General features: G+C 46.6%; 5 protein-coding genes across 5 annotated transcripts; 2 read left to right on the top strand and 3 right to left on the bottom strand.

The window, feature by feature from the left end:
• Positions 1-21,047: 21,047 nt before the first annotated feature.
• Positions 21,048-22,381, bottom strand: LOC136473367 (uncharacterized). Its single transcript, XM_066471018.1, has one exon. It carries the CDS (start codon positions 22,361-22,363, stop codon positions 21,257-21,259), a length of 1,107 nt encoding a protein of 368 aa, XP_066327115.1. The 5' UTR covers positions 22,364-22,381; the 3' UTR covers positions 21,048-21,256.
• Positions 22,382-26,299: 3,918 nt separating this feature from the next.
• On the bottom strand, positions 26,300-28,135 carry LOC136477211 (uncharacterized). The gene is made up of 2 exons (XM_066475293.1): positions 27,728-28,135; positions 26,300-27,563 (listed from the first exon to the last, which is right to left on the bottom strand). Exon 2 carries the CDS (start codon positions 27,524-27,526, stop codon positions 26,396-26,398), a length of 1,131 nt encoding a protein of 376 aa, XP_066331390.1. The 5' UTR covers positions 27,527-27,563; positions 27,728-28,135; the 3' UTR covers positions 26,300-26,395.
• A 246-nt stretch (positions 28,136-28,381) lies between these two features.
• Positions 28,382-31,853, bottom strand: LOC136477212 (5'-adenylylsulfate reductase-like 4). The gene is made up of 4 exons (XM_066475294.1): positions 31,400-31,853; positions 29,632-29,819; positions 29,423-29,547; positions 28,382-29,147 (listed from the first exon to the last, which is right to left on the bottom strand). Exons 1-4 carry the CDS (start codon positions 31,616-31,618, stop codon positions 28,867-28,869), a joined length of 813 nt encoding a protein of 270 aa, XP_066331391.1. The 5' UTR covers positions 31,619-31,853; the 3' UTR covers positions 28,382-28,866.
• Positions 31,854-34,442: 2,589 nt separating this feature from the next.
• Positions 34,443-34,856, top strand: LOC136469784 (uncharacterized). The gene has a single exon (XM_066467848.1). It carries the CDS (start codon positions 34,443-34,445, stop codon positions 34,854-34,856), a length of 414 nt encoding a protein of 137 aa, XP_066323945.1.
• A 13,833-nt stretch (positions 34,857-48,689) lies between these two features.
• Positions 48,690-49,076, top strand: LOC136469785 (uncharacterized). The gene has a single exon (XM_066467849.1). It carries the CDS (start codon positions 48,690-48,692, stop codon positions 49,074-49,076), a length of 387 nt encoding a protein of 128 aa, XP_066323946.1.
• Positions 49,077-71,755: the final 22,679 nt, after the last annotated feature.

Below are 71,755 nucleotides of genomic sequence, written 5' to 3' on the forward strand. Positions count from 1 at the left end.
ATACCCTTATTAGCCCCTGAGTGAGATCCGACCCCTTGCTGTTGCTGGGGTCGGGTGTCACTAAACATCAAGGAGAGGATAGCAAAATTAGTAGGAAAAACGTCTCTTGTTTTCATGCGTACCCCCTCCCTAGGATCTAAACCATCATTCTACGACTGCGCCTTTAGTCTCTTTGCGAGTCCAACTTTCCTCGAGCCCCCGGGCATAGCAGGGGCCTGGTCGAGGGTCGGCTTGTCTTTGTGACCGTCGCCCCGTCCACGGTTTCCACAACCGGAGGGGTTGAGCTAATGTCGCTTGCCTCAATGGCTCGAGTGATGTGCTCGGTGAGCTTACTAATGGGCCTATTCGATTGGAATCTAGACCTGTCATTTGTGACAGGGTCAGCATAGCCCTCATGTGGCATTCCACTACTTCTTAACCCACCTCCCGGCAGATGCCTGTGTCGTTCCAGAGAGCGGCTCTGGTGACCCGATGGCCTCCCCTCAGTGGGGATTCTATGGGCTTGGCTCAAGGTTAGGATCGAACAAGAAGATTGAGATGACCCTATCTGCTTCCAAGCAGGTTAGGCAAAGGCTGCTGGGGCTTATCTGCATTTTCTCTCCTGGCTCTGTTCGACATGAGGCAGCCTTGGGCCCTTTGTGGGCTGGCCTTCAAACCTCAGTCTCCCGATTTCGAGTCAGGCGGCTCGAGCCCCCGAGCCCCGTGGGGGTCGGTGGGGGTCGGTCAGATTTTATGCATCACCCCATCCTTGGTTTCCGCAACCAGAGGGGCTAAGCTAATGACACTTGGCTCGATGGCTCGAGTGTCGCGCTCAGTGAGCTCGCTAACAGGCAGGTCCAAGTGGAATCTGGGTCCATCATCTACTGATGGGGTCGGCATAGCCCTCATGTGGCATTCCACTGCTCCTTAACTTGCCTCCCGACCGATGCCCTTGTCACTTTGGAGTGACTCAGGTGGCCCGCTGGCCTCACTCGATGGAGATTATATGGGCTTGGCTCAAGGTTAGGATCAAACAAGAAAGGTCTAGATATCCATGTTCACTTCTGAGCAGGGTCAGGCAAGGCCATTGGGGCTCATCTAAGTTTTTCTCCCCTGGCTCTATTTGATGCGAGGTAGCCTTGAGCCCTTTGTGGGCCGGCCTTTGAACCTCAGTCGGTTGTTGCTCATGTCAAATGAGACAACTACCGCTTCATGACGCGATGTAAGGCGTTGTGATGCAGCAATTGCATATGCAATGCTTGGATGTATGGGATGAATGGATGGATGGATGAATGAATGGATGAATGAATGTTCATGCATTGGAAAAGAAAAGTGGGGGTTGGTAAAGTTACCTCGACAGCTTGAGTGATGGGTTTAGGGAGCTCTTACAGGATATGTTCATGTGGGGTCTAGGTCTGTCATTCATTATGGAGTCGACATAACCTGCATGAGGTATGCCATTACCCTTTGCCCGTATCTCGGCCGTGACCTGAGCTGTTCGATCGGCCTCGGGCGACCTGCCAACCTCTCCTCGATGGAGACTCCATAGGTGGGCCTCTCCAAATCCTTTTGGGGAAGGTGGAGGTGAAAGCTCAGGATGCAGGGACAAAAACTCTGATCATGCTGGTGAGCAGGAATGCCATAGCCGTTGGGGCATAGGTTTCTAGCGGTTTGACTAGTTTTTCTTATAGTTTGTTTCCGCACACCTTGCTTCTAGTTTTTTAACGTGAGAAGGGGTTGGGCATAAAGAATGTCTAGCGAACATATATTCTTGCTGGCCCTCGAGCGAGGCCTGACCCTTGCCGTTGCTGGGGTCAAGGGCTTGATAGCGAAATAAATGTGCGTTAAAGTAAGGGTCCCCCATCTCTCGGCAGCGGCCCAACTTGTTCGATTGACTTGGGTGGCCCGCTGGCACAGGGCTTACCTCGATGGCATGAGTGATGGGTCTGAAGAGTTCTTATTGGATATGTTTGAGCAGAATCTAGGTTCATCATTCGTGACGGGGTTGGCACAACCCGCATGGGGCATCCTACTATTCCCTACCCTTCCCTCGGTAGCGGCTAAGCCGTCCGGTCGGCTTGTATTGCCCCGCTAGGACAGAACTTACCTATGGAGATAGAGGATGAGAACATCCCGTGCAAGAATTATTTACACCAGAATTTGGAAGAGGGATTTCAGAGGCTCGAAAGCTCCCAAAACCATGTCAGCAAGGAATCAATTGCGTGTAGATCGAAAATAGCTGATTCTAATACAACACTAGAATCGGCTTTCTTCATATAGCGCCAGCGGATAACGACAGAAGCTATGATCGGCGCTGGGACGAGGCATGCTGGACTCTACAAAAAGGGAAAGATTAGAGTCCAAGTTATCTTAAATTAGGAATGTTTTAATTTTTATGCCAAAGATTGTAACAAATCGTGCTCGAGTAGAATTCATGTCTAGACTCCGGGTATAAATATCAAACCCCGGCTATTGTAAGAAAACATCAATCAATCAAATACAAGTCAATTTACTTTTTTCGGCTCTGGCCACCCGTTAGGAGTAGGAGTAGAGTAGATCTCGGTGAGTTCTTCAGCGAGTACGGCTGCATCGATCCGGTCGACCTAAACTGCTTGTCTGTAAGTACCGTTATGGTTTATACCTCTATTTGTATGGCTGCATCGATCCGGTCGACCCCCACTATGACTCTGGTATAGGCTAGTTATCGACTCTTGCCTAGTTCAAGTATGGCCTATGTGATTCTGCCTCACACCCCACTGCTTAAACTAGATCGAGGTCAAGTTATCGGCTCTACCTTTGAATGGCAGTCTTTGGTAGATTCATTAAGTTACCGATATTGCTTATTACTTTCATTGTTTATCTAATTACAGCAATATCACTCTGCCCGATTGAGATTGATCTGGATTGGCCTCATATCTTATTTAACCCATCGTTTGCTAAACTAAAACTGATCTAATCTATATCTTAAATGATGAGTTATGATTTTATCGGCTGTTTTATATCAATCTTAATCGTGCATAGTGTGCGGTTAAGGCATGTTCGATCTTGAGTAGATCTATTGGTAAGTGAGAACCGTTTCATGGCCCGTTATCACAGCCTGTGGGATTCTGCCTCTCACCCCACTATTAGCACCATGGAGTGGGGATCGTTAGTTGATAGATCCATTCCTGAGAAGGCATGACCTTAATTGTGCGCTATGCCTGAATCGGCTGTTTAGCCGATATCGAGCGCTCTCACGAATAGATCACATTATGAGACCATTGAAGTAGAGATAAGTTGAAAGATATGTTAGCTCCATGATCTTGTTATTGTATTACGGCCTGCATGATTCTGCCTCATGCCCCACTGGTCATAGCGATAGATGAGATCTAACATGTTCGTTAGATTTATCTTTATTAGATGGTTGAGTGGTGTTGAATTGTTCTTTTACATAAATAGGAGTTCAGTTACTTGTAATCATTGACTCAGTATAAACCGACCATCATCGATATCTTATTGCCATTGATTAAAGTTTGCTTAAATAATATTTATTCTGAATGATAACTGATTCTTCTTACATAACCCCATAAGCTTTAACTGATTTATTCTTACGAATATGCTGGAATCGACTATTTAGTCGATCTCCTCTAATATCGGCTCTTAGAGCCACACATTCGGGACTGTCTGGCAACACCGGCATGTTCCGCCCTTAATTACTGATAAACTTTCTCTCCTTATCAATTGCAGGGTCAAATTGACTGGCACATCTCGGGAGGATTGCGCAGGATCGACCACCCTGTCGCTGAAGCTAGGCGGATCTGCTCCCTTGAGCGGACCCTTCCGGCTTGCTGCGTGTGTCCTCGGCATGGGACGAAATTCTGTGTCGACACACGTTTCTAGCACGCTCGGTGGGACACCATAATTGTCATGGTGGTTCACAACAACGACAACATCCTTATGGTACATTATGAAGACCTACCTGATGAAGATAGGGATACCATCAACAAAGCTATGGAAGAATTTTAGAAGAAGTGTTTGTTGTCCTACACCAAAACACGTGACAGCATAGTTATTCGGAAATTTCCACTACCAAGAGTTCTACTATCTAGATAGACAGATACAGTTGAGGCTGAAGACATGCATTTCTTTGCGGAAGCCATAGACAAGTTTGTTCGTGATGCTCTATCAATCTGCAATGAAGCTTTCATTAACGCATTTCACAACGCCATGAAAGAGGTGATTCATAAAATTCTAGTTAGTCAGGTTGGATCGACTTGTTACAACATTCTGGATCCATTAACCCAAGGGACTAATCAAGTCGGCACCAGCCATCAAGAAGCAGCACCAACTGGTAATGGTGACATTTAGGCAGTTCAGGGATCACCTGAACAAACTCAAGGAACTGCTGCGAATTAGACACAGTACAGTTCTAGACCACCAGTACAGCATGTGCAACAGCTGACGGGGCAAAGTCAGAACCAGATGATCAATTTCGACACATCAGGCCACATATCGTCGTCGGCTCAAAAAATAGCACCATCGATTCAAAGGATCCGTAGAGATATAGATCCTTATGTCTATAATCAGAGACTTTAAGCAACAAGCCAGCAGAAGACCTAGCAGATTGAGATTCCATAAGGATATCATTATGGCACAGATTATAACACTCTCCACATGATGCCAAATCTAGGATATCAAGGCACGTGAGATTTCAATCCATAGATAGGTCAGCAAGTACCGAGGAATCCAAATCCACAAGCTGATGAGTTGTTGCTGAAGGTGACTAAGATGATGAAAAATTAGTTCGGTCTAAAGCCAAAAAGGCTAACCTTTTCGTACAAACGTCCATATCTAGAGTGGTATGATTTGGTCGCTCTTCCTATAAATTATAGGCTCCTAGAGTTCACCAAGTTCACTGGTCAATACAGTACAAGCACAATAGAATATGTCAGTTGGTATCTTACACAATTGGGCAAAGCATCGGTTGAGAATGCTCATCGAGTTCGTTTCTTCTCCTTATCCCTGTCAGGGCCAGCCTTCACTTGGTTCTTGTCACTACCAGTCAACTCCATTGATAATTGGGCTGACCTGGAGAGCAAGTTTCATACATATTTTTACACTAGGACTAGAGAAAAGAAGATAACCGATTTGACAACCATGAGACAGAGGACTAATGAATTGGGCACTAAGTTTCTTTAGAGATTCCAAGAGACTAAGAATCTGTGTTTCTTATTGAGCTTGGCCAATGATCAGTTAGCTGCTTTAGCTGTCCAAGGAATGCTGCCGATGTGAAAACAAAAACTGCTGGGACAGGAATTTGACAACTTGGGTCAATTGGCTCAATGAGTGGTAGCACTTAATAGCCAATTCTAGAGCATATGCAGAGATACCCGATTCTAGAAGAGTACCTCAGTGGCCAAAGCTTACGATCCATATTCAGTCGATGATGGCTATGAAGATGAAGAAGAAGAGGTTGCTGCAGCTGAATGGAATTGGGGCAAGAAGACAGTGATGGTGCCAAATCCTTGGGGAAGAGGAATCGAGGAGAGCTACGACTTTGATGTCACAAAATCGAACAAGCTCTTTGACTTCTTACTTGTGAAGGGCCAGATCAAATTGTCGGACAATCATGTTATGTTGCCCCCTAATTAGTTGAAGAATAAGAAGTTCTGCAAGTTCCATAATGCTACTTCTCATTCCACTAATGAGTGCAGAATTTTTCGGTAGCACATACAGAGAGCTATTCAGCAAGGAAGGCTCAAGTTTGATACGCCTCGGAAGATGAAAGTTGATGATAATCCTTTCCCAGAGGATCAAAATATGGTTCATGTCGGGCTATTTAGAGGAAAAACTAAGGTTCTAACATTGGCCAAATCAAGAGAAGCTAGAATAGTTGATCCCAAGATGCAAATATCGGCCGATGAATACAGAGAGATTAGAAAATGTCATGCTGAACAAAAGAGCCAATACGAGCAGGGGAAGACGTCAAAAGCAGAGACATCAAAGCCATGGGTCACATCTTGAATCTTGTTGAATAAGTGGTAGCGGCAGAAAGAAAAAGATTATCAGTGATGGTTAGAGGATCGAAAATACCAGTGTCAACTGGAAGAAGAAAGGTATGAAAGGAAACAAGCTAAATCGCACTAGAATTGTCCTTTCTTTAGATACTGCTGGAATGAAGGTTTGAAGTTGCCTACTAGACATGACTATCCAGAATGCAACAATCAATATTGGGAGTTTAGGCAATCTCAGATCAACCGCCGGTCTATCCATGCCTAGGATGCATATTATCATAATAATATGGATCGGCACTTAAAAAATAAAAATATTCATGATTGGCTGGGGAAAAGAATTGTTGACCAAGACTGGGCTGATCATGAAGAAGGAAGCAACCAAAGGGAGCATGTCTGGCAGGAAGGCCAATGGTGCCCCGGAGGATTGACAAGAAGCCAAAAGAGAAGGGTGCAGCGCCTAAGGAATAAAGAGTTGGAACAGGCTCAAGTATCCAGTAAACCTCAAGTATGGTGTGCCAAGCAAATAGCCGATAGAAAGCAACCATCGGCTAATACCCAAATGGCTTTTCTGTTGCCATCAGAGTTCAGAGCTCTAGCAAATCAAGAAGTTTATTCAGATTTCCATGAATTGGAGCATGAAGAGATAGTTGCCAAGTTGACAGTCGTGCAGCAAGCGATATTTGACAGACCAGTCAAACATCGGCACTTGAAGGCATTGTATATGAAAGGTTTTGTTAATGGAAAGCCGATGAGCAAGATGTTGGTGGACGGAGGTGCATCTGTCAATCTTATGCCTTATACTACTTTTTGTAAGCTTGGCAAAGGACTAGAAGATCTGTTGGAAACCGACATGATGCTCAGAGACTTCGGAGGTAACACGTTTAAGACCCGGGGGGCAATAAACGTCAAACTAACAATTGGAAGCAAGACTCTGCCCACCACATTCTTCGTCATTGATGGAAAGGGGTCATACAGTTTACTCCTTGGTCATGACTAGATCCACACAAACTGCTGCATACCATCGACCATGTATCAGTGTTTGATTCAATGGCATGGAGACGATGTCGAATTGGTTCGCGCTGATGAATCCGTGAGCATTGCAACAGCTAATCTAGTCTTTTTGGAACTAAGAGATTTCGAATGTTTCTCTGGCAAGACATGGGAAGGAGGCTTCATTAAAATTGGCAATGAAAGCCAACAGCTGATGCAAGCGATCGGCTCTAAGAGTTTGTTTTAGTAGAAAAGTCACAGCTTCACATTGGTTGTTGGATCAAAGGAAAATGAGTATTAAGTCTTGGAGATGGGTTTAGGCCGACGTATGTGAAGGCTGAGTTAAAGTGTAAGTGTGATTCAGAGTTAATGAATTTCTTAAGAGAAGTTCTGTTTTGCTTAATAGAACGTTTGACCTGGGTTGATTACTCGTCTGACCTTTTATATTGAAAGTTCTGCGGGACGTTATCCTAGCGTCTGATCAACACTTTGTAGCCGATTCATTCTTGGCTCTAATAGCCGGTACCAGGAGGGTATCACCTCTAGTTCAAAAAGTAAACATCTTCAAAGATAATGAAAGCCGATATGATATGTATCGCATATAGAGCAAAAAACACAAAGATTCACAGTCATACATGAAGGCATTGCATTGAAACACAATCATAAAGGAACAGGAGTCTTCATTCATTGGTTTATCCTAAATGCAAACTAATCGAAGACCTTGTTCACCACATCCTGAGCGGGTCTAATGTCCACGATGGCCTCTATCGCTACGGTGAAATCTTCTATCAGATCTTCATGTCCCTTAGGGCCACCGTTGGTCGGGAAGCCAACCTCCATGGTATGGAGATCATGCCCGGTTTGGACCTACGCCATAGTTAGCGCCATCGCCGCACCATGATGAACGCCATGGAGAACAATCTCTTAGATGCGGGCTGGAATGTCGTGGAGATGAACATCAATGGGGGATCCCCTTGCATTGACGGTGTCCGCGGCAGCATTCGCCACCGATTGAAGAGATTCCAATTGCACCATTTGAGTTGGCAATTATAGAAGAGCATCAAGGCAAAGGCAATGGAAACCAAGATGGAAACATTCATGAAGCTCATCTTACCTTCTACCACAGCGTCAGACTCAGCCAGCCATGCTCGAACGGCGTTGGTCTCCTCCTCTGCCGCATTAAGGGCAGCCTGGAGGACTCCCAAACAAATCTCCAGCTGACCATTGTTCAAAATCACCTTGGAATAGCGGTCCTCGGTAGCCCTCCATTCTCAGAAGAAGCACCGGGCATCATCATCGTCATATGAGTTGGAAGAACCCAACGATGAAGCTGGCGCAGAAGATGCAGCGTCAGTAGGATTGTCAGTCCTGGAAAAAGAGTGAAGGCTGTCATTCACAATGAGCTTATAGGAAAGTCGGAGCAGACCATCATCATGAACAAGGGTTGCCAATCTTACCTTATGCATCGGAGATGCTGGTTCATCGGCATGTCTTCTGCCGGGATTTCCTCTGTCGTGCGCTTGCCTTGATTACCTTCGCCGGCCATGAGGAACGAGTGAATCTACAGAAAAGAGGAGTGGAACCACTGCAAGGTTTTGGTAGACGGAAGAAAGTGAAGGAACGGTTATAGATAGAGAGGCGTTTGAAGCCGAAGCCCTCGATTGATATTTAAAGACATGAAGTGAAGAGGCAGATGCCTCGGGACGCACAAAAGGAAATTACAAATTAATAGAAGGCAAAACGCCGCTCCACAAATGTCAAAGATAATACGGCACCATATAACTGAGGATAGGAGATCGAAGGGCACTCTTGACAAAAGCTATGTTTTCAGACTTAAGTGGGATTGAGAACGAGAGTCTGGAATGAGTTATTTATAGAAGAATTGGCTCTTTACCGAAGCGGATGTGATCAGTCGACTGTATTGGTTCTTTAAGCCTCCTGCCTGTTCGAATACCCTTTGGTCAAAAGGGGTTCGCGGTCAAACAAACTCCTTTGAACCTGCTTCACCCTTAGGACCTAATCTTCAATAAATATAAAAGGGAGACAAAACTCTAGAGAAGGATAAAAATAGGTTGCCTGTGATGACCAAGAGTAAAGGAGCTAATATGATCACCTTATGAGCTCGTACATGGACACAATGCAGTCTTTCTTTGGGAAGTTCAAACTAGATCAAGGCTTGTCGCGTTGCAAAACGATTTGTCAGGCCGAAGTCTACCAGAATTTTGGGATGGATGACTTTAAATACTTGAGTTGCCTTCGGCTGCATGCTCTTGAAAAACATTGAACCCAATAAACTGAGGATTGCGAAGTATTATGATTGAAAGGTCAAGATCAAGCAATTTTCTAAAGGAGACTTAGCCTGAAAATAAAATCACCAATTGGGGCAGAGAACAACAAGGTCGGTGGAAAGTCACCCAACTAGGAAGGGCCTTATTGGATCAAATGTTATGCGCCTGATGATACTTGGGGATACTAATAAGAGAAGGAAAATTCGGCAGAGCAATCAAATGGGAAATATTTGAAGGAATATTACCCTAGCATTTAGATTAATACTTAACAACCGATTTGCTCGGCCATCAGTTTTAGCAGCCGATGCTGGAAGGGTATCATTGCTAGCGAAAAAGCAAACCCAAAGGGGCAAAAGCCAGTACAATTAGTATCGATCATGACCGATAGAGTGATGCATACAATGTGGAGTACAAAATGAAGGAGAAATCACTCAAGATGAAGAAATTGTTTCCTAAATACCACCTATTACAAGTTATGGGTCAGAAAACACTTTGCCTACTATGTCATCGGCCAGGGTATTGAAGGCCATGGAGTCAGCGGCGCTAAGGAAGTCTTCAGTCAGACGCTCATGATCCCCAGGGTGCACCACATCCAGGAAACCATGAGGAAGAAGCCGAAGATTATGGCCAGAATGTGCCTATGTGGCAGCCAATGCTGTGGCAGCACCATGATGGACACCATGAAGAGTGACCTCCCTGACGCGATTTGGGATGTCATATAGACGAACTATTGGGACAGCACCTCTGGCATTGACAAATCCTATCGCATACTCCGCAGCTAGTTGAAGGCTCTCCAGTTGGGCGGACAAATCTAAAAGGTTCAAGAGAGAGATGATCAGAATCCTGAAAGTGAAATTGAAAGGGAACAAAGGTTATGATATCTCAACCATAATTCTAGCCTCGGCCTTGGCCAATTTGTCATCCACTGAATCAGCCATGGGAGGTGATCGGCATCGAGCCATGGCCAGGGTTGATTCCGCGAGAGAAAGACATTCGGCAAGACCCTGGCCGTGATTATCGATGGTGGCGAGCAAGTCATCATTGCCAACCTACCACCTCAGGTAGCAAGGAAGCTGGCGATAAACTATCGACAAGGAAGAATACAGAGGCCAAATGGAGTCAGCCCTATAACCTGAGGCAGTGGGCTCATCATGGGCTGCACCCTCTTGACGATGAAGGCGCTGGCGCGATGATGCAGATTCATCAAGAGCCCCCTCAGCAGACCTTTTGCTGTTCTCCATGATCTCAAGCTTACGGAAAAAATAGGGACTATACTGAGGGTGCCAAAGGATTGAGATGAAAGCGGGTTGTTGCTCGACCCTCAGCCGTAGCCTGTATATATAGCCTGGGGAGACAAAATCGGTTCCATCATAAGTATGGAATTGAAATCAGAGATGGAAACGGATTGACACTCTAGGAATTTAGGGGACGGATAATGAAGAGGTAACATATTTGAACGTATTGCTTCCCTAAGTTACGAAGCATCATGGGATGGATACAAAGAATTTGTATGGATTAGAGATCAACCCACCAAGGCATCTTTTGGATTGAAGTGAGTCCGGATCCCCACAAGGCTGAAGATCATCATAAGCCAAGTTGCATTGGCCCATTAATAAGATTATGCCAAAGGAAGGGGAAAGTCGCCTGACTAGCAGATGCCCAGCTGATTTCTCTGTGACTGGGAAACCGCTGGAAAGAAGCTTGTGGTTTCCCCGATAGGCATTTGATGGAACAAATAAGGGAAAAGTGTCCACACACTCTAGCCCTTGCAAACACTAGAACAGCTCTACGAGCCTGGTGAGAAGATGCAGGCGATATCACAAGACTTCTTCTAGCCACAGCAGCTGATTCTTTTGCTCGACAAGGTGCTAGAATGAGCGACACAATCACCCTACGCACAAGAATTCTTCTAACCGCTCAAGAATCTTTATTGCAAAGAGATAGGCCATGGAGGGTCCAGCGGAGTTGGGAGCACTCGAAAAGATAGATGGAAGAGAAACATGGCTAAAATAGTGAGTTGCTCTCACCAAGGTCGGATAAGCGTTTTATAGCCGGCCCGGGAAGATGAATCCAAATACCCATGAAACAGTGGTGCTCTTGCAAAAGTTTTGGGGTATAGGCTCATGAATGAACGCAAGCGGTGACGAACGGTGGACCCTAGATCAAGGTTCTCTACCCATGACTGTGAACCAATCAGGGATGCAGATAGGATAATTTTGGAATAAAATTACTTTTATCCCAAAATTGGGGGGCATGTGTTTACACCAGAATTTGGAAGAGGGATTTCAGAGGCTCGAAAGCTCCCAAAACCATGTCAGCAAGGAATCAATTGCATGTAGATCAAAAATAGTTGATTCTGATACAGCACTAGAATCAACTTTCTTCAGATAGCGCCAGTGGATAACGACAGAAGCTATGATCGGCGCTGGGATGAGGCATGATGGACTCTACAAAAAGGGAAAGATTAGAGTCCAAGTTATCTTAAATTAGGAATGTTTTCATTTTTATGCCAAAGATTGTAACAAATCGTGCTCGAGTAGGATTCATGTCTAGACTCCGGGTATAAATATCAAACCCCGGCTATTGTAAGGAAACATCAATCAATCAAATACAAGTCAATTTACTTTTTTCGGCTCCGGCCACCCCTTAGGAGTAGGAGTAGAGTAGATCTCGGCGAGTTCTTCATCGAGTACGGCTACATCGATCTGGTCGACCTCCACTACTTGTCTATAAGTACCGTCATGGTTTATACCTCTGTTCATATGGCTGCATCAATTCGGTCGACCCCCACTGTGACTCTAGTATAGGCTAGTTATCGACTCTTGCCTAGTTCAAGTATGGCCTATGTAATGCTGCCTCACACCCCATTGCTTGAACTAGATTGAGGTCAAGTTATCGGATCTACCTTTGAATGGTAGTCTTTGGTAGATTCATTAAGTTACCAATATTGCTTATTGCTTTCATTATTTATCTAATTACAGCAATATCACTCTGCCCGATTGAGATTGATCTGGATTGGCCTTATATCTTATTTAACCCATCGTTTGCTAATCTAAAACTGATCTAATCTACATCTTAAACGATGAGTTATGTTTTTATTGGCTATTTTATATCAATCTTAATCGTGCATAGTGTGTGGTTAAGGCATGTTCGATCTTGAGCAGATCTATTGGTTAGCGAGAACCGTTCCATGGCCCGTTATCACAGCCTGTGGGATTCTGCCTCTCACCCCACTATTAGCACCGTGGAGTGGGGATCGTTAGTTGATAGATCCGTTCCTGAGAAGGCATGACCTTAACTATGCGCTATGCCTGAATTAGCTGTTTAGCCGATATCGAGCGCTCTCACGAACAGATCACATTACGAGGCCATTGAAGTAGAGATAAGTTAAAAGATATGTTAGCCCATGATCTTGTTATTGTATTACGACCTACATGATTCTACCTCATGCCCCATCGATATTAGTAATGAGTTAGGGTCGTCAAGTCTATTGTTGTTTCTACAGCCTGCATGATTCTGCCTCATGCCCCACTGGTCATAGCGATAGATGAGATCTAACATGTTCATTAGATTTATCTTTATTAGATGGTTGAGTGGTGTTGAATTGTTCCTTTACATAAACAGGAGTTCGGTTACTTGTAATTATTGGCTTAGTGTAAACTGACCATCATCGATATCTTATTGCTATTGATTAATGTTTGCTTAAATGATATTTATTCTGAATGATAACCAATTCTTCTTACACAACCCCATAAGCTTTAATTGATTTATTCTTACGAATATGCTGGAATCGACTATTTAGTCGATCTCCTCTCATATCGGCTCTTAGAGCCGCACATTCGGGACTGTCTGGCAACACTGGCATGTTCTGCCCTTAATTACTGATAAACTTTCTCTCCTTGTTAATTGCAGGGTTAAATTGACTGGCATGTCTTGGGAGGATTGCGTAGGATCGATCACCCTTGCATTGAAGCTAGGCGGATCTGCTCCCTCGAGCGGACCCTTCCGACTTGCTGCATGTGTGCTTGGCACGAGATGAAATTCTGTGTCGACAAGAATTTAGTTAGGCAGATAAGCCAGGCAGCAAACTTGTAATAAATGGACAAGCTCTTAAATTTTGTTATGGCCAAACAGTTTTTAGCCCTTCTCCCCTTTTCATATAAAAGGGTTAGTGCGTTCCGACCCTTTCTGTAATCGAGGCCGTTAAGCTTGGGGTGAGGGTGAACGGACTCTGATCACACTGATGAGCAAAGGCACTGTAGTCGCTGGTGCATAGGTTTCTCGTAGTCCGACCAGTTATACTCAGAGCCTGTTCCTGCAACCCTAGCTTCTAGGTCTTAATGTGAGAGGGGGTTGGACGCAGAGAAACATTTGCCAGGTGGATATACTCTTAGACGTGCACCGACTCTTGTCATAGCTAAGGCCAAAAAGCCTAGGGTGTGGAGAAAAACTCTGATCATGCTAGTGAGCAAAGGTGCCATAGCTGTCGAAGGCATAGGTTTCTCACAGTCTGACCAGTTATACTGAGGGTTTGTTTCCGCAAACCTAGCTTCTGGGTCTTAACGTGAGAGAGGGCCGGGCATAGAGAATGTCTACCGGATAGGTATGCTCTTATTAGCCCCTGAGTGAGGCTAATCCCCTCATCGTTGCTGGGGTCAGGCGTCACTAAAGATTGGGGAGTTCAATAGTGAAACTGATAAGAGAAAGTGTGCGTTTATTAAGGGTAAAAGTGATGTAGCTACTCGATGTTCTAGGCATTGACGAAGACCTCACCATTGATGGTTTTGAGCTTGTAGGCACCTGGTCAGAGCACCTCTGTGATGACGTATGGTCCCTCCCATGGTGGAGAGAGCTTGTGGCGATCTTGGTTGCTTTGGACGAGGCGGAGCACTAGGTCTCTGACGTTGAAGGCCCGACCCCACACTTGACGTCTGTGATACCAACGCAACACCTGTTGGTACTTGGATGAGCGGAGGAGGGCAACATCACATGCTTCATCTAGCTGATCCATGGCATCCTTGAGGGACGCCTTGGCTTCCTATTTGTTGTATGCCCTAACCCTCAGCGCTCCATAGTTGAGGTCGGTTGGGAGAATAACCTCAGAACCATAGACCATGAAGAATGGTGTGTAGCCAGTGGCCCAGCTGGGGGTCGTCCTCAGGCTCCAAAGCACCGCAGAAAGCTCTGTAACCCATCGTGCACCAAATTTATTCAACCAGTTGAAGATCCTAGGCTTGAGGCCTTGTAGGACCATACCATTTGCGTGCTTGACCTGCCCGTTCATGCGAGGGTGCGTTATGGCGGCCCAATTGACATAGATGTGGTATTCATCATAGAATCGGAGGAACTTCTTTCCGGTGAAATGCGTGCCATTGTCTATGATGGAGTTTGGGACCCCAAAGTGATGGACAATGTCGAGGAACAACAGCATGGCTTGCTTGGACTTGATCATGGAGATCTGCCGAGCCTCTATCCACTTTGTAAACTTGTCTACGGTGACAAGCAAGTGGGTATAGCCCCCGAGCGCTCTTTTGAGAGGTCCGACCAGATCAATCCCCTAGACCATGAATGGCCATGTGATGGGGATCATCTAGAGTGCTTGGGCCGGTAGGTGGGTCTACCGAGCATAGTACTAACACCCTTTGCAGGTGCGCACGATATGCTCAGCGTCGGCCACCGCAGTCGCCCAGTAGAAGCCCTGTCAAAACACATTTCTGACTAGGGTTCTGGGTGTGGCATGATGACCACAAACCCCACCATAGATATCGCTCAGCAACCGCTTCCCCTGTTCGGTGGGGATGCAGCGTTGTAGGATCCTGATGTGGCTTCATTTGTAGAGTTCGCCCTCAACAAGGACAAAGGATTTGGTGTGACACGTGAGCCGCCGAGCCTCTGTCTTGTCCATCGATAGCGCCTCGTGGAGGAGGTTGTCAAGGTAAGGTGCCCTCCAGTCGACCAAAGGGTCAGGCTCTATTGTTGGATCCTCATCAAGCTCCATGACTTTAGGGTCGGATGGAGCCGATGGCTCATCAGCTCCCGAGCCTAGGGCAGGCGGTTCACCACCGGCTTATTCCAACTCCTCATAGCGGACCGAGGGTTGGTGCTGATCACTAGTGAAGACACCTATTAGCATCAGCTCTTGGTTGGATGCCACTTTTGCTAGCATGTTGGCTGCCTCATTGAGACCCCTAGGGATGTGGTTGAGCTCGAGGCCATCGAACTTGTCCTCTAGTTGGCGAACTTCTCGGCAGTATGCAGCCATCTTGGCATTGTGGCAGCTTGACTCCTTCATGACTTGGTTGATGACTAGCTAGGAGTCACCCCGAACATCGAGGTGTTAGATGCTGAGTTCGACGACAATGCGTAGACCATTGATGATCGCTTCATATTCGGCCACATTATTGGAGGAGGGGAAATGGATGCGAACCATGTACCTCATGTGTACTCCAAGAGGCAAAATGAAGACCAGCCCTATGTCGGCGCCTTTCTTCATTAGTGATCCATCGAAGTACATCATCTAGTACTCTTGGTCGACGACTGCTGGCGACATTTGGACCTCGGTCCACTCCGCAACGAAATCAGCCAGCACCTGGAACTTGATGGTCGTTCGAGAGGCATACAAAATGCCCTGACCCATTAGCTCGAGAGCCCACTTTCTGATTCTTCCCATGGTATCCTAGTTTTGGACGACCTTGCCAAGGGGAAAAGACGTCATGACCGTCAGTGGATGTGACTCAAAGTAGTGGCGCAGCTTCCTCTTGGCGACGAGGATGGCATATAGGAGCTTCTGGATTTGGGGGTAGCGGGTCTTGGAATCAGACAAGTCCTCGGTAATAAAGTACATGGGATGTTGTACTTTGAGGGCATGGCCCTCTTCCTCTCATTCCACTACTAGGGCAGCACTGACCACTTGCATGAGGGCCACAATGTAGAGCAAAAGCGGTTCTCTGTCGGTCAGAGGGACCAAGATCGAGGCCTTCATCAGGAGCTGCTTGACCATGTCAAGCACCTCTTGGGCCTCGGGCGTCTATTTGAAGTGGTCAGCCTTCTTTAGAAGCCGATAAAGGGGGATACCTCATTCACCAAGGCACGAGATAAAGCGGCTGAGTGCAGCGAGGCACCCTGTAACTCATTGTACCCTTTATGTTCTGAATTGGGCCCATCCTTGTGATGGCTGAGATCTTCTCCGGGTTGACCTCGATGCCACGCTCAGAGATGATAAAACCTAGCAGCATACCCCTTGGGACCCCAAAAACGCACTTCTCGAGGTTGAGCTTAATGCCGTTCACTTAGAGTTTGGCGAAGGTTTGCTCAAGGTCGGCTATGACCTGGTCAGCCCGGTTGGACTTGACCACGATGTCATCTACGTAGGCCTCAACGGTTCGCCCGATGAGGTCACCGAAACACTTGAGCATACAACACTGGTATGTAGCCCCAGCGTTCTTCAGACCGAACAGCATTGTGACATAGCAGAATGATCCGAATGGGGTGATGAAAGACATCGCGAGCTGGTTGGACTCTTTCATCATGATCTAATGGTACTCGGAGTACGCATCAAGGAAGCAAAGGGTTTCACACCCTGAGGTGGAGTCAACTACTTGGTCTATGCGTGGCAAAGGGAACAGATCCTTTGGGCACGCTTTGTTGAGACCCATATAGTCAACACACATCCTTCATTTCCCACTCTTTTTTTGTACAAGAACAGGATTTGCTAACCACTTGGGGTCGTACACTTCCTTGATGAACCCTGCCGCCAAAAGTTTTGCGATCTCCTCACTGATGGCCCTATGCTTTCCCTTGTCGAAGCGATGCTGGTGTTGTTTCACCGGCTTGGAGCCTGGCTTGATCTTCAAGGTATGCTTAGTGACTTCCCTCGGAATGCCTGGCATGTTCGAGGGTTTCCACACAAAGATGTCTTTGTTGGCATGGAGGAAGTCGACGAGCGTGCTTTCCTATTCGGAGGAAAGCACAGTGCCCTTGCTCTTGGAGCCATTGGGGTCTATGAGGACCTCCTTAGCGCCCTCCACTGGCTTGAAAGACCCGGTCGACCGTTTGGGATCGGGTGCATCTTCGGCGACCTCCTTCCTGATGGCCACAAGCTCCTTGGAGGCGACGATTGCCACGACATGATCGTAACACTTGACCTCACACTCGTAGGCACACTAGAAGGAGGTGTCGATGGTGATGACCCTGCCTGGGCCCGACATTTTTAGCTTTAGGTAGGTGTAGTTGGGGACGGCCATGAACTACGCGTAGCATGAACATCCTAGGATGGCGTGGTAGGTTAAATGGAACCCCACCACGTTGAAGGTGAGGGTCTCCATCCTATAATTAGACGGATCCCCAAAGGTGATGGGCAGATTGATCTACCCAAGTGGCATGGCCTGCTTTCTAGGTACGATGCCATGGAAAGATGCTCCGGTTGACCGGATGCGTGATCGGTCGATGCCCATGGCGTTGAGGGTCTCAACGTACATGATGTTGAGGCTGCTGCCTCCATCCATCAGTACCTTGGAGAGCCGCTTTGTGCCGATGATTGGGTCGACCACGAGCAGATATATCCTTGGCTGTGGGACGCTCTCTAGGTGGTTGGTCCGATCAAAGGTTATGGCGGACTCCGACCACTGGAGGACAGTAGGCGCGGCCGGCTTGGCTGTATAGACCTCACGACGCGCGAGCTTCTGACGACGCTTGGAGTCATAGGCTGCCGACCCCCGAAGATCATGAGGCAACCATCTGGTGTTGGAAAGCCGCTGTCCTTCCCCTCGGCATCGTCCGTGGTCGGTGTCGACGACGTTAGGCAGCTCGTTGCACTACCAAGAGAAGCACTAGATCTACCCATAGAGGGTCTCTCTAGCCTTCTATCGGCAGTTTTTGAGATCCTAGGGTTTCCCAGGACGCTTGTATGTGCCCTAGAAGTTCCCCACAAAGATCTCTTTTAGGTCCGCCCAACTTTAGATTTTGTTGGACAGAAGGTGTTCCAACCACGTTCGTGCTGAATCAGCCAGGAACAATGGAAGGTTACGAATAATGAAATCGTTATTATCAGCCCCACCAACTTGGCAGGCAAGCCGATAATCCTCAAGCCATAGTCCGGGGTTTGTTTCCCTAGAGTATTTTGGGATGTTGGTTGGTGGTCGGTACCTTGGCAGGAAGGCGGCGTTGAGGATGTGTTGGCCGAAGGCTTGAGGTCCCAGCAAGCCAGGGCTCGGGCTTTGATCCTCGCTGCTATCGTAGCGCCTACCCCATCGAGGGTGGTACCCATGGCTGGGCCCCTCCCCTGCATCACCGCAGGTACACCAGTGGGCGTCGAGGGTGTCGCATGCGTCACGGTTGCGGCCGACGCGCTCATGCACCAAAACCGTAATGCGTGGCCTACCACCCTGCGGTGCCTGGTGGACTGATACGTCCTTGTTGGATCACTCTGAGGGCGTAAACTGGCTAGCATCGAGCTTGCATCGATGAGACATCGAGCTCTTGGCCTACTGCGCAGCCGCACGCTCGAGTAGCGTGCGATTCTCACGATGGGCCCAACGCTCATCGGGAGTCATGGCCCCCAGAAGCAAACAGAGTAAGGCAACCATAGCAACGATGTTCTGGCTCTCCCGGGCGAAGTGTGGAAGGGCTTCATCATCTGCGATGATCCTTTGGTTCACGTCGTGGGCCATGGCGCACGTGTGCCCACCGTCTACGTGGCGCTTGATCTCTCGATCGAGCTCCACGCGTTCCTGCTTGAGCTAGAGTCGTGCTTCCTCGAGCTCTAGGTGCCGGGCCTTCAACTACTCCACCCACAGGCGGGGTGAGGCCCCTATCTCCCCCTCAATCTCGTTGTTGAGGTTGTTCGTTAGGGTATCCTCCTCTTCATAGATGCTTTTGATGTGTCCCTCGGGGGTACCTGCCATGAAACACTCACAAGAGGGGTGATGACTCCCCTACTGGAGTCTGAGCCGAAGGGCGACTCTAGTTCTCCCACAAGGAGGTTGTGGAAAGACTCTATGACATATTCGTTCATCCCCACGAACTCGTCGTTCGAGGGGGTTAAAGGCGCGTGTTGCGCCACAGGGTGGCCAACGGTCTTTGCGGCGTTGCGGAGATCGGACGGGAGCACTATCGGGGCACTCCGGATGAGGTATGCCGAAGAGAGCAGCTTCCCTCCGGCAAGTCATGCCATGATGTTGGTGAACAAGAAGGTGATGCGGTGTAGGTCCTCCTAGGACGGTCGGGATCCCAAGAAGGCGCCAAGCTGGCGCTCTAACCTTTCGTAGTCGAAGCCGAGGAGCTGGTTGCTCCCAAGGATGTGGGCCTTCGGTGCGTGCAGCCACAACTCCTCAAGTGTCTCGGCGATCGTGTCGAGGCTAGCGGAGTGAGGAGGCTGAATGACGACGGGTGCCCGCTCCAGCTCTCCCTCCATCGTGATGATGAAGTCTAGGTCCCTGAAACGCACGTGCGCGCCCAGGACCCAGGTGATGTCGTGACTAGCCATCCGAGGCCTAGTGTTGATGTCGAGACGCGTAAAGGCCCCTACCTGGGGCGCCAACTGTCGGTGTTTCAAGTAAACACTAACGAGTAAATTTCTAATATTGCACGTCTGGCCTGGATGGTTGCTAGGAGGACACGAGGTTTATACTGGTTTGGGCAGAATGTCCCTACGTCCAGTTCGTTGCTGCTGCTCGTGTTACTAGCACTGAAAAGTTCGTAGTAGGGGTTATAAATGGGCGAGAGAGGGACAAGTCCTAAGTCTCTGGTGGAAAGAACGAATGGGTGCCGTGAGCTCGGTCGCTGCTCGGCTATGTGTTCGAGGTTCGATGCTAGTGGTTTTCGATGTGATGTAGTGCGATGCCCCGTAATGGGACGTCCTACTTTCCCTTTTATAGGCTAAGGGAAAGCATGGGTTACAACGAGAGAAAAAAATAAGAACGAGAGGGAGAGGAAGTCCTTCAGAGTCACCGGGACTTTCCTTTCCTTTGTGTGGGCCCCACTGACACAGCAGGCGGTGACAGGGACAGCTCCACGCCGGGCGCCTGTCCGCCGATGATGCCTTGTCCTGGCATTGTCAGTGGGTCATGACGTCCCACTCCGTGCTGGTGGGCGGCCCGGCGAACCAACGTGCTGATCAGCGGCCATGCAGAGAATAGGCAGCATAGTGACCACGCATCCGTCACTGTGGGCGATGTGAGTTCCCTAGAAAGACATGTCGCAGGGACGGGTCGTGTTGAGACGTGACCGCTCCCTGCACGATGCCAGAAGTTTGACCTTGGGTTGTACTTTCTGGCCCGTAGTGGTTGGCGACGGCGTGAGCTTCCGTTAGGAGCCGTGCCCGAGGGATCGGGCGAGGCGAAGTCTGCCCTCAGACGTCGGGCGAGGAGGAGCCCGCCCCCAGACATCGGGTGAGGAGGAGCCCGCCCCCAGACATCGGGCGAGGCAGAGCCAGCCCTCAGACGTCGAGCGAGGCGGAGCCCGCCCTCAGGGGTCGGGCGAGACGGAGCCCGTGGCCTCGGTGTCGGACGAGGCGGAGCCCGTCCCCATAGGTCGGGCGAGGCGGATCGCACGACCTTGGGATCCGGCGAGGCGGAGCCCGTGGCCAAAGGTCAGGTGAGGCGGAGCCCGCGGCCTCGGTGTCGGTTGGAGCTGTAGTCGCACGTTTGACTGCCTGGATGGATTAACGTATAACGATCATTAACCCCTACTCTTCGGGTACCTAAGTATTGGTTCCCGACAATATATTTATTTGGTAATGTAAATGGTAACAGCATAAATTTATATGAATTTAGTTGATATTACACAAAATTAACTTAGGACAAAACTACCTAATATATTACACTTATACAATATATGGCTATGTTCACTTGAGCTTATAAGCTAGAATCAGCCCTACTTTTTCAGTCATAGAATAATATTTTCTCTCACAATAAATCAGCCCTATAAATCAGACGCAGCAGCAATAAATCCTGCCGAGCAGAGCCTATAATGATAATAGTACCATCTCTCTCGCACAGAATTCACAAATCACAACTGCTTTGCTCTGACTTTGCTGAGATGAAGGAAGTCAAAGGCCACAACAACGCTGCCGTCCAGCCTCTTCACCACGAACCTCTCCACCAGCACCGATCCGCCGCTGGTCACCTTTTCGGCGTCCTCCTCGTCCACCCACCCCTCCCTGGACTCTTCCCACCGCATCCTCTCCAACACGCTCTTGCAAACCCCCAGATGCTGCCTCGCCGCCGCCGCCTTGAACCACAAGTAAGCGTCGCCGTGCCGGCGCGAGTTCAGATCCTCCTCCGCTTCCGCGCACCCGCCGATGTACGCCCTCATGCTAGCAAGCTTGGAGCCACCGCCGCTGTACGCGTGCACCGGTTCCCAGCGCAGCTCGAGCGTCACCTCGTAGAACGCGCTGCGCTCCATCTGCTCCCGTGGCGCGACGTCGGCTTCTTTGATCAGGAAGAACGGGGAGTACCATTTCCCGACGGCGGCCGCCGTAGCTGCCACCGGGAAGGCGTAGTCGGCGAGCTGGCGCGATCGGAGCGCGGCGTCCATGCCCATGGCATCGCCGACGCCGAGATCGAATTTCCCGGTCTTGGACGCGTACACCTCCCAGTACTTGCTGCGGTAGAGCGAGGAGGGGAAGCCGTCGGCGGCGACAGCCCTGGCCGTGAACCACCCGCGCCTGCGCTGGACGATCTCCATCTGCTGGTAGACGTCGGCCGGGTCGAACGGCCGCGGCGCCACGTCCTTGATGCAGCGGAAGAAGCAGCACGTCACCTTGTCCTCCTCGCGGGAGCACGCCCTGACGAGCCCCCAGTTCTTGCCCTTGGCGATCACGGCGTAGTAGCGGTTGGACGCCAGCGGCTGGTCGGGGACCGGCACGAACACGACGGCTTCTTCCTGGACACTGGTCGTTTGGCCATTCGATACCGTGTACCGCACTTTGAGCACGCGGTCCTGCGGCAATGGGAGCTCACGCACGCGCCGATCGGGGAACAGGCCCCAGCAGCTAGTCTCTTCATCGGCGGCACCCTTCACGACGAGGTAGCCGGAGTTCCGGCCCTCCGGCGGTGCCCCGGACGCCGCCTCCGGGTGGCTCTTAAAGAGGGACAGCGGCTTCGTCGCATACATGCTTGGCTTTTGCCTGCGTTGGTGCTTCTTGGATGCAAACGAATTGGATATGCGATCGAGTATACAAGGAAAGGAGATACTGTAGCTTGCTTGGGTGATTTGGTCCCTTAGACCATGCCAACGCGTCCCTGAGCTGACTTGTCGTAGAATAGTCAGCGGCTTCGTCGCATACATCCCAGGCCTTTTTGCTTGGGTTCGTGTTTCGTGGATACGCGTTAGGCATCACTCGTCAAATCAGAATAGCTAGTCTATTGGTTTTCTGAAGACCCAAAATTTGCGCGTTTGTATAGTCACTTTTCCTAAACGTCAGGTGCCTAGAAATTTGATGGAAAATTGACTTTCAGGCGACGCGCTGAACGTGTGGCACAAGTATGTTGTATTTTTCTCTTGTGATTTATTTATAATTTGTTAATTGTTTTGTGTAACAATATATTATTTTTTGTCCTCATCTAACTATAAAAAAAATGTAAATTGTAGGCTCTATATGGCACGGCTCCACTTCACTAGTGAAGTCGTTATTTTTTGCTTCAGCTCCACGACCAGCTCCATCGGTAAATCTGGAGCAGTTTTGGTAAACCATTTGGCCAAACAGTTTTACATGTAGAGCTCCTTAAATCATGCTCTCCCAAAACCCCCATGCAGAGCCCACCAGGGCAAGGTGGAGCCACTATTTTTTGCTCCACTCTCCATATACCCTCTATGCGAGCACGATTTAAGGGGCTCCTTAGGTGAAGCCGTTTTATTTTACCTTGTTCGGCATAAAACGGCTTCAAACGCCTTTCAGGAACTGGTGGAGAAACAGTACCAAACGGGGCCTAAATTGTCTTTGTGTCAACATATATTAGGGTCCCATTTGTCACGGCTTCTCCAACAGCTTCATGAGCCGTTTTTTGCCAAACGGAGTAAAATAAAACGGCTTCACCCAGGAAGCCCCTTAAATCGTGCTCTCACAGATGCTTAAGGAAGGATGTAGTCAAAAATAGTGGCTTCACCCGGCTTCACTTCGTCTTAGTGGGTTTTGCATGGGGTTATGTGAGAGCATGTTTTAAGAAGCTCTACATGTGAAGTTGTTTTGCCAAACAGTTTACCAAAACAACTCTAGCTCCACTGATGTAACTATTCTTGGAGCGGAAGCAAAAAGAAATGGCTCCACTATATGAAGTGGAGCCGTGCCAAATGGGGCCTAGATTTTATTAGGTTTGTAATTTTGTCTATCGGATTTTTTATTCCCGGGTCCAAAAACTATAAATTATGTCTACAGAAATTGCAACCAAGTAAAGTTGCAATTTTAACATAAAATATATGCAATAATTATCACCTGAAAGGAAGCCTGAATTTTAGCAACTCTCTTGTAGAGAACAAATGATAATGACAATCATTTTAACGGCAATACCCAAATATCTTTCTGCCATTTTCTCAAGCTAAAAAACGAAGAACAATTGATTAGATTCTTTGTGGTGTGATCTGTTCATCCAAGTTCAAGTACTCGAATTAGCACGAGTGTTCACATTTTCTATAGTTGTTTTAGAATTTAATGATGTTATTATTCTTTTTAGTGGTAGACAATATGCTCATTAACAGAACATGATGGTGATTTCGTTAATCTTAAGATATAGGAGTGAGTGTGCATGCATAAACAAATTGGATTGATATTATTTTTGTTACCTTAGCAATGTGCAGGTATTATGCTAGTATCCTTAAAATTTGAACAAACCTAAACTACTTTTTTACTAATCATGTGATATTAGTAATAACCTATGCCTATGCAAACATTCACAAAAGACACGCCTGTATAGTGCGATCAAACAGATAAGTTTCTTTTACGTGTGAATTAGTGCTTTGCCATGCCTTTTGTAGCAGCTTCTAGCTTCCTTTCGGTAATGAAAGCTCTATTAATCTTAAACAGTTACATCAAACTAATACAATCATTTTAAGATCAATTCTGATATCCACATAGATAGGATACATACAACCCAAGAGGAAAAACGAAGAGACAAAAATGGCATGAGATCCTATATCATATTGTAGCAAACTACGATACACAATCACCATAGCAACACCTAGACCTTGAGAAAGGTTTTACAAAACAATGCCTCCAACAAGGAAACAACATGTGCATGCACCCCCTTTAGAATGTTTCAACAGGCCAAGTTCTCTATTTTCACCCTAGAGAGAGATTAGATTTTTGAACTACAAGCAATGCATGAACAAATTGGATTGATATTGTTTCCGTTACTTGTGGCAACATGCGGGTATGTATTATGATGCCACCATTAAATTTGAACCAACCTAAACTACTTTTACTATCAAGAATCATTCTAAGAGACAGGTATTTGATATTTTTTTTACAAAGGTAGGCATGCTTACCGCTCTATCAAATAATTTCTGTTAATGACATTTATAAAGGGGGTTGGCTTGCCCACCTGCCTCTGTAAATTGATTAATAGCGACAGATATCTTAAAATGCCTGTGTTTGCTAATACTGTTTATAGAGGCAGCCACAACTTTCATCAGTCACAACATCTCTTTACCAACAAACTATATATCCACATATATGGCGTTATCTTTTTATAAACATTTCATAATCTTGTATTGAATATTTCAGGCTTTAAATGGTTCTAAATAAAAAAGTTACAACCACAAAGTTTTATATCTTGTCAAGCTCTACTGTTTTGATATAGATTGTGTCTTCGCTCGAGATAGTTTGACAACTTCAAAAAAGTTGAATGTCAAGATCTAAGAGTTTTAAAATGAATATTTGAGACTCTATTTTTTTATTAAAATTTGTCAACTACAGAGTTGCAGATTGCGTTGACAACTACAACTTTGATCTAGATCATGTCAATGTTTGATGTTGTTCAAAATTTCTTGATTTTAACTACAAAGTTGTAGATCATATTGAGAAGTACACTTTTGTGTATATACCATGTCAATATTTGAGGTTGTTCTAAAGTTATAAATTTTAAATTTCAAGATCTTAGAGCTCAAAACCATTTGTTTGGACTCTAAAGAGTTTTGAATAAAAAATTTATCAACTACAAAATTGTAGATCACATCAAGATCTAAATTTTTGGTATAAAGTTTGCCTTCACCTGAATTAATATGAAAAAGCTAGTATTTTTTAGACAATTATTTCTACAGACAGGCCCTTAGAATGATCGCTTCTCTTAATCGTTTTTTAGAGATGAACTCTTAGAATGTTCACCTCTGCTAATAGCTAATTTCAGAGAAAGGCACTTTAAGAAGTCCGCTTCTTCTGTTAATCGATTAACAGAGACAGATGCTTTAGGACATTCGTCTATGGCCATTTACAAAGACAACCCAACGCATATTTGAATGGGTGCTTGAAACTTATGTTTGACAAAGCATTCGTAGCTTCTACGGATGAGTATGGCTTACTGCAAAGCCATCATTAGAAATGATAGGGACCTAACGTGTAGACGTGCAAGATGGGGCTACTAGCCACCTCGGACGCATTGGGGCTACACTAAGGCTAACATATGCTTGCGTTGGCGCTGCCTTAGGGAAGATATCCAAACAGCAGCCCAAATATTTTGTGGCGAGTTTTGGCAAGGTGTGAAAGCAATGCATAGGCGGCGACTAGCTGTTCGCGAGAAACAAGGCAGTCCGAACAAGAAAATGCTTTGAAATTAACCGCAGTATACGTCAAGCACTTTAATATTGAGTTACACAAGAAAGGTAACATCGTGAACCGAAATGAAAACGAAATCAAACCTTTGATACCTGAAGCAATCTCACAAACCTTGTTTAGTTTGTCCCCTAAAGTTTAGCCATATCGTATATTGGACATATGCATAAAGTATTAACTACTTTACGAGACGAATTTTTTAAACCTAATTAGTCTATGATTTGATAACGTTATGTTACAGTAAACATATACTAATAATGAATTAATTAGGTTTAATAAATTTATCTCGCAGATTACTAAGAACTTGTGTAATTTATTTTATTATTACTGTCCGAACACTCCTACGACAACCCATATGATACCTCAAACTTTATGCTCAGCATTCACAGCTGCTTTGCTCTGACTTTTTTGAGATGCACAAAGTCAAAGGCCAGAACCACGGTGCCATCCAGCCTCTTCACCACGAACCTCTCCACCAGCACCGATCCGCCGGCCACCTTCCCGGGATCCTCCTCCTCGTCCACCCACCCGCCCCTGTACTCCTCCCACCGCATCCTCTCCCACACGCTCGTGCACAGCCCCACCCGCTGACCCGTCGCCGCCGCCCTGAACCACACGTACGCGTCGCCGTGCCGCGAGTTCCCCGCCTCCTGCTTTGCCTCCACGCTCCCACCGATGAGCGCCTTCTTGCTGCCCAGCTTCTTCGGGACGCCGGCGTGAAGAACGTGCACCGGCTCCCAGCGCTGCTCGAGCGTCACCTCGTAGAACGCGCTGCGTTCCATCTGCTCGCGTGGCGCGACGCCATCTTCTTTGACGAGGAAGAACGGGGAGTACCATTTCCCGACGGCGCCGTTGGTCGGCGCCGGGAACGCGTCGAGGACGCCGGCGTCCGAGAGCTGGCGAGACCGGAGGGCGGAGTCCAGGCCCCGGGCCTCGCCGATTTGGAGGTCGAAGCTCTTGGGCTTGGACGCGTACACGCGCCAGTACTTCTTGCGGTACAGGAAGTAGGGGAAGCCGTCGGGAGCGACGGCCCTCGCCGTGAACCGCCCGCGCCGGCGCTGCACGATCTCGATCTGCTGGTAGATATCGGCCGGGTCGAACGGCCGCGGGTCCACGTCGTTGATGCACCGGCAGAAGCAGCAGGGGACCATGTCCTCCTCCGTGGAGCACGCCCTGACGAGGCCCCTGTGCCTGCCCGTGGCGATGACGGGGCAGTAGCGGTTGGACGCCAGCGGCTGGTCGGGGACGGGCACGAACACGACGGCGTCGGCGTAGGTGGTGTTGCTCTCCCCGTGGTGCTCCGTGTACCTCACCGTCAGCACGCGGTTCTGCGGGAACGGGAGGTCCCGCACGCGCGACCCGCCGCAGGTGCCCCAGCAGCACGTCTCGTCGTCACTGCCCTCGTCGTCTGCCCCCTTCACCACCAGGTAGCCGGAGTTCCGGCCCTCCGGTAGCGGCCGCGACGCCGCCTCCGGGTGGCTCTTGAACAGGGACAGTGGCTTGGTGGCGTACATTCTGATTTCTGGTTAAGCTGATGATTTCGCGTACATTCTGAGTTTGTGTTGATATAAAGATCGATCAAGACATGTATATGTACATTGTATATTTGGCGACGGATACGACAGCGTTGACGAAAGATCCTATGAAATATTTTATGGATCTTATTACTAGCCGGTGATATACTAAAATTAAGATGAGATTAAAAATCTGCTCACTGGACCGTATGGAAACGCGTCGTTGACTTGACTTCTCGTCGTTTTGAGTTTCTGATTGTTGAGTGATGAGAAATTGCCGGTGACGTGAGGAGCTTTGAAACTCAACCAACACCTTTGAAACTTCTGCTGCGTCTACAGTGTTTCGCTGAGAAGAAACCGGAATTCTCAACCAGAATCAGAGACTTGAGATCCTTTGCTACAAGATCATCAAAGATAAACATCTATTAGGAGTATGGCTTCTGTGTGTAGTGAAACTGCCTCATAGTTCTAGGTTGAGTTTAAGCTCCTGATGATGAACCCATGATATCTCCTTTGCTTAGTGGAGACGCATCTGATGACTGAAACGAAGACTAGAATAAGATGATAATTTAATACAATTTTGTGCTTATAAGTCGAAGCTCAACAATCCTCACACGGCAGACAGCGCACACAAATCATTATCGGTCCAGAAGTTTAAAACGCTGGCATGGTTGAACAGGGTATAAACGGTGAGACACACTGGTTTGATAAAACACATTGGTTAATGGTTACTGCGTCAAATAAGATTGCATCGCCTGCAAAATAAAATTAGTGATAGGTTGATATAAGGCGGCAATTCCATTAGCGAACTTTACTATAACAACCGGTTGGTCAACAGAATAGGAAAACAAAAGGTACAGACTTAATCGGATTTTATTGGATCACAAACATATCAATCATGCCTATGACTAACATAAATGAACAATCTTTCTTAGAATACATGCCTTTTTTTTGTTTATCAGGAGTAACACCAAGATACAAATCTGAACTCAGACGGAGACGGCTAATGGTACAGTTGTACAGATGACTACCATTGAGTCAGCATTTCCAAGAACGTCACTCATGCTTGCATTAAGATATCACCCAAGGTAAGACCAAACATAGTTGACACGGAATGAGTTCGACATGGATGGAAAACAGTGCATCCATTGATGAGACCTTCTGATCTTCAGGGTATACAGAGTTGGTAGCAGTATATTTTCACTACTCAGCCATGAGCCACCAATGTGGATTAACTTAACACTGGCTTCCTCATGATCCGGTTTGCTGCCTACATCACTTCTCATAAGTATGCTGCCTTATTAGAGTCAATTCAAGTTTCCAGTTCCACATTGCCTTCCTCAAGATAAGCTAGGGAACAACCTATTCAATTCATAAAGTCGCGTCCTCCAGGCTTGCTTCATACATGCATTAAGCTTGGGAAGAAGGAAATGAAGCAACCTCAAGAGGACAAAGGAGCTAGCCAATGCAAGACACGTATCTTGATGAAGTAACCGGTCTGGTGATCTTGCCCATGATAACAGAGAATCCTCCTTTTCAGTCTTTTTGTCATGATCAATTATAGTAACTGTATCCTCCATTCTCTCCAGGGATGTGGCATCCAATGACACAGGATTCAGGCCTTCAGAATTCCAAAAGGAAGGTCAAATCTAGGAAAACTTTATGGAAAGGTAATTAAACGCTAGAGTGGCTCAAGCTGTGGGATGTGAATCCTACTAAAATACCACCATATCTACAGTTCTAGGAAAAATGCATGCTAAATCTGCAGTGCATGGCATCTGAATGGTTAAGGTGCAGCAGGAAATACTCAGCCTTTTGTTAAACTTAGTAGATTACAGTAAATATTGAGACGAGTACCAACACTTTCACAAAATTCTGAACTTTGAGCAATAATACCTGTAACATCTTTATAGAACATAGCAAGGGAATTCATGGCCCGAGATCCATGATAACGCACACGCACTGTAGAGTTCAGAAGGAAAATCGTCGGGAATGCACGGACTCCATACCTTGACAATACTCTGCAATCCAGATATTGAAGTTGAGTTGCATACCAAATATAGTAAAATCTAGCTGCAGTGTTTATCTCATTTAGAAAGACGCACCTTGGTTTGATATTAGATTCTTCAAAAGAAAAATGAGCAATTGTTGGGAAAAAGGATGACAGCTTTTGAAAATCTGTCCTGAAAATTTTAGAAAAAGGACACCACGAAGCATAAAAAAGAATAGCAACAAAATCTTCCCTGTTCTGCAGCACAAGTGCTACTGCCTTTTGCAGCGCCCCATCATCCCCCTGATACATAAAAATGAAGGGTGAAGTAACAAACACAAAGAGTAGTCATTCAAAATTTGAGAACAAAATCAAAGTCCAAGAAGCATGACTAGTAGTGTAGTTTGGCGAGTCAGCTTTTGTATATAAATCTGAATGTACAAGAAACAAAGGGGGAATATTCAATATACTGCCAAGGAATTGGTAAAAAGTGGAAGCCTACCTAACTTATATTGGTGCCCTCTAAAATGTTGTATACGCTCTTCTATGCAGCAGATGATCAAAACGGGTTGTTGACAAAACTCAATCTGTTGTATTTAATTTAAGGCCCTGTTTGGATCCATTAGCTGCTAATAGTTCATAGCTGCTATTAGCTAGTTTGGTCCAACTAGTGGAATAGATGTTAGTTGGGTATTCACCTAATAATTAGCTAGACCTGTTTGGATCAAGAAGCTAATTATTAGCAGCTAACTACTAGGAACTTTTGATGGCAGATAGCAATTGATAGACATTCCATGGAGAAGAAAACATGCACTTAATTAATAATGGACATATTTATCATGATGGTGTGTGCATACAAAATAAAAGAGATTCCATGTTCAGACTAGCTTTTGCATGTATATCAAACAGAAATGGAAGTCAAACCCTGAAGGTGGTACAAAATCAACAACAACAACATAGCCTTTCAGTCCCAAGCAAGTTGGGGTAGGCTAGAGTTGAAACCCACCAAGAGCCCCAAGTCACGGTTCAGGCACTTCAATAGCTGCTTTCCAAGCACTCATATTCAAACATAGATCTCTAGGTATATCCCAAGCTTTCAAATCTCATTTTATTGCCTCCCCCCATGTCAATTTCGGTCTTCCTCTACCTCTCCTCATATTATTAGCTTGGCTTAGGATGAAGGTGGTACAAAATAAATAAAGAAATGCTACTCATTTTAAATCTGGGCATATATCTACTACAATCAGTCCAGGCCTCCAGGGTGTCCAGCACAGATCCAACATAAGAGTCCTGCTGAACTGGATGAACTAAAAGATCATGGATAGTCATAGGTAACACTAACAGAAAGGAATCTCTGTTCTTACAGTCAGGCAGCTATAAGTCATCTCTGGTGTCATCGAATTACTAACTAGTAACTACCAGCACCACAAGCATCAATACCCAAGACATTCAGCAGAATATCCGGGGAGGCAGTTGCAGGGACACCAAATGCTTAAGCTTTGAAGCCAACTGATCCTAGTTGTTTTTTTTTTTCAGTCCAACAGTCAGGAATGGCGGAACCCTGCCATGCACACTGAGTTCAATCAGTTTTGGCATCACGTTGAAACTACTGAACATCATCTTGGAAAGACCGAAAAAGAACGCCTTGTACTTGTAAATTGTAAAGCCGCAATATATGAAGAATTCATCATGGGCAGAGCTTCGAGCATTAGCATGGTATTCACGGCTTCAGGAGTCAATCAAATCACAAAAGGTGGATAGAAGCAAAACGACATTAAATATTTAAATTCCCTCACTCCAAACGGCAACCTGGCAGCGCAAGCAACCGGACGCCAATTTTCTGCAAGAGTGATGGGGAGATCAAACGGCAAAGCGAAACCCACCTCGACGACGCCGGCGCGGTGACCACGGAGCCCCAGGGCGTCCACCGTCCGACAGGAGGTGGACGCGTGCCGCAGGATGACGGCGGCGGCGGGCGGCGTCGGGCAGGCCGCCGCCCCCTCGCCCGCGGCGGCGAGGATGGGGAGGAGGAGGAGCGCCGCCGCCGACGATATGGCCGCGCCCGCCGCCGGGGGAAACCCTAGCAGATCGCGATCCCGCATGGCGCGAGACGTCGCAAGGCCTCCTGCTGGCTCCGACTCCGAGCGAGCGAGCGAGGAGCCGGCCGGGCCGCGGGCGCGGGAGTCGGGGTGGGGGCGTGGGACAACGGTCGGCGAGAAAGAGAGGAGAGCCGGAAACGACGGGGAGGTAGCTCGGTTGCTTTGCTGCTGTTGGGAGCTGGGAAGGTCGCCCCCGTTTCTCGCTGTCTCCCCGTCTGGGTGTGGCCGTTTTGTTTCTTTTTGCCGTCTTGCTGCTATCTTTGCCTCACCGGTCTCGGCAACGCTTAGGACAGTTGATCAAAATCAAAGAGCTCGAGGTCGGGTGTATTCGTATCCGTCTCAATTCATATTCGTTTGAGTGGATTAAAAATTATTTTCTAACTCAATTTAATCTAACACACGTGAATTAAAGTAGATATAAATACATCAAACAAAACATAACCCCCGCGAAAAAGATATAACTCTGATTAACCTATCGATACTTATTAAGTGTTAGTTTTTTATACATATCTAACCAAACTTAAAACTGTTTAACCCCTTAAAAAATGATAATTGCAATTTTTTTAGACTGATGGAGCACACGATAAGACGAAGCATTGGATTACACGTTTACACACCTTACAATGAATGCCATTGATTAATGCAATGTGATCAAGTGCGACCTGAACGACCACGAACACAATTCTAAACCAGCAACAAGACTCGACCATGGACACAAACTCAACAACACGAATCTGAAACGAAATTGCAAAGGCACAAAGAGCGATAGGACAGCGGAAATTAAAATATTTTTGAACTTTTTGTGGACTCTAGGTAATGAACAAATATGAATCTAAGGCAAACGAGATTATACCTCGCGGTAAACCTAAAATATCTGATATCAATTGATGAGTACAGGCCCGATCTTCCGAGAGGTAGCCGGTAAGTTCGATTTGTGGAGATCTCGACGTTGGCGATCCGGCTTCAAATCAGACACGATTCGAACCCTACAACCGTTACACCACTGCTCCGTTAGTTATCAACCAAGCACAACTTGATTGACCTCGCCAAGAAGGCTTTTCCTGCAAGCGAATCGAAGAGCACAAGCAAGAAGGTAAAACACGCAATCTGAAATTGCAAATATGAATGACGCGGATATCAATAGAGGATTCAAGAACTCGGTTCCAAAGGACTAATCGACACAGTGGAGGAGATCAAGAACGGAGGCCTTGGATCACTGTAAAAGGATTTGTCACCACAGTTACAATGAACGATTTAGTTCCTCGATGGAAAACTAAACTCTAAACAAAACCCAATTGTGTAGCAGCGGCGGCGGCTGTGTTTATAGTCTAAGACTCGACCTAGGGTTGGGGACGGCCAGGGGTTAGGCGCCCACAACTTGGGCTTAAGGCCCGACACGATACATGGCCAAGTTGGCCCAAATAGGTGATGCAGCACCTTGCCGTGGTCACATAGAATGATCCACGGACCTTCTGGAGCTGGGACCAGATCCAAAATGACGGCGTCGTCGTCCCCTTTCCAACGCATCCAAGAACGGCCCGTTTCGATGTCGTATGAGGAAGTTATGACCGAAACAGTGACGACGTGTCTGCTGAATACGAGGACGACGTGGCAGCTGAGTTGGAAACGAATTGTAACTTGGGGAAGACCATGGCGTCGATGTATCCAGCGTGGCGATGTCCTCATCAAGCCTTGCCCCAGATTCCATCGGATCTTGGGAAGAGCTGAAGAAAGTCTTCATTGATAATTACATGGCTACATGTACGTGGCCGGGCACCAAGCACGATCTCAACCGCCTCAACCAAAAGCCATCCGAGCTCCTCCGCAGCTACATTAGATGCTTTTCCGAGATGAGGAATTCTATCCCCAACATCACAGAAGCCGAGGTCATCACTGCCTTTGTCCGAGGACTTCATCATCATGAGCTCCATTCCAAGTTCAACCGCAAGCCACCTATAGGCATTGGCGAGATGATCACGATGGCCAACCAGTACACTGACATGGAGGAAGCTGAAGTACGTTTCAACAAAGACGCGGGCACAAATCACCCACCTCACCGCTACAACGACCGCCCTGACAACCGGCACCACAACGACCGCTGCTATGATGAACACAGTTTCCACCAGGACATTGGCCGTGATCGGCCAGAAGGATCCAAGCCAAGTCAGAATCGCCACCACCGGCCAGACCACTTTGTCGGTAACGTCAATGAGCCGCGCGCCAAGCGCAACTATGACGAACAATACAAGAAGATCCTCGATGGCTTGTGCCCCTACCACAAGAACGCCAAACACAAGATGAAGGACTGCCTCAGTTTAGCCAAGGAGTTCTAAGACAAAAAGCTAGACGGCGACACCAACGGCGGGAATAGAGGCCACCGACCACCTAGGGGCAATGGCAATGCCTTCCAGGACCATGACAAGGTGGTCGCCACCATCTTCGGTGGCCTCGCCTCTGCCAAGAGCAGAAGAGAACGAAAGCTCGCCGTCCAATGAGTGCTCGTCATAGAATCAGAGGAAACCACCGCCAACCCCAGCTATCGCCCATGGTCAGAGGTCCCCATCACTTTCACCAGGGCCGACCAGTGGGCGAACATACCCTACATAGGGCGTTCCCCCTTGTCCTCAACGTAACTATCCAGAAGGTGCTCTTCAGAAAAGTCCTTGTCGATGGTGGCAGTGCTTTGAACTTACTCTTCGTCGGGGCTCTAAGGGAGTTGGCACTCGCGATAATAGATCTAACACCTTCAGACTCCTCCTTTTGGGGTGTGGTATCTAGTAGGGCATCTAGACCACTTGGAGAAATCACTCTACCAGTACAGTTCAGCATGGCAAGCAATTACCGCATCGAGCATGTCAACTTCTACGTCGCCGACTTCGACACCGCCTACCATGCCATACTTGGTCGGCCAGCTCTGGCCAAGTTCATGGCCATGCCACACTACGCATATCTGGTGATGAAGATGCCTTCGCCTGTAGTAGTCCTATCTCTGCGGGCCAACCTCTCCGTCGCCTATGCCTGTGAGATGGAGAGTCTCACTCTCGCTGAAGCCACCGACCTCTCCATCCAGATGGCTAGCATGGTCGCCGAAGCTAAGATGGTGCCCGCTGATGACATGGAGATCCCAGAGCTAGAACTTCCTTGCGCCTCCTCCAAGTCCAAGGAAGTCAAGGAGGTCGGCCTTGGCCTATATGACCCCTCCAAGACCGTGAAGATTGGGGCTCACCTTGACCCCAAATAGGAAAACACGCTCATCTCCCTCCTACGTGCCAACATCGACATGTTTGCGTGGAAACCTACAGACATGCCGAGGGTACCACGGGAGAAGGTCGAGCACTCCTTGAATGTCTCGCCGATCGCCAAACCGATCAAGTAGAAACTCCATCGATTCACGCCAGACAAGAAGGAGGCTATTAGGGTAGAAATAAAACAGTTGTTAGCGGCCGAATTTATAAAAGAAGTGTATCACCCAGATTGGTTAGCAAACCCTGTTCTCGTTTGAAAAAAGAATAAGGAATGGAGAATGTGTGTTGATTATACTGATCTTAACAAACACTGCCCTAAAGACCCCTTCTGCTTGCCTTGGATAGATGAGGTTGTAGATTCCACGGCTAGCTGCAAACTGATCTCCTTCCTTGACTGTTACTCCGGCTATCATCAGATCTCCCTCAAGGAAGAAGACCAGATCAAAACATCTTTCATCATGCCTTTCGAGGCATATTGCTACACAACTATGTCCTTCAGACTCAAAAACATCAGGGCTACCTATTAAAGGGCCATTCAGATGTGCCTCGACCAATAGATCGGCCGCAATGTCAAAGCCTACATAGACGACATGGTCGTCAAGACCAAGACTGCTAACAACCTTATCACCGACCTCAAAGAAACTTTCGCCAACCTGAATAAGTACCGATGGAAGCTAAACCCTTCAAAGTGCATCTTTGGAGTTCCATCTAGTATACTGCTGGGCTACATCATCAGTGCTCATGGCATCAAGCCTAACCCTGACAAGGTCTCCGCCATCACCAATATGAAACGACCGACATGCGTCAAGGATATACAGAAGCTTATAGGCTGCATGGTGGCCTTAAGCTGCTTCATATCATGCCTCGGTGAGAGAGGGCTACCTTTCTTCAAACTCTTCAAGGCTTCCGAGCGTTTTTCCTAGTCGGAAGAGGCGGACACAGCTTTCGAGTAGCTTAAATTATTGTTAACAAGGCCTTCGATCATGACTACGCCATGACCAGATGAAACTCTTCTGATCTACATCGCTGCTACTTCTCGCGTCGTCAGCACTGCTATCGTTGTCAAACGCGAGGAAGCTAGGCACACTTACAAGGTGCAATGTCTGGTCTACTTTATCAGCAAAGTACTTAATGAGCCAAAAACTCATTATCCTCAGGTACAAAAGCTGTTATATGCAATTCTGATTATGTTGCGCAAGCTCCGACACTACTTCGAATACTACAAGATCGCCATGGTCACCGAGTTCCCTCTAGGAGACATTCTCCACAACAAAGAGGCTAATGGCTGTATCATAAAGTGGGCTGTTGAGCTTGGAACTTACTCCATTGAATTTAGAAGCAGACCTACCATTAAGTCACAGGCGCTCATTGATTTCATCGCTAAGTGGACCAAGATCCAAGAACCCATTGCCGCCACTTGCCCCGAGCACTGGTTGATGTACTTTGACGGCGCCCTTAACATCAATGGTGCTGGTGCGGGCATTTTGTTCATTACGCCGACCAAAGATAAGCTCCGCTATGTCCTCCGGATACACTTTCCGGCCTCCAACAACACCGCGGAATATGAATCATGTCACCACGGTCTTTGTATAGTAGTTGAGCTCGGCGTCAAACGCCTCATGGTGTATGGGGATTCTATGCTCATTATCAACCAGCTCAACAAAGACTGATCCTGTTTCAGTGAGAAGATGGACGCATACTGTGCCAAAATTAGGAGGCTTGAAGGGAAGTTCTACGGTATCGAATACCACCACGTGGTATGAGATCAAAATCAGATCGCCGACCAGCTTTCAAAAATAGGTTCTTCTTGCGCCGTGGTTCCACCGGGGGTCTTCGTTCAAGATCTCTTGGGCCATCCATTAAATAAGAAAAGGAAGTTATAGAGGTTCCCCCTGCCGAGCAGTTGGTACTTGTTGTACCTTCGCCAGTCACCGATTAGAGGGGGCAGTTCATCAAGTACCTCACCAGCGCTGAAGTACCCGCCGACAAGACCGAAACTGAACATTTAATTCGCCGAAGCAGGCATTACGTGCTGGCAGATGGCAACTTGATGAGGAAAAGTGCTAAGGAAGGGATACTGCAGAAATGCATCACCCAAGGTGAAGGGGTCAAGCTACTTCTCAAAATTCACTCTGGTTCCTACGACAAGCACGCGGCCTCGAGAAACCTGGTCGGCAAAGCTTTCTGAGCTAGTTTTTACTAGCCCACGGCCATCTCCGACGTAGAAGACCTCGTCCGACACTATGAAGGATGTCAGTTTTTTGCCAAACAAATACACATGTTGGCTCAAGAACTTCAGACCATCCTAGCTTCTTGGCCTTTCGCATGCTGGGGACTGGACATGATCGGGCCTTTCAAGCCAGCGTCAAGAGGTTTCCGATACGTATACATCGCCATTGATAAGTTCTCCAAATGGATCAAGTACAAACCACTCGCCTCAGCTACTACTAAGAAAGCAGTCGAGCTCTTTGAAGATATCATACACAAATTCGGTCTCCCGAATAGCATCATCACTGGCCTTGGAACCACGTTCATCGGCCATCATTTTTGGGACTTCTACGAGGACCGATGCATCTCTGTTAAATACGTATCCGTTGCCCATCCTAGAGCCAATGGACAAGTTGAACGGGCGAATGGTATGATCCTTGACGCACTCAAAAAGAGGCTATATCAGAAAGAAGAAAAGCATCCCTGCAGATGGCTTAAGGAGCTACCAGCTATGGTCTGGGGACTGCGCACTCAAGCTAGTCATAGTACTGGTGTGTCTCCATATTTTTTGGTCTATGGCTCAGAGCCATACTACCAGTAGATATTACATTCCGAGCACCTAGGGTGGGAAATTATGATGAAGAGCAGGCCGTAGCTATTTGGACAGAGGACATCGACCGGGCTAAGGAAGAACGCCTGATCACCTACGTCCGCACAGCCAAATATCTAGAAGGCTTGTGGAGATACTATAACCGCAACGTAAAAAGTCGTTCATTCATCGTCGGCGACCTCGTTCTTCGCAGAAAACAAAAGACCGAGGGGTTGCACAAGCTCTCCTCTCCTTGGGAAGGGCCTTATGTCGTCAAAGAGGTCACCCGACCAGGCTCTTATCGCCTATGTGACTTAGATGGAATTGATGTTCCCAATTTGTGGCACATCGAGCACCTTATACGTTTCTACCCTTGAAACGATCTAGATATGTACTCTCCACTTTGTGATGAATAAAGTTTTGATCTCCATAATTTGGTTATATTCCTTTTCCCCTTTTGTTTTAATCTCCACGTATAGTCGCCAAGCATCACAATACTCCATAATGATCTCCAATATGAAAACGCCACACGGTTTACCCCAAAATCGCCGAACGATTTCGCCGAATAAGTTTCTCCAAATCTCCAAAGCTAGCACCAAATGATTTCTCCAAATTGCCAAACTATTTCACCGAATAAGTTTCTCCAAAGCTAGCACCAAATGATTTTTCCAAATTTGCCAAACAAAACGCCGACAAATTTTTGCCCAAAATTGTCGAATAAGTTTTCTCCAAGTCGCTGAATATGTTTTCCACAAACCGCCAACGTATTTCACCACACGTTTGCTCCAAGTTGCCAAACACTTTGTTCCAAATCTCCAAGACCTTTCGTCGATCAGCGAGCAGCTTACTTTCTTTTCTGTTCTCTTCGGAGAAGACCCAGTCTCCGATCTCTCCCTAAATGTGCTACGGGCTCTGCGCTCTGCGTTATGGGTGGTCAGCTATGGTTCCTTGGTCGCGCCTATTTATCCTACACGTCTACGGGGTCCGCACCCCATGTTATGGACTATAGGCTAGCTAAGGCCGAATGCTCAGCATAGAACTAGTTGCTCGGACTATGCTTATATGATCTATATCTCCAAGTTATTTTGATAAACCGCCGAGCAGCACACGTTCCACTTTTTTCTCTCTATGGAGAAGACCTAGTCTCTGATCTCTCCCTACACATGCTACGGGCTCCATGCTCTGCGTTATGGGTGGTTGGCTATAGTTCCTTGGTCACGCCTATTCTTCCTACATGTGCATGGGCTCCGCGCTCGACGTCATGGACTATGGGCTAGCTGAGGCCATGGGGGTCAGTAGCGAACTAACTGCTCGGACTCTACTTATACTCCGTATAAATACCTTATGGTCATAATTACGAAGATTTTTTCGCCAAAATACATTCTGACTGCATACGCATGCACTTCATAACAGTTATCATCTGTATAAGTATTTTCCATGCTTTCGCGCATTCTAACTATACTGTCCAGAAATTACAGATGATATCCACCAAGGAGATCATTGTGCTTCACCACTGCCATCAGTCTCTCCGAATAGGTATATATCACTGGCCAACTTTTTCGATGTGTCTTCCACCTCATCCTCCAGCCGCTAGGTCTCCGCTTTGCTCAGCCCCTCGGCGTACCCGCCCCCTATCACCTCAAGGTTAGTGGCTGGATAGTGGGACCAAACAATAGCAAGGGCATGGGTAGCGATGGAAACAACAACGTCATGGTTGAAGCTCTTAAAGCTTTCCCACGTCATCTTGCATCTTTCAATGATGATGTCCGGGCATGGTGGCCTGCCGTCGGGCTAAGGAGCAGTTTCTGGTTTGACGCAGTCGAGCACTAGGTTGATTCCGGCAACTACAGCATCAAATTTGTTCCTCTGGGTCCGGGCATCTTGCTCTAGCACGTCGAACAATGCCTTGACCCTCCGATAGTAGTCTGCATGTATTTTGAAGTTCCATCAGGCAAGACAATTACTTCAGCAGAAAACCCGACCAGGGGGTACTCACCGTTCAGCTCCTCGGTCAGTTTGTTCGCTCGCCCTGTCTCCATCGCTTTCTCCTCTTAGAGTTGCTCGAGGGCCTGGCGCAGTTGGCCGAGTTCCGTGTCTTGTTCTACAAGTACATAATCCATCACCAAAAGTAATCATATCCAACTATGCGAGGCATTTTTGTGGATCGTACATACCTTTCTTCTGCTCGGAGATTTTATGTAGCTTTTCCAACTGCTCGGAAGCATCTTTAAGTTGTGTAGAGGTAGTGGTCAGCTGCTCGGACTTGCTCCAAAGTTGTTCTTTCGCAGTCGCCAGGTGCTCAGATAGGACCCCCTTCTGGTATTCTAGGTCCCGCGCGTTGGACTCAACAAGGTCTCGCTCGCGTTGGGCCCTTTGAATGTTTTTCTCTGAATGGTTCATCGCCTCCTTGAGTTTTTTGTTCTCCTCGGTGAGGGGCTCCATCCTCTTAATCAACTGGTAACGGTGCTCGGCAATCCGAGTTATCCCCTAGAAATGCATAATGACAATGATGGAAGGACACCACCAATGTCAACGAAGAATACTCAGGATTCAGTATTAACCTTGATTTGTTTTATTACTCTATCGAGGGCGGATTTCAGCCTCCTCATTTCTCTAGGGGTGTCCTCTTCCTCAACAACTACCACTTCATCACCGCGCTTGCGAAGGATTCAAACGGATTGGGTTTGAGGCTCATCATGAATGATCTCCTCCACCTCGTCCTCCTCTTCCGCAGTAGTGGGAGTCACCACCGAGGGGGCTCTGTGGCCAGACAGTGGGTCCGAGCATGACATGCGATGCCTCAGGGGGTATCGTTAGCTCCTTGGGCACCCCTGGTCTCATCAACCCAGACTCTGTTGCTTCACTGGCAACTCTAGTTTTAGCTCCCAAGGGTCCGGTGCTACCCAACATTACTTTGGGCATTATCGCCGAGCTGGCCTCTGCTGATGCCAACCCCTCGCCGTCTCTAGCTCCACCCTCAGCGGTCGTTGATTTTTCCACTAGGTGCCGAGCACTGGGGGACCCTGACACGAGGGCCACAGGTGTTACCTCCACCTCGAGATTAGCCCGAGGCTGCTCGTCAGTCTAGGCGGACGATTTTGGATCCTCCATGTGCTTTGCACTGCATCAGAACATTTGGTCAATCGCCCAAAAAGCTAAGATAAAATAGCAAAACAACACCAACGCAAGGATACTTACCGTTTGGTCTGCCGATGCACTTTTTTGAATTGGCGAGGCCTGTTCGAGCCCCCAAGTGCAGCTGTGGTGTCGACCCCCGTGCTCTCGGGTGGAGGTCTGTCCTCCTCTATAGTCGGCCTCTGCTCCGCCTGCTGTTCTGGTGTTTCCTCCACCCATTCCTCTGGGTTTACCTCTGCTTGTTGCTTAGGGACTCCCGTCGCTTGCTCCATGGGGATTTTTGTTGCCTGCTGCTTAGGGACTTCTTCGCTTCCCCTTGGTTTCTCCTCCATGCATGTGCTGTGTGAAGCTGTTTGCACGCTCGGAGGAGGGATAACTGTATCTTCGTCATCATTAGACCACTTGATCACCGTGGCCCTCCATGGCCGAGTGGTCTGGTCACCACCAAGTGATATACCGCCTGGTTTGCGAGGAGCGGCAGTCACCGTTTTCCTCTTCTTTTGGGCTGGCTCGTCTACCGCTGCCTGTTTCCCCTAGGATTTCTCTGATAACGGAGGGGATGGACACGCCGTGTGATCAACATCCAAATCTCTGGATTCTGATGAGACATTGATGGAACTTTCTTTAGGATGTACTGTTGGTCGGACGTCCACCGTCGGTGGCCATTCAACTCTCGGCATGTTCGAAAAATACACTGCCCTATCCTGCGAATGGATCTTTGCATAAGTAAGTCAGTTCTCTGCTCAGCGATCGATAGTTGAACAATGCAAACTAAGATGGTTACCTGAGAAGGTGGGTTCGTACAGTTGAAGGCCTTTGTTTCTTTCGGCCAGCTAAATGAGGCGCTGAAGGTGAATAGTTCTATGGCGCGGCTTATTACTTCTTTCCTTGATAGTTGTTCAGGTCTCTCCCGGGTCCCATCGTCATCGCCCTTGAAGTCAAAAGCAGGGTAGGCCCTCTCCTTGCAAGGCTGGACACGGCGTACTATGAAGCTTGCTGCCGCAAGTTCACCTCTCAACTCCACACCTTGAATCAAGTCAAGGAGCTCCTTCACTTGCTCCATGTTGATACTTCTTGGTCTCACCGACCAGCTTCTTTGGTTCTCCGGGATATGGTGGACGTCGCAGCGGACAGCCGGGTGGCTCTGTTTCATGTAGAACCACTTGGAATTCCACCCTTTCAGAGAAGTGTTCAGTGGTACGCTGATATAATCGCTGGCCATTCCATCCCAGAGCTGTAGATATACGTCACCGACCACCTTGGAGCCACCGCCGCCTTTCTTCTTTAACCAAAACAGGTGTCTAAAGAGGTTGAAGTGCGGCAGAATCCCAAGAAATGCCTCACAGAAGTGAATAAAGATCGAGATGTGCAATATAGTATTGGGGTGGAGATTGCACAGACTAATCGACTAAAATACCAATAGATCTCGCAGGAAAGGATGAATAGGGAACCCCAATCCACGCTAGAAATAATCTTCAAAGACTACAACTTCATCGGGGTTAGGCATTAGAAAGGGCTCACCACTGGCTGGCCGCCATCCGGCAGTGACGCAGTCAGGAAGCACGCCGCCGTCACCATTCTTTTGAGCTCCGCTTCTCCAGTGCGCGGCGACATCCACTCTTTGTCGTGACTGGCTCCACCACCTGCCTTCTTTAGGCTTGCTTTCTTTGGGTTACGGCTCTCCTCTTCGGTGCCATCACTCAGATCTAGATGCGGTCTGGCGTTGGCAACGTGTGTGGTTGCGAATCTAGAGGTGTGGTGGCTGAGGAGGAAGATGAAATGGCAAAGTGGCAAGGGTGGGAGAATGGGGGGGGCGGTACAGTTATAAAGCACTTTCCCCACTTTTACAACTCAAGGGTTTTTGGGAAACCGTTCCCGCGATCTACGCCGCTCTGAATTTTCCAATGCGGCTTAATGGGCCGTTACCTGGATTTTCGTGCAACCACAGCCCACGTCGCTCATTTATTGCTACCGTCAGTTGCTACTCACCGAGTAAACGCCGACTTCTCCACCATTTAATGATGCTCAGTAATGGTTACTGTATAGCTATTCCTCTGATTTTATCTCCATGGTTTGATTTCTCCGATATCTTCGCTTTGGCCTTGGGGACTGGCTGCCTGCTCGGCTGGTTTTCATTATTTCTCTATTTCTGACCCTAGCACCACATGACTATGTCATCTACTGTCAGGCTCGGGGACTAAGTGGGCACACTTCACCTGGCAGTGAATGTGCTTTTTATGTCTACGCGTGGGGACTGGCTGCCTGCTCGACTAGTCCTCTGTTCTTCTACTTTGGACCCTGGCGTCACGTGACTCCATCACCTACTGTTAGGCTCAGGGACTAAGTGGGCACACTTCACCTCGTGGTGAATGTGCTTGTTTTTCCTAGAAGACTCGGTGCCTCTTGAAGCTGAATAGGACTAATTCCTCCTCTCGTGGTCGGATTTTAAGTGGGCACACTTCATCTACTACGAGGAAATTTTTGATTCTGAACTTGAGCTCCTTACACCCTTATAGCAAACCATGCTTGGGTTATGGTGCTCGGCTACATTTTGTGCTGCTCGGTAATAGCACGCGCAGCATGGCAACTACTCACAATTGCTTGGCAACTCATCACCGTGGTCACACCATGAGTTTGACTGCTCGTCTTTGATCGCACCTACTCGGACAAGCTCAAGACAGCATTGCATAAAGGATGCAAGGTGCTCGGGGACTAGCTATGGGGGGTACAACCTTGGATACCCATGGCAGACCACATGGGCTGCGCCCCCTGGGGCGGCCTAGCCCACAAGATGAAGCCTTGAGGGGCACAACTCTACTCGGCGCCTTCCGCAAGACATGGGGAAGATATCCTGAAGATGCTACCGTGATCTGTTAGGATACGTATGATCCCATGATGCTTGTAATCTGTTATTACTTTTCGGTTATCTCTCAGATCTAACTGACTTGTAACCCTACCCCTGGACTATATAAGGCGGGCAAGGACCCCCTCCAAAATCATGGCATATCATACGATAGCTAATACAAACCAATAGACCACAGGAGTAAGGTATTACGTCATACCGATGGCCTGAACCTATCTAACTCGTGTGTCTCTGTTGCCTTCTTGTTCTTGATCTCACGCTCCTCTGCCGATCAATCTTAGGTAGATTGATCGGCAGAGGAGCGTGAGATCAAGAACAAGAAGGCAACAGAGACACACGAGTTAGATAGGTTCAGGCCATCGGTATGATGTAATACCTTACTCCTGTGGTCTATTGGTTTGTATTAGCTATCGTCTAATATTGCATGTGTTTGGAGGGGTCCCTGCCCGCCTTATATAGTCTAGGGAGCAGGGTTACAAGTCTGTTAGATCTGAGAGATATCTAGAAAGTAATAACTAATTATAGGAATCTTGGGATCATACATATCCTAACAGATCTTGTAGTATCTTTGGGATATCTTCCAGATGTCTTGCGGAAGGCGCCGGCTAGAGTCGTGCCCCACAAGGCTTTGTCTTGTGGGCTAGGCCGCCCCTAAGGGCACAGCCTATGTAGTCTACCGTGGGTATCCGGGGTCATACCCCCCCACAGCATAGGCGATATCCGAATGAGTGAAAGTAAGATACTACAAAGCACCAGGGATACTATGGTAGTGAGTAGGATCAGACACCGATGTACCATCAGTAGTAGACAATTTGGAGTGAGTATCCATAGGAGTGCTACAGGGCTTGTAGTCATGCATGCCAGCGCGGTCCAGAATATCTAGCAGATACTGTCGCTGGGAAAGAAACAGACATCATTACGATGGAAAAAGGTGAAGGGGGTCCATGTCTATCATAGAGAATTCTTGGCAAAGGGCCAAAATGATTTGTTGAAGAAAACTCTGTGACAAAGCCATGAGCACAATGTCATCAACATAGAGAAGTAAGAAGGCCATCTCAGCGCCCCGACAGTAAATGAACAATGACATGTCAGACTTGGCCTCCACAAATCCAAGAGAAGTAATGTGAGAGGCAAAGCGACTATGCCAAGCGTGAGGAGCCTGCTTCAACCCATAGAGCGAGTGGTTCAGGCGACAGAACTAATTAGGCCTCAAAGTGTCAACAAAACTAGATGGTTGAGCGCAGTACATTGTCTCTGTCAGAGTGTCGTGTAGAAAAGCATTCTTGACGTCAAGCTAATCAATCGGCCATGACCTAGAGAGAGACAAACTGAGAACCACATGGATAGTAGCAGGCTTCACAACTAGACTGAAAGTCTCATCATAGACAATCCTAGGACACTGGGTAAAACCGCACAAGACCCAGCGAGCTTTGTAGCGATCAAGAGTGCCATCTGATAGGAACTTGTGGTGATAAACCCATTTGCCTATGACAACATTAACTCCAGGAGGCCAAGGAACCAATGTCCAGGTGTCGTTGGACTAAAGGGCGTCAAACTCGGACTGCATGGCGGCACACCAATTCAAGTCAGCGCGAGCCGACCAAAATGATGCCTAGAGCAGAGAAAGGACCGCCGTGCTGAGGTTGAGGCGATCCACTGGCTGAATAAAGCTAGATTTTCCATGGGTGCACATGCCATGCGTGTTGGTGATTGGTGTGATGACTTGCAGAGCGGTGGCTGAAAGCATCTAGGCCCCTAGTTGGGTTTCGGTGATTAATGACAATACGAGATTACTATGACTAACGTGTGTTTTGCATAGACAATTAAGTTAGGTCATGGTAATAGCAATTGATTGGGCAATCATGGTTGTCATGCCCCTATGATGAAAATCATTTTAGTTTTCAAAGGATGGACTAGTTCTAAGTGTCTTTTGGTGTTGAAGAGACACTTAGAGTAGTTTAGGACTTTGTTTCTAAGGGGGGTATGGACTAGTAGCTTGACCTAGGTGAGTCTAGTGGGTAAGGTGTGGTGCACACTTATCAAATCTAGCACTAGGTAGCTCCTAAGTAGCCCTAAGATCAATTGGAGCAAACTTCATTCACATATGATTTCGAGTTGGAACTGAATGGAGGGTCAAATATTGAATGGACACTAGTTCCGGTGTGACCGAACGCTGGTAGTAGAGTCCGGTCAGTTCATTTGATCAAGTGAAGTCATCTAGATGTGACCGGACGCTGAGTGAAATGTGACCGAATGCTGGGTGCCAGAGTCCGGTCAACTCCAGTAAGGTTCCAGAGAGGGAGAATCCTGATTGGACACGTCCAGTCAGTGCTAACTAGACGCTGGTCAGGTTCCAGTTACTGACCGGATGCTGAGCAGCAAAGTGACTGGACGTTGGGTGCTAGAGTCCGGTCAACATCAGCAAGGGTCTAGAGAGCAGTTTTTGTGACCGGACGTTCGTTAGAGTCCGATGACAACTTAATGGCTCAGTGGCGGTAAGAACTGACCGGAGTGTCTGGTCACCTTGACTGGAGTGTCCAATCACCCCGCAGAGTGCTGACTCAGGCACATAACAGTTCGTTTTGAGTGAGGGGGTATAAATACTTCCTCTATTCATTCAAGGGAGTACTCTTGCCCATTTCAATAGCAGAGAAACATCGTTGAGGGTGTCAAGGAGAGCAAGAGCCTAGTGAGGTGTTTGAGATTTGAGAATCCAAGATTAAGGCCTTATTAGTGAAAGGAGAGTAGCAAGTGTGCATCCACCCTTCTCATTAGGCTTGTTGTGGTCAAGTGAGAGTTCTTGCTTGTTACTCTTGGTGATCGCCATCACCTAGACGACTTGGTGGTGATTAGGAGTTTGGTGATCATTTGACAGAGCTTGTGGATGACCCAACTCAAGTTGTGAGTGGTTGTAGGTGATTCACCATGATGGAGTGTCGAAGAATCAACCTGTCAGGTTCATAAACCTAGGGTCCCTCATGAACTGGCTTCCCAACAAAAACTCGGCCCAAGTAGACAACGCGCAACTCATGGGCTAGCCCAAGTATCTGGACAACTGGCCAGAAGGGCGATCCAATCACTGACCGAAAGGTCTACCGAGAAGAAGCGACGCCTGTTTTTTGACTCTGGCCCACCTCTCTAGCCTAAGGGCTCACTTCGGTCTCCAGCCCGCCTTCGGACGGCCTCTCCGACTAGAAGGCCTGGCTAAAGCACTACTTCTGACTCCGACCCCATGTTTCTAACTGGGGTACGTAAAAACCCTGCTCACTGTTCTTCTCCAACTAGCATAATCGGAGCTGACTAGGACCAACCGATCGAGGACACCCGCTCGGAAAGGACCAGGGAATGAATGGAGAAAGCAAGACAAAGCGCACAAGTCAAACCATAGTACCAGAGACCGTACCCTATACACCTATAGAAATAGTACTCTACAACCTCCCTAACACAAATAGTGTTGTATGCACTGATATTTTCCCTACAGTATTATGGGTGTCATTAACTCCCATACGGTAAGGCTCCCCTACATGCCTCTAGGCATCGATAGTGTTATGGGTGCCGACGTTTACCGTACCGAGTGAACATGGTGAAACTCCTCACATGCCTCTGGGCATCAACAGTATAGCAGGTGCCGACATCTACCATACCCGAACAAAATGATAGAACCTCCCACATGCATCTAACATCCAACAGTGTTGTGCGCGCCTACCATCATCCTGTACCCATCGGTGTGGGCAACAAGGCTTAGAAGCATACGTACTCTCTCCCTCTCACTTGTAAGGCCATCCCCTTCATCTATAAAAGGGGATTCGCTCTTTCCCAACATTCAAGGTGATTCTAGATTCATTAGATCGATCAAGTTCACTAGCTCACAACCACAGAACTGCCAGGTTCAAACCTCAAGCACGTGCTTGAACACTTAGCTCATAGCGAAGCTCCTGTCGCCCTCGGCCCTTCCGACCGAAGTTTGATTCGACCTCATGTACTCTCCATCTTTCTCCTCATTTGTAACCCCACTGCAAACTTTGAGCACCTAGGCTCAGAAATAAAGTCACCGACCAACTCAAACTGGATGTAGGGCATGTTGCCTGAACACGTATAAACCCTATGTCATTGAGTGCTAGGCCACCTCCGATCACAACGTATGGCAAAACTACAAATATTTACTTGTTGGTCACTTTCTGCATCGACAGTTGGCGTCGTCCATGGGGAAGACACTATACGTTCAACACTTTTTGGTCATCAGATGGCCCACTTTTCTGCCACCTTTGCCATGGCAGGCTCAGGCGATACGATTCGCTTTGGCTCACTAGAATTTCCCATACTCCCACCTGTTGGGATGTGGGTTCCACCTGTCTTCGAGCCATCTCAGGCCTTCCTCTTCAGAAGCCTGGACTTCATCGCTGACTGACTTGGCGTACTACACCTCTGCGAGGAGACTCTCATTCTGACACCCATCGGAGGGGCGCCCTCCATCAGCTTTAGGACGCACGATGACTTCAATGATGAGGCATCTACGCTTCATTCCAAGCAAACTCTCTGCTCAAACCCCGCTGAGTAATATGCATACTATCATTTACTCTCTATTTACTATCTTCCGTCGATTATCTAGAGGGACCGTATTTATCGCATCACAGACACCATATGATCAGTTCCCCTATGGCCTCACATCCCCCACAGATGCATGCACTTAGGGGCTCCTAGGGACGCTGCCACCATCCCCCCTCACATCTGAATTCGTAGGAATGGCAAGCTATGCTCCTACCACTTTCCATGAACCCTCGAATGATGAAGGCGAGAGTGATGGCTCTAGCATCGGTGATGTGGCACCTAGCCACCGTCTGTTCTGTGAGTGCGCTATGGTGGATGCTCTAGGAAAGCCGCTGGTCGTTGCGAAGTCTACACAAACTCATACCCCTCTGGACCCGTGTGTGGGGGCCCTCATGTTTGTGCAAGGGCACATCAAGGAACTACGACAACGGCGGTAGAACCAGTCGCCGCCTACGCTGGCAAGCTCAGTGCAGCACGTTGTGCCCCATGTGCATAACCTGGTGGGTGGCGCCCCAGGTCCCACCCATCAAGTCCAACCACAAAGTTGAACTGGTGGACTTCCTAGGGTCCTACCACACCATCTTGGGGCGGCCATGCTACGCCAAATTCATGGCGATCCCCAACTACACCTACCTCAAGCTGAAGATGTCAGGACCGAACAATGTCATCACCGTGAGCAGCGCCTTCTCGCACGCCTTCACATGCGACCGTGAGCATTTTGAGCTCGCCACCGTGGTCATCAACTCATTCGAGTTCCTACGGCTCAGGGAGTCGTCGACCCCAATAGTCCTAGACTACAACGAACCAACCTCCACGACGGCCTTCCGCCCGCTCAAGGAAACCAAGGAGGTGGAATTGACCCCACCAACCTAACCAAGATGGTGCAGATCAGGACCTAGCTCCCAGCCAAATAGGAATGCGAGCTCATCGACTTCCTGTGCATGAATCTCGATGTCTTCGCATGGCAGCCTTCCGACATGCCAGGGATACCACGGGAGGTCACCGAGCACGCACTGCGCCTCATCCTAGGCTCAAAGCCTACCAAGTAGTGCCTGCATCGCTTTGACAATAAGAGGCGCAGGGCCATAGGCGAAGAGATTGCCAAACTCCTGGCAGCCGGTTTCATCAAAGATGTTTTCCACTCCAACTGGCTTGCCAATCCCGTTCTTGTTAAAAAGAAGATCGGGAAGTGGAGAATGTGCATTGATTATACTAGCCTCTATAAAGCGTATCCAAAGGATCACTTTTCTTTGCTACACATAGACCAGATAGTTGACTCTACCTCGGGTTACGAGATCCTCTCCTTTCTGGATGCCTACTCGGGCTATCACCAAATCATGATGAAAGAGTCTGATCAGCTCGCAACCTCGTTCATCACCCCATATGGTTCGTACTGCTATGTAACCATGCCATTCAGCTTGAAGAATGCTGGTGCCACCTACCAAAGGTGCATGCAGTAGTGCTTCATCGACCAAATTGACCTGCTCGATCAGCCTGATCAAGCCGAGCGGCCTAGACCAATGATCGCCATCTATGTTGATGACATTGTGGTCAAAACAACTCAAGCTTGTGACCTGATCACAAACTTGGCCGCAACGTTCATGAACCTTAGAAGATTCAACATCAGGCTGAATCCCAAAAATGTGTTTTCGGGGTTCTAAAGGGACAACTACTAGGATACATTGTGTCCGAGCGTGGCATCAAGGCCAACCCTAAAAAAATCATGGCCATCTCCAACATGGGTCCTATACGCAACATCAAGGGCGTGCAAAGGCTCACCGGTTGTCTGGCTACCCTAAGTTGATTCATCTCCTAGCTCGGCGAATAGGGGATGCCACTCTACAAGCTCCTCAAAAAGGCAGACACTTTCATCTAGACTAAGGAAGCCTAGTAGGCCCTGGAGAGCCTCAAAGTGTCCTTAATGTCAGCCTCGATCCTCGTCGCTCCTGAATGGGGAGAACCCCTTCTCCTCTACATCGTGGCCAGCAACCATGTGGTAAGCGTCACGCTGGTAGTCGAAAGGGAGGAGCCAGGAAACTAGCTTAAGGTCTAGCGGCCTGTGTACTTCATCATAGAAGTACTCACCGACCCCAAGGTCCGGTACTCCCAAGTGCAGAAACCCCTATACGTCGTGTTGATGACAACCCAGAAGCTCCTGCACTACTTCACCAATCACGAAGTCACGGTCGTCTCCTCATACCTGCTCGGAGACATCATCCGCAACCACGACACCACGAGATGGATCTCTAAGTGGGCACTTGAACTCATGGGCCACGACATGAGGTACATTCCCCACACCACCATTAAATCTCTGGCTCTTGTAGATTTTGTTGCCGAATGGATAAAGGTGCAGCTACCAACCCCAGATGTCACCCATGAGTACTGGACAATGTACTTCAATAGGTCCGTAATGGCACCCGGCTTGAGGGCTAGAGTGGTTCTAATCTCCCCAGATGGGAGTAGGCTCCGCTATGACATCTGCCTCCACTTTTTAGCCTCGAACAACACCGTGGAGTACGAGGCCCTCATCAACAAACTACAAACGGAGTCCATCAGGGGTGCTCATGAAGTGCATCCCCACCAACCAGGGGAAGCGCTCCTCCTCGAGGTCCATGCCGAGATTTGTGGACATCATGCGGCCCTAAGGTCGCTAGTTAGAAAATCCTTTCATTAAGGTTTTTACTGGCCCACCACGCTACGAGATGTAGAGGAGGTTGTCCATAGGTGTGAGGGATGCCAGTTCTATGCTCGACAAACCCATTTATCGGCACAGGAGCTCCAAACAATCCCCATCACCTGGCCATTCATAGTCTGGGGCCTTGACATGGTGGGACCCCTTAAAAAGGGCCCAGGCGGCTTCACTCACCTACTCGTAGTAGTCGATAAATTCACCAAGTGGATAGAGGCCAAGCCCATCACCAACATCCGCTCGGAAGAGGCAGACAAATTCTTCCTCGACATCATCTACCGGTTCAGCGTTCCTAACTATATCATCACCGACCACAGGACTAACTTCACCAGAAATAAGTTCCTAGATTTCACTGATGGATACAGCATCAGGATCGACTGGGCCTCGGTTGGACATCCATGAACTAATGGTCAGGTCAAGCATGCCAATGGCATGGTCCTCCAAGGACTTAAGTCATGCATCTTTGACCGACTCAACAAGCATATCGGGCAATGGGTTGTAGAGGTTCCAGCGATCCTCTAGAGCCTGAGAATGACCCCAAACCGACCCACAGGGTTCACACCCTTCTTCCTGCCTATGGAGCTGAGGAAGTGCTGCCCTATGATGTGGTAGAACCACCTAATCTAATGCCTCATAGGAGTGCTCGTCTTCTATTAGATACTAAGCACTCGAGGGAGAACACTAAATTACTCGATTCCATCGAGCACACCCTAGGGGAGAACCCGAAAATCCATATTTTTGCCATCAGGATCACAAACGAGAGAATAAAGCTTACAACATTTAACCATTTCTTACATCACTTGTAGTACAACATCAGAGTATAATATTTAGCATTATAACAGCGGAATGTAATCATATTATCAGAGTTATGACAAGTTTAATTTAACAGCGGAATATAAACATGTGATCATAATTACATCGGAAATAAATAGATATTCATAGCATGATGAAGCATTAGTATATAAGTTATGACAACCGATTATAAATCTTTCATTTATGAAAACATTTGGTGAGAGTTGTAAATAAACTACGACCGCAGCGTAAAGGAATCCTCACTGAGCCCACCTAGAGGTATCCACACACAAGGGTCAGCTCTAGCATCCACCTGTCACCTACAACACGGGGAATAAAACCCTGAGTACTCAATTGTACTCCGCAAGACTTACCCGATGGGAGGAAAGAAAAGACTCCAAGGATATGCAAGGCTATCTGGCTTGTGGGTTCATTGCATCTGCAGGAAGCTTTACTAAATGTGCGTCCTTATATTCGGTTTTTATTAATAGCCACATTGGTTCATTAACTAACCATTCTATGTAAGCACCTATGCTACTTTCAAGCAAGTGGTAAGCAATCAGATTTCCTTTTACTATCTTTCATCTTTGGTTCTTACTACGATGCTAGGCATGAAACAAGCCGTACCGGATCGCCTAGCGATTCGCGAATCAATGCCCCTAGCTGGGTACCCCGAAAACACATGCCCTGCTTGTACCCAAGGCACAAGCAGGAGCAACCCATTACTCTCCTGTCCCAAGTGTCTAGGTCCCCGTCCATACTTGGACTCCAAGCCCCTGCCCCTGAGTCCTGAACTCAGAGCGGTGTAAGGACCCCCACCATCCCCGCCTCTAATCAGTCGGTCCGGAAAGAGCCGGATCCGTGACAAGAGAGCAATAAGTCTTCCAAGCGCCCATACCTAAGTATGTGCTTAGGATAATAAGTCTGTGACTTGCCTCGATGGCTTATGCAACTGTAACACCCGAAAATTAGCTACTTTCTAAAAAGAGTAAAACAATTTCTGTTAATGGTTTTGTGCTCATAAAAACATTGGTAAAAGAAAACTTTCTTTAAATTAAATCCAACATAAGAGTAGCAACATGTTTGCGCATACATGTAGTTACATTGGTACTTTTGTAATGAGTGGTTTGGATGTCGTTGCATTGGTACTTTTATGATGAGTGGTTTGGAAAATAAATTCAAATCTCAATCTTCAAAATATTATTTTCAAGTAGTGGTTTAAAAAGAAATTGAAAACTTGGAAAAAAAAAAGTTAGATAAGTTGCTTTGTTTTCAAAATCCAAAGGCTTGGAAAAAATTTTGAGACATGTTAGAACGATGCCTCTCTTTCCGGGAATCTTACCGACCTTTTTCGGGATTAAATTCCTATTTCTTGGAGCCTTGTCTTTTACCATGATCAATCTAAAAGTCTTTTCGGGAGCTAAAACCACTTTGGTTGTGTTCCTTATCCTTCCATCTATCCCTACAATTTTTTCTGGAATTTTTCGAAGCTCAGAGATATTTTTCGTAGCCTAAATAGTAATTTCCAATTTTCTATAATTATTTTAATTCCGAAAATCAATAATTAATAAATATCTTCACTTTCCAAAATCTCCAAATCCTACGTGTGTGTGTGTGTGTGTATATATATGAAGGCGTAGCCCTTGACGCGAGGATTCTAGAAGTACAGCCTGTTTTTCGAGCCGCCACTCGTAGCCCTACAGATCGGACGCCGATGTTTGGCACAGCTTGGTTTCCGGCGAGCTTTTCCGGCCAAACCGTCGTGTTCCAGCGTCAACCACCACCACCACCACCACAAGGTATATCTCGTCGTTCTCTACACCATAGTGTATTCCTTTTAGCGAATCCATCACCGTTTATCCGTTTCCCCTTCGTTTTTCTTTTTCTGGTGTCGTTTTTGCAGTGAACTTCCATGGACGGGGCTTCTCCTTCGTTCTCTGGCCATCCCGCAGCCTCCTCCTGCACCCAACCCCGCCATCACCGCCGACCCGCGTGGCCCTGTGTACCATGTGCGTTTCGCCCTGGCCCCCGGTCCTCCACGCGCGAGCAGCAGGCATGGCCGCCGCCCTGTGCCGTGTGTGCGTGCCTACAATGGCCAACAGCCACCGGCTGAGCCAGCTCTGGTCCAACGCGCCGCTGCCATGGGCCCCAGCGCCACCGCTGTGCCACCGGCTGGCCGGCAGGCCGAGGCTGAGCCCCTCCCTTCCCTGCATGGAGCAGCACGGCAGCACCTCCATGGCCACGATCGGCTACAGCCCAAGGTAGAAGATGAGAGTAATTATGATTTTGCCATCCACTGTTAATCCCTGCCGTTTAATCATTTTAGCTCCGTTTCAGTCCATTCCAGTTGCGTTAGTTTCGTGTCATCAAAATCTACGCTGTAGAGTTATTAGTTTTCATATCACATGTTCATGAATTTATCTTATTAAAATATTAATTGTGTTTATAATTAATTAATCGCTGATTAATTAAAGCCGCTTTAGATTTTTGATTTCGATTCAATTGCACGAGTTTCATCGCAGTGTGTAATACATGTTAGCAGCGATGTTTAACATATCTCACATCTTGGAAATTTATAAGTTAAATATTAATTTGATTAAGGATTATTCAATAACTTTTTAATTAAAAGCAATTTAAGTTCTAATTCCGTTTTGCACCGTTTAAGTTGCGTTTGGTTCCTGCTGACGTGAACTATGTGTTAGGGGCAATGTTTTTCATGTCACATGTTTTTCCATATATAGCTAAATATTAAATTGATTAGTATATTTGCACACAGGTTGGAATTAAAAGCAATATAGGTGCTTAAATTTGATGATTTATATCTAAAAGTTAATATGATTAATTGTTAACTTAAAAGTGTTTCTAGAATATAATTTGATTGGCTGAACAAGATACATATGTGATAAGTACGAGTAGATGCAGTCACATGCTTAATTCCTTCGCGAAGGTAAAGTTCAATTGTTATGTGATAACATTTATAAATAATACATTATTAGCTTTAACTCGACTTTTCAAACTAAATATGTTGTGATTAATCTAAATCAATATTGCTCATAAAGTTTTCTTAGCTAACCTAAAACAAGCTCGTAGTTGTTTCTTTTATAATATAATATGAATCTTTTGATAGTGGTTTTCTTTTAATCGTAGCTCCTTTCTTAGTGTCTCTTGCGTTCTCATAACCATAGCATCGAGCCATTCTTGTCGTGTTACTTTTGTTTCAGCGTGTTCTACACAGTGGCATTAGTGGTTCTCATGTTACTCAAATGTGTTTTGGCAATTAAAAAGTTAATTGTATTAATACTATCACTTGCATCATTTTTAGAATATAAAGTCAATATACGTTTTATACTACGTTCTTTCTTAAGCAATGAATCAAGTTGATTAATAAAAATATTTACATGTGTTTCTACAGTTAAAATAAGTTAAATGGATAGGTTTTATTTTCCATTGCTTCGATAGTCGCTTTTTCGTTGAATCGCATATAGCGTGTCTTTTGCATTTGTGTGTTCATAGCGATATGCTGTTTTGCTTATTTTATTGGTTGATGTACTGTTCTCATATATTCTTATTTGTATGTCATGTATGGATGTTTGTGTGGTGATATATGGTTCAGTCAATCAATGAGGTTTACATTGTGATTAAGAAGCTGTTCTCTGAAGACTAGAAGCTAAGAATTGGAAGCAGAAGATTGAAAGTTGAATACTAAAGGCTTTTGAGCGTATTGCTTTGGGGGAAAAGCAAGTTAAGGCAAGTATAGCATGGGACCATCCTTGTTACCTATTCACCTTTAATCACTTAATTCATATTGCATGTGTCAACCTTGTTGCCAATAAGGATATCCTAGATATTTGATATCTTGCACCTTGATACCTTTGGGATATTGCATTGGGTAGTTTCTACAAGTGCTTAACCAAAATCATGATCTTGTAACTTGACTAATGGTATATACAATAAACATTAAAACATGACTTTTTAGTAACATGGAAACAGTGGGCTAGAGTGTTTAGTTACTTTCTAAATGCTCTAGATTCCTCTCCTTAAGGACTTATCTGTAAGCGATCATCCGGGACTTACAGTACAGCTGTGAGGGCTATATGGCTCTGGCTTTAGCTCAGTATGAGGACCTTTTCTAGCTTATTAGTGGTTACCTTTATGGCGCACGAGGGTATGTTTCCGTTTCTGCTAGGTTGTGTGTACCATGCTGTGATGCCCACGCATGCCACTCCTATAGAAGGGCCACATACGCCTAGCGGCCCCAATTTGTTAGATGAACCTTTGAAAGGCTTCATAGTGAACCCTACCGACCTTCCGTGGAAGTGGGTCAAGAGATTAGCTACCTCAGGCGAAAGGGTAAATCATGACTCACAGTTAAAGTGTACAAACTCTGCAGAGTATAAAACTGATATATCAGCCGTGCTCACGGACACGAGCAGCCTTGGACCCTTATGGAATAGAGATGATCACTAATGGAGAATGATACTAATGATTAATTGTTTATGCTATACATTATTCATGTTTACCTGATCATGTGTTTATGGGAATGATAAATTCTTTGCCACTCAATTGCTTAAAAAGATGACCCATTAAAGCTAATAGCAGTAAACAAGTGTCAGCCTATTTAGCCTCATGAACCCCATGATATAATTGTTAAGTATGACATGTACTTACGCTTGCTTTACTTTTCTATACATTGGATAAAAATCCCGGATGGGTACCAGATTGCTAGTCTGAAGGAGTTAGGCTTATGGCCAACTAGTCAGTCGTCCCTGTGGATTTGGAGTCTTCGCCAGAAGATCGGAGTCAACTTTCCACTGTCTTTACTCTGAGGTTATATTCCTTGTACTAATACGTTATGTAATAAGTATTGTCTCTTGATATTACCCTGATTTGTGGCTATATGTGAGATTTGACTTCCTGGGCTCACATATAGTGTGTATCTGGTTTTATCTTTAAAATCAGGTGCTACAAGTGGTATCAGAGCAATGCTGACTGTAGGACGCAAGCCTAGTTAGCACTGGTCATTTCTAAAAAACCTATTTTACTATAAAACTATTTCTCCACCTCCTTGACTCATTGAATTGAATATTTCTAATCCTTGTCCTATTGTCTCCTCTCCTTGATAGCTCCCTTTGAGTTATACTTTCTTATCTCCTTGAGTTGTTGTTCTTGATCTTTTACAAACTTTCTAGTCTCACCTCTACTCAAATTACTGAAGCCCTGATAAGAAGTTTTCCCCTAAGAATGTCTACCAAGTAGCAAGAAGGAACGATTAGTAACGGGCTTATATTTTGTGTTTGGATGGTTTGTCCTTATGTTATGGTTGAGTTGGATCTTTGTAATGAGTGCAGTGAATTTGTGGGTTATGCTCAAAATTTCATTTATATTGAAGGTTTAAGGTATAAGGGATAAGGAAATAAATAGTCTAGGTTCTCTTTCTCTTGTTTCCTGCTTTTGGTCTTCCAGAGCAGTCTGTCTTCTACGCCCTATGTCTCCAACCTCTGGGCAACCAAAAATTCTGAGCAAATTCTAGGTGAGAGTAGACTTCAAGATCTTTCTTTTCCCGCAAGAGTCACCTTGATAGCATTTCTGATTTGGGAGATATGAAAATCACAAGGCAATATATCTGCGCTGTTTGGAATCTGGAACAGTTTCTGTTGAGCAAAGATTTCGACCAAGTTAACTGTAGAATCTGAAGAAGTGGTCTAAAAGAAAGTTGTGGAAAATTTTATAAGCTTTTCAACAGTTCAAGATGCAACTTTATTGGATAAATGGAACTCAGGATATGGATGTTTTTCTGCGCTGCTGTTTTCTATCTACGGGAAGGATCGATTTATCTTATTCTTATCTATGTCCACAAGCTCTCTAGGATGTCAGAGGATGATAATACACCTTGAAGAAAGTTACATGTTGGATGTTGGTGCCTCTATCTCATCTCTTCTTAAGGGGGTAGCCAAGCTAAGAGTGTTGTGAGTTGGTGAACCACAAGGAGTTCAGATCTACGTCTAGATTGATCTTCGAGCTAGCTATGGTTGGGAGTTCGATCTTCACGTACCTAGTATATAGACAGTTGCAAGAATGCTCAAGACTAAGATTAACTCTTGAAAACAATTGGATTGGTTCTGATTTCTATTTAAAGCTCTTTCCTTGAAATGAAATCTTCAAAAGATGTTGAAAAATGAATTAACAACTTTTGGATTCAAGAACTTTGAAAAACTTCTTCAAAAGTTGATTTGAACTAAGTTCAAAAAGGGTTTAAGTTTGTTTTCTCATTTTCAAGAGTTGGTATTCAAAACTTAATTTCAAAAGTGTTTCACCAAAGAATGAGATTTGATCTGAAAAGAGTATTTAAGTAACAAATAATTAGCAAAAAGTTATATTTGAGACATTTCAAAAATTTTGGTTGAAATTTTGAAAGACTCTTTTGCTCATTCAAAAGAAAACAGTTTGATTTGAACTGCTTCACTCAAGGTTTTAGTTTAAAAACAGATATTCATAAAAAGTTTGAAAGTATCTTATTTCTAAAACTTCAAAAAAGTTGAAAGTAAAATCAGATTTGAAAACCCACTTTGCTTTGAACTAAATTTCAAAAAGAGTAAAATGTATTCGGTTACTCTTCAAAGTGTTATTCTAAAAACACTTTTGAACCATTTTATTCTAAAACACTTTGAAAATGACTCTAAAGTGTTTTTAAAATGGGTTGTTTGGAAAAGACCGATTGAAAAAAAAAATTGAGTTATCTTAGTTCAAATTTTATTTGAAAGGTGTTCAAAATGCTTTGAAGATATTTAACAAAAGTTTGAAAATTTTGGTTCAAAAGTTTGCAACAATTTACATTTGGAAACTAAGCACTTTTTGCTTTGAATTAGAATTAAGTTTGATTTCAAAACAAAATTTGAAAAGAAAAGGTTTGAGTTGATTTCAAAAGGGTATTTCTAAAAGAAGTCTTCCAAAATGGTTCAAAAGGGATGAAAATTATTTGATTTGATTTGATTCCACAAAAGTCTTATTCCAAAGAGAACTTGAACATGTGTGTTAAGTCTTTTGTTTGACTTTAAAAGAAAATGGGAATTGAAAACTTACTCTTTTCATTTCTAAAGTAGTTTTGAAATTGATTTGGTTTGAATTTAGAAATCCCAAAAGAGTTCATTCAAAATGAATTGAAAATGAAGTTCGAATGTTTCATTTGTTTTATAAAATCTTGAAAATCCCTTGTTTGAAACAGATTTTGAAAGAAGCTGAGTTGATTTGTCTACTCTTTATCTGAGATTTGATTATAAAGTCGAGTTTTTAAAAGAGTTTGAAAAACAAAGCTTAGTATGTTTACCTGAGTTTCCAATGATTTAAAAATGGTTGGGTTTATTTCAAAACCTTAAAAACATTTGTTCGAAAGAGTTTTAAAACATGGTTGAAATATTTTCTTGAGTTCTAAACATAAACCATATTTTTAAAGCTATTTCAAAAAAAAGTTGAAAAAGAAAATTTTGTTCGGTTTTGATTGAAAGTCTTCCTTTTGAAAAGTAAAACATTTCAAAATGCATAAAAAATGAACCATAGAATTCAAAGTTCTGATTCAAGCTAAGCAAGATCTTTTGGAAGCTTAACATATGGATAATAAGGCCCTGTTTGGTTGAGCTGTGGCTGTGGAAAAAAACTGCTGTGGGCTGTGAGCTGTGGAAAAGCTGCTGTGGGCTGTGAGCTGCAGGAAAACTAAAAGCTGTTTGGTTAAACAAGTATAAAATATACCTTTTATCTTTATCTCTCTTGAAACAACTATGGAAGAGCTTTTTATTCCACCAATATCGAAAAGCAGAAAGCCAAAAGCCAAAAGCAGGGTCAACCCAGCTTTCAAAAATGAACTACGGAAAAGCAGCTGCTTCTGAAAAAGCACCCTCCAAAAGCAGCCCCTTTGGTTGGGCTTTTGGCTTTTGGGGCCAAAAGCCAAAGCCAAAAGCCCAACCAAACAGGGCCTAAGACTCACTGGAACGAATTAAGAGAAGCAACAAGATCAGACTTGGAATAAGATGGAATAATAATCTGTAAGAGTGGCCACGTGATGAATTCTCATACAACACAAGCTGAGTATCAAGATGGTGTTGAACAAGGAAGTGAAGAAGATCTCAAGTTGAAGTATCCCTCTCTTTTTTGCTCTTCTTCTCTGAATCTTGAGGACGAGATTCATCTTAAGGGGGTAGAATTGTAACACCCAAAAATTAGCTACTTGCTAAAAAGAGTAAAATGATTTCTGTTAATTGTTTTGTGCTCTTAAAAACATAGGTAAAAGAAAACTTTCTTTAAATTAAATCCAACATAAGGGTAGCAACATGTTTGCGCATACATGCAGTTGCATTGGTACTTTTATGATGAGTGGTTTGGATGTCGTTGCAGTGGTACTTTTGTGATGAGTGGTTTGGAAAATAAATTTAAATCTCATTCTTCAAAATATTATTTTTAAGTAGTGGTTTAAAAAGAAATTAAAAACCTGCAAAAACAAAAGTTAGATAAGATGCTTTGTTTTCAAAATCCAAAGGCTTGGAAAAGGTTTTGAGACACGTTAGAACGATACCTCTCTTTCCGGGAATCTTTCCGACATTTTTCAAGATTAAATTCCTATTTCTTGGAGCCTTGTCTTTTTTCTTGATCAATCTAAAAGTCTTTTCAGGAGCTAAAACCACTTTGGTTGTGTTCCTTATCTTTCCATCTATCCCTACGAATTTTTCTGGAATTTTTCGGAGCTCAGAACTATTTTTCGTAGCCAAATAGTAATTCTTGATTTTTTGTAATTATTTTAATTCCGAAAATCAATAATTAATAAATATCTTCACTTTCCAAAATCTCCAAATCCTACGTGTGTATATATATATATATGCTGGCATAGCCCTCGACGCGAGGATTCCAGAAGTACAGCCTGTTTTTCGAGCCGCCACTCGTAGCCTCGCAGATCGGACGCCGAAGTTTGGCACAGCTAGGTTTTCGGCGAACTTTTTGGCGAGCTTTTCTGGCCAAACCGACGCATTCCGGCATCAACCACCACCACCACAAGGTAGATCTCGTCGTTCTCTACACCGTAGTGTATTCCTTTTAGCGAATCCATCACTGTTTGACCGTTTCCCCTTCGTTTTTCTTTTTTCGGTGTCGTTTTTCGGTGAACTTCCATGGACGGGGCTTCTCCTTCGTTCTCCGGCCATCCTGCAGCCTCCTCCCGCGCCCGACCCACCGTCACCGCCGACCCGCGCGGCCCTGTGTCCCATGCGCGTTGTGTCCTCCGCGCGCGAGCGGCAGGCATGGTTGCCGCCCTGTGCCGTGAGTGCGTGCCTGCAGTGGCCGACAGCCACTAGCTGAGCCGGCTCCGGTCCAGTGCGCCGCTGCTGCGCCGTCGGTTGGTCGACAGGCCGAGGCTGAGCCCCTCCATTCCCTGCATGGAGCAGCACGGTAGCACCTCCATGGCCACGATCGGCTACAGCCCAAGGTAGATTGATGAGAGTAATTACAATTTTGCCATCCGCTGTTACTCCCCACCGTTTAATCGTTTTAGCTCTGTTTCAGTCCATTCCAGTTATGTTAGTTTTGTGTCGTCAAAATCTACGCAGTAGAGTTATTAGTTTTCATATCACATGTTCATGAATTTATTTTATTAAAATATTAATTGTGTTTATAATTAATTAATCGTTGATTAATTAAAGCCGATTTAGATTTTTGATTTCGATTCGATTGCACGAGTTTCATCGAAGTGTGTGATACGTGTTAGCAGTGATGTTTAACATATCTCACATCTTGGAAATTTATAAGTTAAATATTAATTTGATTAAGGATTATTCAATAACTTTTTAATTAAAAACAATTTAAGTTCTAATTCTGTTTTGCACTGTTTAAGTTGCGTTTGGTTCGTGCTGACGTGAACTATGTGTTAGGGGCAATGTTTTTCATGTCACATGTTTTTCCATATATAGCTAAATATTAAATTGATTAGTATATTTGCACACCGGTTGGAATTAAAAGCAATATAGGTGCTTAACTTTGATGATTTATACCTAAAAGTTAATATGATTAATTGTTAACTTAAAAGTATTTCAAGAATATAATTTGATTAGCTGAACAAGATACATATGTGATAAGTACGAGTAGATGCAGTCACATGCTTAATTCCTTTGCGAAGGTAAAGTTTAATTGTTATGTGATAACATTTATAAATAATACATGATTAGCTTTAACTCGACTTTTAAAACTAAATATGTTGTGATTAATCTAAATCAATATTGCTCATATAGTTTTCTTAGCTAACCTAAAACAAGCTCGTAGTTGTTTCTTTTATAATATAATATGAATCTTTTGATAGTGGTTTTCTTTTAATCGTAGCTCCTTTCATGTGTTTATGGGAATGATAAATTCTTTGCCACTCAATTGCTTAAAAAGATAACCCATTAAAGCTAATCACAGTAAACAAGTGTCAGCCTTTTCAGCCTCATGAACCCCATGATATAATTGTTAAGTATGACATGTACTTACGCTTGCTTTACTTTTCTATACATTGGATAAAAATCCCGGATGGGTACCAAATTGCCAGTCTGAAGGAGTTAGGCTTGTGGTCAACCAATCAGTTGTCCCTGTGGATTCGGAGTCTTCGCCAGAAGATCGGAGTCAACTTTTTGCTATCTTTACTCTGAGGTTATATTCCTTGTACTAATATGTTATGTAATAAGTATTGTCTCTTGATATTACCCTGATTTATGGCTATATGTGAGATTTGACTTCCTAGGCTCACATATAGTGTGTATCTGGTTTTGTCTTTAAAATCGGGTGCTACAGCAACGATCGGTCCTTAACCGACTAGACAGGGAATTAAGCAGTGTAACCAAGCCATGCCCTGCATCCACGGCGACACCACCTCTTACACCAACCAATACCCAAACCATATCCCTGTCCGGTCACCATTTTCCTTTCCACCATTTATATTTTCCAAGTGATAATAGTCTAATAAGATATTTCCTATCTCTCGCGAGTGATAGCCATCACTTCGACTTCTACCGGAGTCCTGTAGTATAGCAACCTACACGATCCTGTCATACTAGTAAGACTCATAAGATAAATATATATATATATATATACAAGTGGGTTTCATTCAACTCCTTAAAACTTGATGCACAAATATAATTTAAACTGCAGAAAAGTAGGGGTTATGCACCGAGGCTTGTCTGGGTAAGATATATATTAAAAGTTAGCATCTGCGTCTTCAGATCATCCACCATCTGAATAGAAAGCCCATCGCATCATCTCCTGAAGAGAATACCATCACACCCTCTACAGATTTCTTCTCATCCTTCCCCTAGATCCGTTGATCCATCATCGTACCTATATGATATGCAATGTGATGCAATGCAAAGACGTAATTAATCGACTAAAATCGTGATTCATAAAATACGATCTACGCCTCTCAAGTTAACGGGCTAGTTCTAACGACGACCGTACTTAGGCTATATATACACATTGTCGGATAAGGCATTATTTCCCAACAATAATTTTTGTTATATAAACCAAGGTGTTTCTTTATTTGCAATAGGACATCATTATCTATCTAGCAACTAATTATTCTAGAGCCACAAAAATTATAGTGAGCAGCTAATATTGCTAGAAACCTACTGTAAAGATTTCAGATCTAATACTATTACCCATTTATCACAACAATTTCTATAAATTTATATTTTCAGAATGTTAAGTATCCCAATTTAATTATATAGCTCCTAAGAATATTATCCAACTATGCGAACAAGTTATACTAGCAGGTAGATCATGATTTTAGGAGACTAACAAAATTAGTTTGGCATTTTTATGATTTTTCTATGATTTGCTATGAACTTTACAAGTTTACTTTATAAGCTAATTTAGAAATTACCTCAAAAAGAAAAAGGGGCCGACGGCACTAAACTGGCCCCGCAGCCCAGGTGAAACCAGGCCATGGCGGCATAAGGCGGCCCAGTGTACAGTAAGGCGCGACGGCCCAGGCGCAGAGGTGAGCAGGCCAGCCAGAGGCCTAGGCTGGCGCGCGGCCCACGTAGCCGTGAATGGCCCAGGCGGCCAGCAGCAAAGGCGCGGACGGCCCAACGCCAAGCAGGCCGCAGCCCAGCAAACCGGCCCACACGGTCTAGCGATGGCACATTTGCGAAATGACCCCTACGCTTCACCCTATTCAGCCTTAGGTCCATAGTACTATTTAAATGAGTCACGTATTTTGCAAAAACAACCCTATATAATTCTTTCTTGGACTCTTACCCTTCTCTTCATCTTCTCTAGACAGACGGAGGAGCAGAGGAGGTAACGGCGGCTCCTAGACGGCATGGTTGGTGGCAGCATGACGGCGGTGTGCGCGTGGGGGAAGGAGCGCACGGCCGGGCAGTGGCGGCCATGGCCCAGCAAGCTCCTCGGCACCAGCGGCATGGCGCGTATTCGAGGGAGGCCAGTCTATGGCGGTGAGTCACCATGGAGCAGCAGGGAGCACCGGCGCTGGAGGAACTACAAGGACGTCGACGCACAGCACGGGAGGAGCGGGGACGAGTAGGGCGGCGTGTGCGCTCGCACAGGGGAGGGCCAGCACCGACGGCATAGCCATGGTAGGAGCGCTTCACTGGCGCAGATGATGGTAGGGCACTGTGGCTCAGGCGCGGCAGTCGTGCAGCCACAACAGGACGCGGTGCGGGGACTCGGACGGAGCAGTAAGGAGCGGCAACGGTGAAGCTGAGCAGTAGCTGTCGAGGACCAACTGGCCCAGCGCGGGGTCGAGGACACGCGCATAGGAAAAGTCCCACACCGGCATGGATGGTGCGTGTTACAATGTAGGCTCAGACGCGCTGCGTGGCACGGACACGCCGGGGGGCAGCAGGCCTAGCGCAGGGCCAGCACCAGCGTGGATGGCAGGCCAAGGTGACGCGGTCACTGTGGGTGCGACCTAGGTGGTTTGCTCGGCCAGCGGCATCAGAAGCGCCGGCACGTGGCACGAGAGAGTGAAAGGTCCTTGTTTGGTTTTGGTAATTGAGTGACAACTTAGGTGGACTAATTGTGTTTATGTGAGATATAGGTGATTAGTCCACAGGTACATGTGTATGAGCAACATATGCCATGGAGGTGAAAATGGATTGGAAATGTTGCAAAGCTCACACATGTGATGATGAAGGAGCATAAATGCACATGAGACATGACATTGAGTCATGTGATCAAGGTGGAGAAGATCAAGACAAGACTTGGCTTGATAGACCGGTTGCAAGCGTGAAGGGCAAGTCGAAGGCTTTGGAGTGATGGACCACGTGGCGGTGAAGCTTGAGCAAGACTTGGCACCAATGGACGATGGCAACAGTGAAGAGCAAGTAAAGTCAAGATCGATGAACTAATATGATCACATGATGATATGAAGTGGATCATATCATTGTTGATCGTGTTGGTGCATGTGTTGCATCGACATTGAAGGAGATGGAATGGAATGCGCAAGGCAAAGGTATAACCTAGGGCATTTCATTTCACCGGTCATAGGTGTGTAGAGAAGTTTATGACCGGGTTTAGAATAGATGGCCGTACTATCAAGAGGGGCAAACTTGTTTGCATATCGGTCATCTAGTGCCACTCGAGTGATCTAACTTTGCATCGTCGCTAGGATCAAGTGGCGTGGCAAGTTGAGTGGCTAACATCCTTTGGAAAATGATTGTGAAAAGCTAACACACATACACATGGTGGTGTACACTTAGTGGTGTTAGCACATTTACAAAGGAGGTGGTGTTTGCAGGGTTGAGATGGATTTAGCGCTTTCGGGAAAATGGAATGCCTATTTTCTATTGCGCTGGATGCAAATTCTTGTGATTGGCACATTGGAGCAAGGATGAAGAAGTTAGAAGTGAAAACGAGTTAGACACGAAGACGCTGGCATCGGTCAACTGACCGGACGCTGGGTCTGAAAGCACCGGACGCTGGTTTCTGCATCCGGTCAAGCTGGTCGGTTGGCACAGTACCGAGGGTATTGCACTGGACGCTAGTCAAGGTCCGGTCAAGGTGGACCAGACGCGTCCGGTCGAAGAAATACACCTCGGGGAGCTTACTAGAAACGACTGGACGCTGAGGTCTAGTGTCCAGTCAGTTGAAGCTGCTGCGTCCGGTCAGGTCAAGTGACCATTGGAATCGGGACACGTGGCCGTCTGCGGGCGACCCGATGCTGAGGTCCAGCGTTCGGTCAACATGACCAGAGCGTCCGGTCGGCCTGATTTTTGCTAGGTGAAGGGGTAACGGCTAGTTTAGCCCTTGAGGCTATAAATAGAAGTGGCCTTTGGCCATGGCTAGTAAGGGAGCACCTTGGGGGACTTTGTGTCCATGCTTGAAAGTGCTTGGGAGCCCTCCATCTCACACATACTTGATAGCGATCATCCTATTGTGTGAGTGAGCGATTCTAGTGCGATTGCATCATGAGGTTGCATCGAGTGGCACTAGATGATCGAGTTGCAAGCTGGTGGTGCTTGTTACTCTTGGAGGTTGCCACCTCCTAGACGGCTTGGTGGTGGTCTCCGTCGAAGCATGCAAGAAGCTTGTGCGGCGCTCCAGAGAAGTGCTTGTGAGGGGTACTTGTGCTCGCCCCACGGGAGTCGCGAAGAGCAACTTTAGTAAAGCGTGTCATTGAGCTACCCTCACTCAAGGGGTAGGTTCTTGTGGCGCCCGACGTGTGGGCTTACCGAGTGATGCTAATTAGCCGCCGAACCACCAAGTGAGCGGTCGACACAACGGGGACTAGCGTGTTGGCAAACACATGAACCTTGGGAGAAAAATCATCGTGTCAACCTTGTTCTTCCCATTGGTTTGCATCCCCATTACACAAGCTTGCAATTACTTTTATACATATTAAGCTTGTGTAGTTGCTCTTGTAATTAGATAGCTTGTGTAGCTTGCTAATTACCTTCTTGCTTGTGTAGCATAGAAGTAGCTCTCTTGCATGGCTAATTTGGTTTTAGTAACCTTGTTAGTCACATTGCTTAGTTTGTGTAGCTAAGTTTTTGTGCTCTCTAATTAGGCATTGATTGCCTTGTTATTGAGCATTGCTAGTGAGCTTTGTTAGCTTTGTGCTTTTGCTTACTAGCATGTGTAGGAGCTCTCTTGTTGCTTAAAATACTAGTGGCATAGGTTTGTGTAACTGTGCTCCTAGAATTGTTTAGGAGAGCTCTAACTAGCCCGGCACCTTTGTTGCATAATTGTTATCTTTGCAAGGTGCTAGTGAACACATATAGTGGGGTATAGTCTTGGCTAGACCGATAGTTTTAATTCCGCATTTGTATCAGTTAGCCGACGCGATTAAGTTTTAGAAAAGACTATTCACCCCCCTCTAGTCGCCATCTCGACCCTTCAGAGAGGCAGCACAAAGGGCAAGGGACGTGGGCGGCCGAAGGAAGGAAAGAGCAGCATTGCTGTCTGAGGGCGTGCGCGCATGGGAAATCAGAAGAGGCAGCGGGGCACGGTGCACACACGGCGCGAGGTAGTGGAGAGGAAAGAGGAGGGCAGTGTTGTGGAAACTATAGGGCGCTCGAGCGGCTGGCCGGTGGATAAAAAGGAGCAATAGGCAGTAGCGTGGGGCCAACATGGATGGGCAGCGAGCATAGCAGTGCGATGATGTCCTTGGACGTGCTAGGCATGGTGCGTGGATGGCGCGACGCTGCAGTCGACCTTGACAGTGGGTCAACCGGCCATGTCTGAAGGACAAGAGCGGCCAACGAGGAAGCAAGCTCACATGGTCATCTGCACGTCCAGTACAGCAACAGCAGTATCAAGCAGAGAAACAAACACATAGAGGTAGGCAATGAAAAGACCGTGGTAGCCAAGACAACAAGGCCGGCAAGACAAGCAAGGGCGAACAGAGAAATTGATGGTGCCACAGAGTGAAATGACAGAACCAGCAGCAAGGGAGGGAAAACAAACAAATCAGTATACAACAGCATCAACCTGGCCAACCTTCATTATGGCGATCATCAAAGAAAAGACATGATGGAGAGGGAGCAGTGGCATGACGACGGAACTCGATGATGTGGCGCGACGCAAGAGAGAAGGACAAGAGCGGGGAAAAGAAAAAGGACATGTCGCACCGCTGTGCCCATAAAAATATCGTATGCGATAGCTCATACTTGTACCAAGCCATGGAACAAAATATTAAAATGTTATGTGATTATTTTACGCAAAACAAGCCACCACAAACAACGCTTTAAAATATACTTGATGCGAAAAGCTAGTTTTTAAAATTTTAAAATCCAAGAAAACCGTTTCAGAAATTTTATTGGACCTAAATCGCAATGCTAAATAAGATCATAACACCGGGGTGTTACATATGACCTCGACCATGGCGCCCCAAGAGTGAAGGCTTTCGACCACGACCGAGTCATGGAGGCTTAGCAAGATGCAGTCAACCTGCTCGAAGAGGCCCACGAGATGACTGTCATCTGTTCCGCTCGCTACCAACAAACCCTGCATAGGTACCACGAAAGGAAGATTAGGGGGAGGATACTCGAAGTCGGCGATCTCGTACTCTGGAGGACCCAATCAACAAAGAAAAACACAAACTCTCTCCACCATGGGAAGGGCCCTATACGGTGACCGAAGTAATCCAATCGGGCACCTACTAACTGGAGGACAACAATGGCAATGTTCTCACCAACACTTGGAACATTGAACAAATATGTCGTTTTCCCCTAAATTTGGTCTTACCACTTTTTAGTCAACACTTGCCCCTATAAAGCACCCCAGCCTGAACAATTTCAGCCCGGGTCGCTCGGGGGCTCCATGAGGGTACAATACTGAATACTACCTCTCTTTTTTACTCTCTTTTTTACTGTCACATGGTAAAAACGTTTGTCCCCAAATGGAAGCGGATTCCTTTTCCTTTGATTGCCCTACATAACTTTGTTCTTACTCCTAACTGAACGCATCTCGCCATGACCTACGGTTACGAGCAGCCGAACCCCGCGGGCCATGCCCAGGTTCTTAAAAAAGCTGTAGCCTACGGAACTAACAGGCAGGTGCAAAAAAGAAAGGACAAAAACAAAAGTTATGCAAGGATAAAAATAGGGAGCGAATACTGATTCTATCACAAAAATAGTACCGATGTATTCATTGATATAAAAAACTATTCACACGGGGACTCACCCACGAACTCAACTATTACATTTTCTACCACTACTCCAAATACTAATGCGGCCGCTTGACGACATCGCCTGAACGCCAAAGGAGAAACCACGGCACACGCCATCGGACATAACCACTGCCACTGGGGCCCCACCCAGTTCCGTTCCCTCGACTTCGACGAGCGCAATAGGTACCTCAAGGGACCCACCCAGTTCTGCTCCCTCGACTTCAGCGAGCACAACAGGTACCTCAAGGGACCCACCCAATTCTGCTCCCTCGACTTCGCCGAGCGCAACAAGTACCTTAAGGGCATCACACCCATAGATGCTCAGTAGAGGAACATGGAGCTCCTAACCTTCTCATGCAGTCGAGGCTGCTCTTGGGCAGGGATGCTGTGACCGAGGTATGGCCGCCATGGCTAGAAGAGATCTCATCAAACTTTATGAACTAGCCAACCTGAGCAGCTGCAGGTGTGGAACCCTCCACCGGCACAATCCTGAGCAACTTCCCCTCCGACAAGGCTCACTCGGTGAAGATCCACTAGAGAATGTCCACACACGGCTCCATCCCAAAGAAGGCCTCATAGATGAATCTAGCATGCCACCCCCTTTGGCAGAAGCCGCCTCATCTCAGGCAAAGATGGCCAGCACTGCCCCGGGCAGCCTCTAGCTCAACATCGCGCTCTGGATTCACAAAAGGATCTATAAGTCCTCCCCTCACTCACCCCCTATCTCACTTAGGAACCGCCATGGCATACAGGCACTCTTAGTGAGAAAGAAGAAGGAGGAGAGACAATAGTTGGAGAACAGGCAAAGGACTATGACGGAGAGCCCTCTCCCTCCCCCTATTTAAGGAAGAAATGCAATAGCTGAAGAGGGGCAAAATATCAGAGCGAAAAACTCTCTCCCATCCCCCATTCAATGTGGATGGGGAATGATGGGACACACCCTAACTGATGGGACGCATGTTGACCGACGGAACGATGCCTGGTTAGATAGAACACCACCTGGTGAGATGAGACATGGCATAGGAATGGCCCACCACTATCGCACGACCAAGCACAAAAACCAAAGCGTCACCACACACAGGTAGCTCTCTGTATCCCTGGGCAAACTTGGAAAAATCCAAAACGGGATCCCCGCCGGGAGAGACCATTAGGCTTCCTAAGTCGATCGAACGGCTTAGAAAAACACACTGAGAGACAAGTAGGGAGCGAAGAGATGCCCCGTGTAGGCCATACTGACTCTATCATGAACGATGAGCATGGGTCTCGGTCAGACATTTCTAACTGGAGCTCTCCAAACCCCGTCACTCGAGTCATCAAGGTAACACTACCGACCCCCTCTATTTCTTTGTAATCATTTCATACATCCATACGCACATTCCTTCCATACGCCCGTACCCCCTAGATGATTCGAGCCCTAAACTACCCGGGGGCTCGGGAACTAAGCATCGCACATGCAGCAAAATGCAACACAATGCTCTATGTTGCGTCACAAAGTGGCAGTTGCCTCATTCGACATGAGCAATGATCGACTGGGGTTTGAAGGCCAGCCCACAATGGGCTCAAGGCCGCCCCATGTCAAACAGAGCCAAGGGAGAAAAATGTAGATGAGCCCCATGCGGCCATCGCCTGGTCTGCCCTAAAGCAGACAAGGTCATCTCAACCTTCTCGTTTGATCCTAAACCTCTTACCAAGCCCACAGAATCTCCATCGAGGGGAGGCCGTTAGGACACCTAGGTCGGTCTCCAGAATGACCTAGGCATCTATTGGGTTGTAGGTAAAGGAGCAGTGGAATGTCACAAGAGGGCTATGCCAACCCCAACATGAACAACAGACCCGAATTCCACTTGATCATAACCGTTAGTGAACTCACCGAGCGTGTCACTCGAGCCCGAGCGATCAGGACAAGGGACAAAACTTAGCCCCTCTGGTTGTGAGAAACCAAGGATGGGGTAACTCACACAACTCAAACCAAACCCTACCAAAGCCCAACGGGGCTCGGGGGCTCAAGACATCCAAAGAACCTAGGTCTATGACCTCAAACTTGCCCCATCTGGCCACGCTTTGCTTCGACTACACACCAAATGCCTAGGTCTGTGACCCCAAACTCGCCCCATCTGGCTATGCTTCGCTTTGACTGCACACCAAATGCCTAGGTCTATGACCCCGAACTCACCCTATCTGGCTACATTCGCTTCGACTGCACACCAAACGCCTGGGTCTACGACCCCAAACTCACCTCATCCGGCTACACTTTGCTTCGACTGCACACCAAATGCCTAGGTCTATGACCCCAAACTCGCCCCATCAGGATCCATGAACTCTGGCTCGCCTGATCCCTAAAACTAACAAACTAACTGCCTTGGCTGCATGGGCTGCGCCAAGGCCAGGATCCATGACTCTGACTTGTCGATCCCCTGGTGCGCACTAACGCTAGGACCCGCGAGTTCCATCTCATTTGATCCCTAAAGACTAACTGCCTCGCCCGATCCCACGGTGCGCATTGACGCTAGGATCCACGAGCTCCATCTCACCCGATCCCTAAAAAACTAACCACCTCGACTGCGCAACGACGCCTTGGTTGACAACTCCATCTCAACTGAAAAACACGCACACACGCCCACAGACAAACACCCCCCAGATGATTCTCCCCGAATCGCCCGGGGGCTCAGGGGCTACACCCATGAGTGCGCTCGTGTGCACCCACTAACAAAACAAAAACCTCCCCCACTGGCAACATGAAAAAAAACCCTAGATGACTCTGCCCGAATCGCCCGGGGGCTCGAGGGCTACACCCACCATCAAGACAAAAAATCCCATAGACAATTCTGCCCGAATTGCCCGAGGGCTCAAGGGTTCCTATTGGGTTCATAAACCTAGGGTCCCTCACAGACTGGCTTCCCAACAAAGGCTCGGCCCAAGCAGACAACGCGTAAC

This window comes from Miscanthus floridulus, chromosome 8, assembly GCF_019320115.1.
Source record: "Miscanthus floridulus cultivar M001 chromosome 8, ASM1932011v1, whole genome shotgun sequence".
Classification (NCBI taxonomy): Eukaryota; Viridiplantae; Streptophyta; class Magnoliopsida; order Poales; family Poaceae; genus Miscanthus; species Miscanthus floridulus.

Coding starts and splice junctions, on each gene's coding strand:
- LOC136477211 (XM_066475293.1), bottom strand. CDS start 27,526: ATGTACGCCACCAAGCCACTGTCCCTGTTCAAGAGCCACCCGGAGGCG.
- LOC136473367 (XM_066471018.1), bottom strand. CDS start 22,363: ATGTATGCGACGAAGCCGCTGTCCCTCTTTAAGAGCCACCCGGAGGCG.
- LOC136469785 (XM_066467849.1), top strand. CDS start 48,690: ATGTGCATAACCTGGTGGGTGGCGCCCCAGGTCCCACCCATCAAGTCC.
- LOC136477212 (XM_066475294.1), bottom strand. CDS start 31,618: ATGCGGGATCGCGATCTGCTAGGGTTTCCCCCGGCGGCGGGCGCGGCC. Junction 29,820..31,399: donor ACCGCGCCGGCGTCGTCGAG/GTGGGTTTCGCT, acceptor TTTATGTATCAG/GGGGATGATGGGGCGCTGCA. Junction 29,148..29,422: donor GTTCTATAAAGATGTTACAG/GTATTATTGCTC, acceptor GGAATTCTGAAG/GCCTGAATCCTGTGTCATTG.
- LOC136469784 (XM_066467848.1), top strand. CDS start 34,443: ATGGCAAGCAATTACCGCATCGAGCATGTCAACTTCTACGTCGCCGAC.